Below are 72,089 nucleotides of genomic sequence, written 5' to 3' on the forward strand. Positions count from 1 at the left end.
TAAGCTCCTCAAAAGCAACTGTAGGAGTGTACTTACTGTCATCTACCTCAGTAGTCAAATGAACTGGTGTTGGGGCCGGTTTTGACTGCAAATGCTCCAACTCCACGGTCACCTCCTTCAATTGAAACTGCGACTTCTGTAGATCTCGCTGTGTGTCCTCTAATGCCTCAGTAGTTGCTATGAGCTCTTGGGAAAGTTCACTCACCTCCTCTTCACGATCCAAGAGTGCCTCATAGGCTGTACTTCCCCACTCAACCAAGTGATCACGGTCAGCTACCAATCGTAAATAATCCTGCTTTAAAATCCGAACAGCTTCACGCAAGGCATGAATCTCTGCCAAAGAAAAGTAACCACCGCTGGACTCATCTGTCATAGAAGAACCCCAACCAGTAATAGCCAACAACTGATGAGCAGTATCAAAATGCTCACAAGCGATAGCAATGTCTCACTCACTATATTTCAATTGGCTAATCACATGATGGCTCTGGCTAGACTGTCTTCTATAAACTCCCTCTGATGCATTGCCTAAAGGAGTATCTTCAAAGATACTGGTCTCTGGATTATTACCATCCATATTTTTCGAATCAACTTCAAAACTCATATCAACATCCAGAGTGTCAAAATCTGTAGTTCTGCTATCAAGCTCTTCTGTACCTAAAGAAACTGTCAAAGAAGATGTGTCTTCAAAACTGTCCATTTCATCCTCCCGAATGTCATCAAGGTCAAAACGATCCTGGGACTCATCTGTACATGCTTCCAAATATGAAAAACCTTCAACACCTTTCAGCAAGGATGGTCGACTGGAAATATGAACCAAACCCAACAACGGTGCATAAAAACTAATACCAACATCGGATGTTCTGCTGGCACAAGGAAAGATAACACCATATATTCTGCTAATCAAATCCATGATAGTACTCAAACAATCATTGCTACTATTAAGTGCTCTCCAGTCAATTGAATCCCAAACGCTGTTGAAACATTCTTGAGTCCATATTCGTAAACAAGGAACAGCTGGTAACTCAAGCAAAATCCTTACCTCAATACCAATTAACTTTACGTACCTATCTGCCATTGTCCTTGTATCCTGGATGTGAATGCAAGATGAACTCGTAGCATTATCAGCTACCATATATGATCTGTCTGCTGCAGGGAGCTGAATGTCAGGTATGTAAGATGAAACTAAGCCCAGCTCCATGCCATGCTCATTTCTATGCCTCTCCCAGTCCTGTAATGCCAAAGTTGCTCGAGTGTCCTCAAGCTCGCAAGAAAGCTTGACAACTTCCTCCTCCTTCCTCCTCAAGGCATCTGAATAGTCTTTGGTAAGGCTTAGAAGATGGTCACGATCTGATAGAAGATGCAAATAGCTCAACTTCGTCATTCCCATTCCTTCACCAATTGCATGTAAGTTACAGCAAGAAGAATTAGCCTGAACTCCCTTATGTCTTCCTTGTAACTGAATCATCTGGATGTGCTCTTCTAACATCTCCCGCATCCTGTCATGATGAGATAAAGAAGCCACAATACTATCTTTGCTTACCTTCAGCTGGCTGGACAAATCATGTGAAGTACTGCCATTCTCATCCTCATGTGATGGAGCATCTAACTGAGCCTGGTACTCTCTATCAGCAAAATCATAAATGCTCGATGTCTGCTCATTTTCACCAAGTATCTCATCATCATGCACAATGACATCTTCATCATCATCTAAACTCACTTCACTGTAATCATTGCTTGTCGGAACCAAACTACCCTGACTACATGAGACATCACCTTTGGGAAACTCGTATTCAACTATCTCAACTTGAGTGTCAAGTTGACAGTTACTATCCATCAGCGTAATATCCTTCACCACTTCTTCCTGTGACCGAACTGAAGCCTCTGACTGGTTTCACACTTGTTTCTTGAACTCCCCATTAAGGTTCCTAGTAACATCGCCCACTGTATCAGCTAGTGCTTTGCGAGAAGATTTTCCAAAATGAAATCTAGTTGATTTATTCACCTTAGCTGGGACGGATAGCCTGTCAATCATATGGCGGTGCTTAACCAACAGTTCAGACATGTTATGTTTGATTTTTCTGAGCTCATCCTGAATGCCTGGATAGTCCTCCTTTCCACAATTCTGACTCTGAATACTGCGTCTATTACTTGTCCGAGATTGTGTCCTTGGAGACTTTGTGCTGTACCTGTCCATCTTGTTTGAAGTAAAGCGCTGATCACCCATGTAATTTGGTTCTCACCCCACAGGATGGCATGAAAACCGCTCTGATACCACTGAAGTATCCCCGACAGGATATTCGCCTCTTAAACACCAAAATACTAAAACTTCAATGATGAGGCATTTTGTCAAACAGTTAGCAAATAGGCTCTGATACCACTGTAATATCCCTGACAGGTTATTGCTTTCTCCAGCACCAAAAAAATACTTAATGGTTCAGTGGTTTGACGTTTCGTCAAACACTTTGCAAACAAGCCACTGTAATGATCCTATCTAAGAAACAATGTTTAAACTGAAACTGTACTATAAATGTGCCATACCATTAAATGGAAAGATATCTCAGTTAATTTACTGAATGTGATGGCTATAACAATTGCAGTAGTAATACCAACGGTATTTTCTTATTTCCGTTATTGGTCTTACAAATTTAAATAATGTACCTAGTTTTCAAATGATAGAAACAACATCAAAAAAACCTGAGATTTATTGCTTTCATGGATTCTGACAGATTTCGTATCAGTCCTTCACTTTCTGGGAATGCATTTCAACCTGCTGCACGGGTCTCTACTCCAACTGTCCTGGGATCACTACCTCCTTGCAATTAAAACCTTCAAGTCAGAATCGATCTGATTCCTGACTGCTGTATTTGATTGTTTCAATAATCGTGACGTGCTGAAGGGTGCCCAAACTGTTAGTCATTAAATCCGCTGGATGTCAGAAGGTCCGTGGATCGCAAGAGATGGAAGCCGATATGAAAGATCTCATATACCTCCGCCTTCTGTAAAGTTGGTTTCAATATCGGGAGACAAGCTTGCAAATATTCTGACGTTGATTCTGTTAGTTCCTTCGGTCTTGCTCCAGAGATGATGCGTTTTCAACAATTTAATGTGGATCGACAATTGTATCCACTTCAAATGCGGCAGTCTCCGTCTAGTGATCTGGCCTTAGGCCCAAATCTATGCCCCGATGTAATGACTGGAACTCGTCTTCAAATGCCCACAAATCTTCAATCCTGCGACCACTTTGAATATCCAAATACATGATTGACATGCGAGAGTTCCCAATTCCGGCAATAGGAATGATCTTCGAATAATGACTGGCATGAGAAGAGAGGCGCCGCAGATTTGATTCTTCGGGAATTAATTCATTGTTTGCAGTCACCTTTTAAATTAATCCCTCGAACTCTCTGACCTTTGATCAATAAACGCCTGGCTTGCAGTTTTTCCAATTCCGCTAGGCTTGGTGCAACTATTTCGACTTCCACAATTCCTAAAATGATTCGGCTTGGTCCCGCTCCTAATCCTGACTTCAATGACGTTACTTGTAACCTGATCTCTGTAATTGCCCTTGGTTCAAACTTCGTTCTTAACAGTATTCGGAAAGGGCTGGCTGAAAGGAAAGTCTTGGAAACTCATTTTTGGCCTTCAATCCGCTCACACTGCAACTTCCTATGGAGTCGTCTTATTCCTGAATAGGAAACTCCAATTTTACAAATCCTTAACTTGTTTTCTCAGAATGATCCTCCAAAATGGCCTCAGGCCACAAATTCTGCCGTGATGAAATGACTGCAACGTCACCTCCAATCTGCAATAATTCGGATGATATTTCACACCCTCAAAATTGCGAACCAATTGAGAGTTATCGTTCTCAATGGCCAACTGTGACAATTGTAGAAACCCTAGGTTTCACAATGCACTTGTGATTAAATCACAATCTGAAAATCAAAGAGAGATAATCAACTGCCTGATTCGAATGGAACCCCGAGGTGCCTATTTATTCTTTTCCCTCCATCCTCTCCAGAGATTTCTAGAACTTTTTTGATCTTATCCCTCAAGTGACTTTATTAAATATTTTCCAAGTCACTTTATTAAATACTAAAGTCACTTTATTAAATACAAGGTCATCTTTTAATATTTATTTATTTAATTAAAATAACTAATTAGTCGTCCTTGGACAACCATTAATTAAATTAATTAAATCGAACTGTCACCAGAAAATTGGGGACATGACATCTTTCTATAACTAACAACCCCTTTTCTTTTCCAAAACCCATGTAGGTTCTATGGTAAGCAAGATACTGGAAGGATACAAGAGTCAAAGCAAAGGATCAACATATGTATGTCCTTCTTAGGAAATGTTTGCTACGCTACACCTCTCTTATTCTTATGTATGCATGTACTCATATTTAGGACATTCAGTATGTTTTTGGCTATGCTTATGGCCTATGTAATCCCATGCACTTGGTTGATCATCATTACACACATCTTATTCTATAAATTTTATATTCATTAAATACACACATAATGCCCATAGTTGTACATATGATATTATACTTCCTATCCTTGCAATATGCACCTTTATTTAAGCTAGTTTATAAGTGTACGTGTACCTTTATTTTTCCTTTTCATGGAAAATGAGCACTATCATGCCCAAAAATCTACGGGAAAAAAAAACACAATTTTTTTTTTAAAATAATAATTTAAAATAAGGTTCACTACGGTTTAAGAGTTGATTCACAAGAGAAGGAATAGGTTTACTACATTTCATCTCGAGTTTATAATCATGAGAAAGAATACATTGTTAAAGTTAAAATCTCATTATTAAATTGGTATCAACACTTGATTCGTTATTACATTAATATTACAACAATTGATTAAAATTATTCTAATATCGATCAATGGAGTATAAGTCCAACTATTGCATAGCCTAGACCTCAAAGAACTAATTACTATGATATCATGAAATAATTGTCTAACCACAATCAAACTCAATTCTAAAACTAAATATAATTGAATTAATGATCTATTGAAAAATAAAAATAATGATAGTAAAAATATAGGTAAAAATTGAATTAACTAGAATCTACACTAAAATTTACTAAGATAACTTATATTTGCAACATAACCATTAACTTTCTTTACCAATGAAAACTAGAGTTACACTAATTAAAATGTTACTAACCATTTAATTTTCAATCTAAATTTATTAGAACTAACATCTAATAATATTTAAATGGAGGAGAAGTTTCAGCTATACTTACAACAATTTTCAATATTAACAAGCACTTGTTAAAATTCACATCCTAATTTCCATTTATACTAGCTCAAGATTTAAACTAGCTTATTACAAACTAACATAAGTTAAAACAAAACATTAACCCAAGGAAAACTAAATTAGATTGATAAACTAACTAAAACTAACTAATTAACTTAAGATCTTAATTTAAAAGGTAGACAATTCTAAACCCCTACTAACATCAAACCTTCTAACTTAAAACTAAAAAAAACATGCTAACCCTAAATTTTAAAAAAAACTTTACATAAGATAAAACATACTAAACTAACATTGATATATATAAAACATTTTAATTAACAACAAAGAAAACTTAGAACATATATCAACTAACTTAAACAAGACAATACATACAAAAGAAAACATTAAAATCTAACACATGCTAAAATCTTAAATGACATATTAATTTAGTTACAAAGGCAATTCAAAATTTACTAATGACTAATTTAATCTATACAAACAAATAAATAATGCAATATATATATATATATATATATATATATATATATATATATATCCTAAAGCTTACCTAAATAAATTTAAACATTTACTACCCACCCTCTACCCTAAGCCCTTAACCCAACACCCCCACTGTACTTGGGCAGATCAGGATAGAGGGTGGGTAGTAAATGTTTAAAGTTATTTAGGTGAGCTTTAGGATAGAGATGTACATATATAATTGCATTATTTATTTGTTTTACTCCAAATTTATTTATTTATATGTTTAAAGGAATTGAAAATAGTTTTTAAAAGGGAATCAATTGGAATATGGTCTGTTATCAAGGGGGGGTTAAAATTGTCTCCCCATACAATTTCTAGAGAGCAAAAAGCTCTTGGGATGATACCTTTTTTTCTTCTTTTTTTTCTCATGCTATTTTTTTTGTGTCTCTTTTTTTTTGTGCAATCTTTTACAAACTTGCATAACTATTAAAGAGGCATATTTTTTGTTTGCTAGGTGTTTATAACAATTATATATATATATATTTATGTGTCAATATTATGTTTTTGCAATTAGGTTTATAACGAGGGTGTATGCTTCCCTTTTGAATTTGGATTTACCATTTGCATGCTTTATCAAGATGATAGAAATAGTTTGTTAAATCAACAAGGAGGAAATTATTGCATCTCCTAGCACATATGAAATTTGATTGAAATTTCAACATGATGAATTCCTTACTTAACATAATTGAATTCGAAACAAAATGTTATAATTAATCATCATCATTAAATCTATCCTTCCACACATAAACACATGGATTGAAATAACATAAGATACAATGCAAGGAGGTTCTCGCAATATTTTCTCTCTATTATTTAACTTGGCTCTGCCCAAATCTACACTGGCACAAACTCTATCTCCCATAGCATGCATGTTATGCCTCCAAGTTGGAGAGCTTGGGATGGAGGCATTGGGGAGTGTGTTACAAAGGTGGAGTAAGAGTTTAATATTTTTGTTTCCTTTTAAATTTATACACTTGCATGGACTTAGCTGTCCATCTCAACTACTTCCCTTTCTCACCGATGTGGCCCATGCGAGAGGTACGGGGTACAAGGCCATGTCAACATTTATGTTGTTCATTGTGGTTCACAACTCAAGCCTATCCACTTTCCAACAAGCACAAATGTTAATCAAGATCATATAATAACCAAAAGACTAGGGCATTGTAGAAAACAAATTTGCCTAATAATTAGGCCTCTAACTATCACCAATTGAATCAACATGGAAAATGGTAACATATGTGGTGACTCTAACTGAATGTTTGTCTTCTAAGAATCATGACCAACTACCTTAGATCATCCATTGGCCATGGAGTATTGATAGATTAAAATGAAAACTTGAAATAGAAACCGTGATTATCCACATGCCCTGCTACTCATCATTTGATCATAAAATGCTCATTGATGTATATATGCTTTAGTACTAGATATGGCTAAGATGGAAAGGCTTTGAAACTAAAAACTCACAAACAAAAACAACAACAAAATCTAGACTAAAAAAAAAAGTATTTGGGAACTATTGATGTGACCTAATAGAATCCTCTTCAGTAGGTGCCAATGACTTTTGTGAGTGAGAACTCCTCCTACTAATACCAATGAATGACATTTATTTAGGTGTGCTTTGAAGAGTAGCATCAATAAATCTTGGACTTATCACTAACAACAACTAACAAAAATTGAAAGTGAAATGGTGCTTCAACACTTAGAGGAGAAAAAAACATTGAAATGAATTAAAACTTGAACTTGTGTTGCACACTTATTGAAAATAGAAACTAAATACTACTATACTAGGGAAAAATTAACCTCAATATCAATGTTTTTGGTTGATCCTATTGAATGGGATAGGTATCTAGACCATCCTCTTGGATTGGATAGCTACAAAGCATTGTGGGCTTTACATTCTAAAATCATAAAAGGATCACTCTATAATGCATCAAACATAGTGTGTTTCCTAGGTCTTCTCTTAAGTTCATCCCACTTGAGTACCAAGTCTCCCACATTGAAGGTCTTATACATTGCTTTCTTATCAAAGGTCATTTTCATCTATTCTTGATGATTTTCCATGCATTTTAATGTGTTCCTTCTTCTTTCCTCTAACTCAATTAGCTCACCAAGTCTAACTTCCATCGGTCCCCCCTCAATCAAATCTAACTCTTTAATCAAACCCAAAGTGGGCAACTCAACATAAATAGGTAGCCTTGCTTCTCTACCATATGCAAGAGTATAGGATGAGTTACATGTTGACCTATTAGGGGTTATTGTATTAGCCCAAATAGAAAAAATTAGCTTGTTGTACTAAGCTATTTGATTATCCTCAACGGTCCTTCTTATAACCTAAATTAGATTTTTGTTTATCAATTCAACTTGACCATTTTCCTATGGGTAATAGTTAGATGAGGTATTCAATTATATATTATTGTTCAAATCCCATTTTGAAATCTTCATACCAAAAAATAATATATAATTATATGAAATAATAGAATCTAGAACACCAAATCTATCCAAATTATCTTGATAGAAATTTAGGACTGAAGTTCCTTTAGAACTACAACTTCTATTTCTTTAGGAAAATAATTTGTAGCTATTAGGATCCACTTGTGATGTGAATTAGAAAGGAGGGTTAATATGACCAATAAAACTTTTCCCCAAGTTAAGGAATGGTTGATCAACCAGAATAAGATTGTAACACCCTGCTAGGAAACCCAAAATAAATTAACCTATTAAGTCACCAAGTTTACTAAACATTTTGTTTTGACAGATTAAAACAAATAAGAGATACCATAGTGGAAGCAATAGCTCATATATGAACTTTATACAATAATAGTTACATCTCTTAAAGGTTCCATGATGTTGAGTCACATACATAAGTTTTATTAAGATTAAATTTGATACATAACAAAGTTGACATAATAGGATAACCAAAGTACAAAACCAAATGAAATAATATACATGTACATAAGATACCACATGACAGAATCAAAATGCATAATCATCCCTTGTACAAGTCACAAGGTACAAAATGCCAAAATAATATACATCATGATAAGATACATCATCCCATAGGATCTCAAATAATCAATGTACAATATACTAGAATATGACCATAGAACTTAATCACAAGATCAGAAGAATAGAGCAACTACACAATTACATTTCATAAAGGTTATGAAATATTATCAATCATGCAATATTACCATGTTATTAATTTACTTACATGAATGATTTAATATTTCACATAAATGTGTATTATTAGATTAAATCTTAATATCAATTTCATTTCTAAAGTATTAATTTGACTTTTATTTAAGTCTAATATTAATACCTACTTTTCCTTTAACTCATAATGGAACTTGAGATAACTCAAATTTGAAATTTTAATTTTAATTATCCATAATTTCTCTCATAATATTTAGCATTCATAACTAGATGATTATATAGTGAACTCCACTATAACTTTTCTTAAAATATAACTAAATTATAATTATTTATTTATTAACTTCCCACATGCATTAATAAATATAAAATCATTTATATGCAACTAATAGTTTAACTAAACTTAAATATTCTTTAATACCAACATCCACTTTATAACAAAATGAGTAGCATTAATTTAATTTTCAAGATTAATAATTTTTTTCAAAAATCATTTTTTAATTAATAATTTTTTTATTTTATTTCAAAATTAATAAATAATCATTAATTAATTATTATTATTATTTATAATAATTAATAAATCTAAAAACTATATTATATTTATTAATTTAATTAATTAGAAAGTATATTTATTAATTTAACTAATAATAATATTTAGAGTTCATTTTAAAAATGAAACTTCTAAATTAATTATTATTAAATTAAATAAATATATTTACACCAAATTTAGACTTTTAATTAAATCATTAAATATATTTCCTCTATGTAATTAATTTCTCAATTAATTAACTATAATTAATTTTTTATTTTAAAAAATATATAATTTTCATTAAGTTAAACCATTTAATAATATCTTTATTTGATTTATATATAATTGAAAATCACAATAGGACCACAAACTAAATAAGAAAAACTCATCTAAAAGACAAAGTACAAAATCAAACTTAAAGGATCAAAATCTTGAATTCACACCACTTGACAAATTCAGAAGGGTGCATAAATTAGATAGTCATCCTATTTTCTAGGACAATTGGCTTAAGGTTAGCATTTGGACTCAATATTTATCTCTCCTCTTTACCATTGAGATACTATGATAGGGCATGCTCATCCTAGCAATTTGAGGAAGTTGGTGTTTTGTACCCATAATCTGCATAAAAGCCAAACATGTACATATGTATATAAATGCAAACTAAATAGAAAATGATAGGGAGTGGTACATTGTGTAGATCCCAACTAGCAGGTGACTATGATTCCCTCCCTAAACCACATCAAAAGTGTCAAACATAAAGTAAAAAAATTCATGTACACCTTACACATGGAAGTATATGAAACATTCATGTACACCATACACATGTAAGTATATAAATCACTCATATAATCATAATTACAAAAGAAACTCAAATCACTATATGAAACATATAAAGCATCATCATTGAAAGAATAACCATGAACACATGATAAAACCAAGTATCAAGTATCTCATCAAATACATAACTACGTATGAAATAGCATCAATCAAATTAGTTAAACACATGGCCATAAATGCCAATCTAAAAGAATTCAACAATAAAACATGAAAAGTAAATTAGGGGTAGTCACTAAAAAGTTGTAGGGGAAGGGATGTCAGTGTTTTCTTGTAGGTAAATAGAGCACATTGCTTTCATTTTATCACCCATTTAAATATGTCTTTGTAGAGATCACGAAAAACTACTTGTCTCTCATAATCTTAAGAGATGTGAACCTAGGAGAAAAGTGTCCACCAACTTCTCCATCATGGAACTCCTCCAAAATCTTCTCAATCTAGTCTAGTTTTATATAGCTCAACAATACTCCATGATATTCCTTTATGTACAAATTTTTTTCAATCACTACCAAAGGAATGGCTTGTAATTGATAGTACCTTCTCTTAGCATTATTAAAACCTTAGGGGAATTAACTAAGTAGAAAATGGTGCTTGATTTCTCCTACCCAGCTTAAGGTATTCATTACCTCATCACTTCATTCTATATCACCATTAATTAGACCAACATCAAATTCTTTTAGTTTAACATCAATAGAATATCCACCTAGCTATTCACATAAGCTATTTCCTCTAAAAATATTAGCAATATATATTTGAATATCATATTCCATGACTTTTGTGATCCAACCAAGCCTCTTATAGTTAAGATCCAAGTTGTTTAATAGAAAGTCCTTAATACTAGGGTGTAAAACCATAAGATGAATAGTGTTATGTGAAACCAGATGTCTAAATTTTTCCAAACTTGTAATGATAGCCAAAATATATTTTTCAACAAAAGTATACCTCTATCCATACTCATCTAAGCCCTTGTTGTAGAAGGCTATTGGCCACTCCTAATTATCATCATTCTTCTGTACTAACACTGTAGAAATGCAATCTATGCCTCCAAAGGAATACAATGTAAAGTATGTAGAAAAATTAGGATTGATAAGAGTAGGTGTTGTAGCAATACCTTATTTTTCTTCTTCAATTTTTTTTTAGCTTCCTTAGTCCAAGTGAAACTTGTATTCTTCTTAAGAATCTAAGTTATAGGTCTAAGTAATGTTGCAACATTATGAATGAACCTTCTAACACAATTAATAATGCTTAGAAAACTTTGCAATACTTTCTTATGTGATGGTAGGGATAAGGCTAGGATAACATCTACCCTTTTAGGATCAATGGTAGTACCATGCTTCAAAATTATGTATCCAAGAAGCTTTCCTTCATGGATAGAAAATATAAACTTTTTAGGACTCAAGGATACTCTACATCCCCTACACCTTTCAAAAAATTGCCTAAAATGCACAAGATGATCATTATTATCCTTAGAAAAACTAGTAATGTCATCCTTTAAAAAATTATCCTTTGAACAAAATGTGTGATTCCCTTTTGCTTTTCACAACTTGATAAACATATATCATTAACCAGAGTAATTGTAAATGAAAATAACAATGTCTAACCTATTATGAGTGAATCATGAAGACATAAACCATAAAATCATCACACATAACACAAGTATTTGGTAATGTAGAAACCCTTAGTTAGAGGGAAAACTATGCTAGGGATGGTACCCACTAATCCATCACTACTGCAATAACAAGGTACCTTGTTAGGGCTATAATCTATTGTCACTTTTGGTGACTTACCATACTAGGTTTAATACAAATAGATCAAATAGGATCTATCCATTTCAAGGATCTCAAAACACTATACAAGTGTGTACTTAGTCAAGAGATTTAACAAAATACTGTTAAGTATACCTTATAAAAGGATTTAATCAGCTACATCGGTTAAAGACACTACTAAATGTTGACCCTTTTTCAATGAAAATTGGTTGAAATTTTGACCCATGTTGGTCAAATTTGTGACCAAATGGTGTGTCACAACTTTTATCATCAAAATTTTGACAAACCCTCCAATTGGTTAGAATTTTGATCAAATACTTGGTCAAAATAGGCTATATTTGGTATGAGCATTATTAGTGGCCATTGGTCAAAATGTTGACCAATTTGATTTGTTAAAAAAAATACAATACAGGTGAAATTCAAGTTGGAAGAGTAAAATACAACCCAAGATGAACATAGAATTAGGGATGGAAGAAGAAAATTCTTATTTAATGCTGAATATACATGAGCATCTACCATCTTAATACTTCATTTGCAATTTGTTACATCCATTCATTAAATTTTTTGCATTACATATTGTGTCAAATGAAATGAACAACAATGTACCTCAATTTAATAACTTGTAGACCATATGACATTATGATTGAAAGTCATCTGCTATAAAATATTTACTAAATATGAAAAACCTTCAATCCATCCATGACATTTATTGCATTTAGTCCTTGCAAAATAAGAGCACCAATATGTATATAATAATAGCATTCCAATAAAAAATTATGAATAAAATGGATCTATAATGATTTATAAATATTAATAGTATACAAAATATAGTTTAGATATCAATTATCAAAGTACTAAATTGTCAAATGTATGTGCAATTGGTCTCCTATTTTTTAGAAGACATCAATTTATATATCCAAATATTAGGTTCATATGAAATTGTTTACTACAGCTAGGATTTGTCATTGAAATGAACAACAACAACTTGTGGCTCAAAATATTCAATTACATATGTATATCTCACCACATTTTGATGTACCTTCACATCCACACATTGAAGATGGGGTGGAAGTTGGTTGTTTCCCTCTATTAGAAGGCAAACGAGCCACCTCATTGTACTCCACCTTCCACCCTTCACTATGACCTATCAAGACATCTAACATGTCATCATATGTATGGGTTGGCTCAGAGAACATCTTCTTGTTTGTAGAAAGTGATTCCTCCCTATTGCATTTGAACAACTATTGTTCATGCAATTGAAGAGAGTAATCCATATTTTTCTTCTTAACCTCTATAAGAAACATGTTGAGCTCTTTGTTTTTCATCTCTAATTGAGCATTTTTCATCTCAAATTTGACATTCTACAACTTTGGGTGCTTAATATCTACTTCACATGCAACCAAATTCCCTGACAACAAGATATATATTTCTCTTTAAGCTGACTATGTTTCTCTTGAAGTGAGCTATTGAAGCTATCATCTAGGATAGGATAGTCTGAGCCTACATTTTCATGACTATTGCCTGGCCCCACCACACCACCAATATCTAATGCACCCAATAGAGGTACTTCATCTAAACTATTTCCTTGCCTCCTGGTGGATGAGTCATTCATGTTTCCATGCTTCTTTAGAAGTAGAAAACTTTGACAATCCTACAGTTGTAGTCATGGGGATATCAGACAGTGATTGATTAACTAGAAGGATACCATGAGTTAGATTAACACCACTACAATTCTAGTATTCCTAGTTACAATTATTGTCATTTAGCAATTATTAAAATAATCAAATACCATTTAGGATATCGGATTTTAAAGAATAATATTAGAATAAGATATTAAATAAAAGAAATCAAGATTTGTAATATATATAAAAGTTCATTCATGGAAATTTTTCATTACCATATGAGTAAAAATTATTACTAAACATGATATTAACTTAATTACAAACAAAAGAGGCCACATTAGCTCTATATGTGGAGATGTTCCTTTCATACTCTTTAATCCCATGCATATTGTCTAGTAAAATGTCCTGAGCATACAATTTTGTACTCAACCTATATCATATGAAAGAGGATTCCAAAGCTAGAACATGAGTAATGGAGGACCTACATATCTCAATTTTCACATTCTTATTTGTTTCCTTGAAAATTTCTTTCAAATGTTTTGATAATATAATGACTATGCTATGGCATGACAACATAAAGCCATGTTGAGGGATAAATATAAAGAACTATAAACACTGATTAGTTAAATCATTAAAATTTAATACCAAATAAATTATATATAACACCTTGTTGTAATTAAATTTATTCAAGAAAAAATCATTATATTAACAATCTTAGATAGAACTAATTATGAAAACACTTCCTATGGTGACCTATTAGTAGATGAATGTAAAATTTATGTTATCAATATTAAATATTCAAGGTGATTACATGGTAGGACAAACCTATCCTAGCTATGGTAAATCTTTTAATAAAACCTTAGATGGAGCACCATCAGGTACACTAATGCAATTTTTATGCGCAACTTATTCTATGGAAAGTTTATCTATTTCCCCTTTAACCTACATAGCGTCAAGCTTATTTACCAAAAAGATCATCAACATTAATTTCAAAGAATCAAATTAAAATTGGATTAGTACAATTATGATGTCTTCAGCTCCCTCTATATCATCTAGCCCACAAGGAATCATTTGACCACACTTTTCTTCCACTTAGAATGGAAAATTAAAGTTCCTACTTAAGAAATTCCATTGTGGCCATTTAATGGCTCAATAATAAGCTTTCTATAGAGAAGAAGAAATAAATATCATAAATTTAAATTTTAATGAAGAGGTTTCTTAGTACTCACATTCATAATCTACTTTGGGTTTTTCACATTTACCATATCAATGTTCTAATGCAGGAGCATCCAGAGGTATAAGGGCAATCCTGTGTCACCCAAAAAAATGTACGTAGACTTAGTTTCTGTTTCATGTGTTTTCATTTTTGGATACCCATTTGGGTCAAATAAAGGTTCCAACTCTCATAGTTCCACTATTAGTGCTCTAGGTTAGATTTTTTAATCACCTTGGGATGCGTGTAAATGCCAAAAAAATAGGAGTATGTAATTGAGCCATAATTTTGGTGAAATAGAAGGTGTAAATTGGTTGGATGATTGTAATTATAATTTAGAGCATTCTAGAAAAAGAACCAGGTCAAAAGGCCCCATGGTTTGAAAGTTATTGTAGTTTTTCAATTTTTGGAGACCTCCTAAGAATGCTTCAAAGTCAGGTTAGGGGCATTAAATGACCTCAAATAGAGCCAAAATATGGGGGATGAGAAGAAATTAACAATAAGTCTATAGAGTGCTTTGAGAGCTTTTCAAAAATGTAAATGGTTCATCAATCGGAGCTACGGTTCAAAAGTTATGCCTCTCGAAAGTTCGGTTACCATTTTTGGATTCTTCTAACTTTGCGCCAAATTCTAACGCGGCTTCTGGAGCCTTCTACTTGGTCGGTGGATGCCAACTAGAACTTTCTAGAATGTATTCCTAATCCTTAACCCTTTGGGGTCTATTTAAGGACATTTCTGGCATTGTAAAAGGCAGTTTGGAGTGGAGTTTGAGAGAAGGTACTGGGAGAGAATTTATCTCCAGATTTATGCTATCGTAAGCCCATAGGGCATGTTTTGGAGTTTTTTTCTCTGCACTAAGTGTACTAGCATATTTTTCATAGTTAATAAAATATTTCCTTTCCTTTTGTGTCCATTATGTGCTTGGGTTGTGTCCCCATCAAGTGGTATCAAAGCTGGTTTTCCTGAGTGTGTAGACAGAGCGCTGACTGTGAGGTAGTTTGCACTAGGACTGTGTGGTTGTGGGTTTGAGTTAAGAATATGCCTCCACAAAGAGAGCATGGTGGAAGGGCTGAAGCTATTAATCCTAAGGAGGTTAGATCCCTCCAAAGGCAGGTACAAGTGTTGCAGGAGGAGCTCCATAGAGGAACAAATGTTACTATAGGTGACGAAAGTGAGGACGACAATGAAGAAGAAGAAGAAATTGGACCAAAAGGGGAATTTGATAGGGAAGTTCTGAATCAGGTAGAGGAGAGGCTTTTTAGAGCCATTACTAAGTTTGGGAAAAGACCTACAATTGATGTGGGTGTATTTTCGTGAAATCTGAAACCAGATGAGTTGATCGATTAGATCAATGAATTGGAAGAGTACTTTGAGTATGAGGATATTAGGGATCCAGATAGGGTTAATTTTGCAAAGGCCAAACTAAAAGGACATGCCAAAATTTGGTGGTGAGAGGTTCAATTAGAAAGAAATAGAAGAGGAAAGGAGAAGATCACAAGGTGGGATCGCATGGTGGACAAACTAAAGAAGCAGTTCATTCCTGTTGACTACAGGCTTGATTTGTTTAAGAAGATGCATGGGTTAAAGCAAGCAGGAAAATCAGTTCAAGAATATACAGAGGAGTTTTACTGACTTCTGATTAGCAAAGGGAATATATAAGCAAATAAGGAGAAGGTTGCTTGTTATATCAGTGGGTTACGACCTAGCATCCAGGAGGAATTAAGTCTAGTAAGAGTGACCAGTGTTGAAGAGGCATACCAGTTTTCCCTACGAGTTGAAGAGAAGCTAAATAAGAGGTTTGAAGGGAGACAAAGAGGTCACAATCAAGGAGGAAGGGGAAGTGGTAGGTTGTTTGGAGGTCAAAATGAAACCCAGAAGAAAAATGAAGATGTGGGTACTAGCAGGAACCAGAGGAACAAGGGTTTCAACTGCTCTCGTGATCAAGACTTTGTAAATCAAAGAGGAAGAGGTAGAGGATGTGGAAAAGGAAGAGGAGGATTCCATGGTACCTATTTCCATTGCAATGAAGAAGATCATCATGCCTTTGAATGCCCTCAACAATAAGGAAGGACAGATAGGAGAGCTGAGGGTCAAGCTAGGGTTGCTCATGTGGATGAGGATGCACAATCATCACATTCAGAGGATGCAAAAAGAGGAGAGACTTTAGTAAATGAAAGGGTCTTACTAAGTGGTGAGATTAAACTAGGACAAAGGAGGAGTTTATTCTGTGCCAGGTGCAAGTGTGAGGATAAATGTTGTGATGTGATCATTGATGGTGGTAGCACTAATAACTTGGGCATGTTTTGGAGTCTATTTCTTTACACTAAGTGTACTAGCATATTTTTCATAGTTAATAAAATTTTCCCTTTCCTATTGTGTCCATTCTGTGCTTGGGTTGTGTCCCCATCATGTTCTCATATGTTATATCACTTGGTATGCAAGAACCCTCCTATTATATTATGAAATGTTTCTCAAAAAAACATTTTGAATGAGGAACTCCCATGGAAATAACAATGACTACCATGCTTCTTAAAATCTTGCTTTATAGCAATTTATGAATATATTTGATCAACCCTTAGCATAGAGAAATATTTGGTTTTTCTTTTGTTATAGTTTTGAAAGAAATGTTTTAACACTTGCCATATCTTAATTCTTAATCCATTCATTGTTGATTTCAATTTGCAATTCCTTACATGAATCAAGTGGACATCTACTTTCGAGCTTCCTTTTCCAAGACTTCAAATACTACAAAAAAAATAATATTCAAAAACATTCTCATACCAAAACATATTTAGACAGATATGAAACTATAAAGGATTTGAATTCATGTATATTACATTATCCGATGGCCTAGACCACATGTGATACCACTAATTTTGATATTAGAAGACCTATCACCTATCCTGATTCAATCATCACCTGCATTGATCACATTTCCATGCATTCATATATTCATCTATATACATAATAAATATCTCTCTTAATCTCCATTAACTACTATTTAAAGTATTATATAAGAATGAATGGGAAAATCTCTTGTAGTATTGGTGAAACTATTTGATTTAAATTATTTAGAAGTAACCTACAACATAACTATTTCAGGAAATGAAAATTTTGAGTCATAAATTTATATCTATATTAATTTCTATTATCTATAACTTTTGATAGTATTAGAGAATATAATTTATATGTCATAATATGATAAGAAAATTTGTGAACTAGAAAAGGATCTTTCTTTTCTTATAATTTGTTAGAATTTAATTTTTTAATAATTGTAACAAATCAACACTATTCTTCCATTGTGTATATTTTTGGATAATAGCTATCAATTTTTTGGATAGTAGCTAGAGAGAATCTATAAGTTATAAAATGTGATTCATAGTGTTAATTAGAGAAAATGTATACAATCTAAAAATTTTGGTAACAACTCAACCTTTGAGATTAAAACACCTTCTTGCAAATGAAATCTTTTAGTTTATAATACTTGACCCATTTCATTACCTATTCCAACAACGCAACCTTTTATAACTATGTTTGTTGATATGAATGTATCAATTCCATCAATGTTTGGGCTTTCTTTTGGAGCCTAAATTGTAATACCAATGATCTAGACATTGTTACAACCTATCAATATCATATGAAATTAAGGATTGTTGATCATCCTCAATCCAATGAATACACTTCTCCTAACATCATTGAATTGATTTTCCTATAGACATGTCAAGTTGTATGATATGCATCAATATTCTAAAATTAAAAAGATGGTACAGATGTTCACCAAATATAAATATGTACTAACCGTTGGTCTAATCTTCTATTTTCTTGACCAATTATATCCTCTTTTGTAAATTGTGCCCTTCCACATAATTGTTCTTCCAACTACTGGGATTCTTGGGTGCAACAATCTTTCCATCGATCTAGAAATACAAATAAAAGAAAATTTGAATGAGTTATTATCATATTTTCCAATCAGTATACAAGAGAAGAATTATGATCAAATTTAAATATTACTAAAATATTAATTTTGAATAAAAAAGGATTTTATATTAAGGCAAAAGTAGGCTTTACACCACCTAAATCTAAATGTATCAACTTACAAAATATAAATTATGATTAAGTTCAAAAATAAAACTATGCTGGAAAAGGGATAAAACTTTATAAACTCCACCATCCTAAAGATTAGAGACTAGCATAAAACCCAAAAAATGAGTTTAAAAAGGCCAACAAAAAGCCAAAAACATAAAGAAACTAACATAAAACTAGAACTAAGCCAATTTCTTGAGAAGTTTGATTGCTTGAATCTCTGCTGATTCCAGATCATCCTCAGTATTCTTTGATACACCATTTGTTCTTTTTCAATTTTCCTCTCTTTTTAAACCACTTGAATAAGATAAATTAACTATAACTATTTAATATTTTAAACCTAAAAATAAAGTGTTAACAACTAATATTTAAGCTATCCCAAAGATTACTACTCATCTTACAACAAATAAAAATGTTAGACACAATTTTAATGAGATTAACTTTAAGTACTATTACATCAAATTTTTTGAATATTTGATCTTACCTAAAAAATGAAGCCAGGTTGATAGGTTCCCTAGAAACTCAAATTGTTAACCAAAAATGTCTTGCCACATGGTACATGTAAAGTTGCATCTGACACTTTGCAAGCCTCATTCAATGCACAAGAAAATGCCTATGAAAAGAATTGGTATTTCAATAACATAAGTTTCTTTTTAGTTAGATACAAGATTTCTCTTGGTGAAGATGGAAAAAATTAAGTAGGATCTAGCATTAGTAACAAGTAAATAAATGAAAACCATCAACAATGTTTTCTTCCTTTGATTCAATCAAAAAAATTGGTAATAATAACAAGAGAATAATTCAAAACTAAGACCTCTATATCATCATGTGCTCCATTACCCACTACACCGTACTTTTGTACATTAAAAGATCATTTATTACTAGCAAGACTAGCATATATGGACCATCACTTTCTATCATGATGTAACTCTGATTTAACTACAATGATTAACTATGATTTAACTCAAATTTAATGTTGACATTTATTCCAATTTAAGATACTAAGAGACTAACATCTTCTTTGTGTTAAAATCCTAGTTTACCAATTTATCTTCACAAATATAAGATACAAAGAGACCAATTTAAAAAATGCTTGAAAGAGGATAATTGTTAGGATTTATTGGTATAGGATAAGTTATTGGCTTAGAAGGGGGGAAATTTTGGGTTGAGTGTGGATTGGAATTCAATCAATATTAGGGGATTTGTAAAATCTATGAGGAGGAGACTTGTTACGCAAAAATGGTGGCCACACTAGAACATGAATATTTGAAATTGGTAATGGTAGACCAGTGGGTGGAGGAGGAGATTTGTATAACTTTTGAGAAGGAGGAGTATTGTCAAGTGTGGCATCTGTGGGAGTTGCAGATAAAATGTATACTACAATCAAAGATACCAACAAATTGTGTAACACATCCATTCTAACCTTAAAAACAAGTTTACTGATTTTCTTGTATACCCAAGTGGTATTTATGATGATTGTTGGATGAAGAGGGGACTAATTAGAATCTTCTCTAACATTTCTTCACTGAAACATGTTGGGCATATTGTTTTAAATATTATTTTGCTATTCATAAAAAGAGCTATGTGGGTGCAGTAAATCATTTGTTTGAACCCATGATAAGTTTATACTTAAGGTGTGCTAAAGCCTTAATTTATTGTGCATATGAGTCCTTTGCTGAGATAACTTTTGTAAGCTATTTGAATGGTATTTTTCAGCTAACTTTGGGCATTCTTTTCACTATTATTTTTCCAAATATAGCATCACTAGCAACTGTTTTCATTGGGAAATCTCAAAGTTGTGTTTCTAGTAAATGCATTGAACATTGTAGGAATCTTCATAGAAATATAAGACAAGTAGCTTATTTAAAGGCACTTCGCCTCTATGTGGGATTGGATAATCACTAACACATAGGTTTTATCATGTTAGGAGAGTAACATTTTTAATTATTTCCTGGTCATTTAAGCACCAAAGAAAATTATCCAATACATCTTTAAAATATAAGATACATTTCTCTTTGAAATTTCCAATCCGCATTGCCAATTTATAATATACACAGGTTGTCATTTTCATTCTATTAAACTCCTGGTTTGACAAAGTTCGAAAAGTATTTAGGAAGGTCAATCTTCACACATTACCAATTTGTGTATAAAAAACACACATTACAAATTTGTGTATAAAAATATATAAGATATAGTTTTCTCTTTGGAATTTAAATTTTAGTATATCTGATATTATTTACCTACCCTAGTTGGAAGAGAAAATCTCTTATTAATCAAGCTTACAAATTTGGAAATATAAAGACTAATAACTTACCACTCGATATAGGAATGTGTACAAGGAATTCCATTTTAGTATGTCTTAACTTCTATTTTTTATCTATAAATACATGGTAAGAAGTTGAATAATCTCAAACTTTATATTGTAGTTGGCCTTACAACAATGAAGAGCATCAACATACACTACACAATCTACAAACAACTAGTAAGAAACAAATAAGACAATGCCAACATCTTACCACAAGGAAAGTTGATACATATATAGTAAAGGATTACAAAACTTGGGGTTCAATCTTAAACAATGAGAGAATGCTAACTAAGTTGCGACTAAACACATTCTGCAACTCAACACATTCTAATCTCCCATTCTCTAGCCATAGAAATTGATGCAACATCCTACATGAAAATTCAAGGTTTGAAAGAAACAATGGATAAATGTGTCAAAAGATAATAGCCCTTTTCTTTATAGACCAACCTTCGAAAGGTTGTTTTAAATTATAGATGAATTTAAATATGCACACAATTAAAAAGTTTCAACATATTGATTTTTTTTCCATATTTGAAATGGAGGCTATTATATTTGAAGGTGTTTAACATTCATGGAAGGGATTTGAAAAATACACCTAAAAGATAGTTAAATCTGTGAAACTATAAATTGCTTTTTGGTATAAAAAAAATGGTATTTACTATTGTGTAATGTAGGTCGACAAAGCTCCATCAAGTAGATCATGATATCCTTTGCATCTCAAGTGTCTGATAGTCTCATTATTAATGATCTCAATGATTTCTCCTTGCTCTACCACTTTCTTGAATGCTTTATGAGTTTGTAGCTTGGAATAAATAAGCAAGTTTGGATTGATCTCACACTCCTTTATATGTGTGACAAATAAATCAAGAGTTGTGAAAGAATAGATAGAGATGATAAGAGAAGGCAAGCTATGTTGGGTATATGTAAAGCCCTACAACTTGCATAATTTTACTATATTTTATTATATTTCTCTCTAATTTGTTATGACTTTTCAATTCTCATGACTTTCACTATCATATTGTATTCTATAAAATGACGTGACATGATGTAAAGATTCAAATTCAAGTTAATAAGAGATTTCTCCCATGTAAAGACTAGATTTTCTATAATAATGTCATATAAGAAAACACCACAAAATGAGGAAAGAGTCATTTGAAAAGGTAGAGTTCAACTACACAAAGTGTCAAAAAAATGACTTTTTTATTAAATTAGTGATACAATAAGCATGCAATTCAACCACTTGTGGAAATAGATTAGTCTAAAGTAATGTCAATTAGTGTAGAAATATAAGCATGTACACCATAATTAACATGCTCTTGATACAACAAGAAGCTAACCAAATTGTCAAACTTCAATAATATCCATACATCATGAACATAATTGTCTAAGATTATACATTAAATGTTAATCTTCACATATACTTATAAAAAAAGCATGTGGTTTGAATTCATTGTAGGAATAAATACCTTGTATGGTTCTTTTGTTGTGCTTACTACATCATTTTCATTGGAAATTGGAACTACGTGCAGTTCTAGTAAAGAACTAATAGTTTCACTCAATTTTTTTCTAATCTTTGAATCCTTGAATTCATTATCAGTTACAAGAAGTTCAGACGATCCAACATCTAGCTACATGATAGAAAGACATATTTTAATTTGTGTAATGTATTAAAATAATTTATCTTTCCTATTTATCTCCTAAGAAATTATATTGAGCATTAGAAATATGGAAATCATAAATAAGATTAAGGCTATTGTAAACCTAACTAAAAAAACTATCATACAAAGCCAAGAGACCACTTTTCCCAACAACAACACATGGTTTTTCATCAAGTCCCACTTGTGGTTTTTGGAGATCAACAAAATTATTCAATATTATAGACATCAATGTCAATATAATAGAGTATATATCATGGATAATAGGGATACTAACACAACCACATTAAATATGAATATGAGCATTATATAGGAAAGAAAAGTATGCTGAACAAGGTCAACCATACATTTCAAGACACATTCAAAAATTTGTTTGAACATGTAAGAAGAGTTACTAAACTATTGATTGAATCATTGTTTCAACCAAGTAAATACACTTTGATCCATATCAAAATCTATTCTAACTTTTTTCCCACCCATCCTGATACCATACCAAAATATTAATACCTTTATAAGACCTAGTATTGCTTTGGGTACCAACCCTACATGGTCAACATACAAAATGTCCAGAAGACATGCTTTTAGCCTGTTCTTGTGTTTTTTTTACTTCAAACATGTGTCTGGCGATTTTTGTTTCACCCAAATTTGATGAAATGAAAAGGGTTTCTTAAGAATGTTCTTATCTTTCCATAAATTTTATTTTTGTCAAATTAGTTTAGTAAGTAATTATTATTCATTTTGTAATAGAGTTATGCATAAAGTGTTGATTGACACACTAATTGAAAAACAAATCTAACTTTTAAATGGTATAACATTTTTGAAATTCAAAAAATGTGTCACATTATATACCTCTTCTACTATAAGGAAATAAAGGAAAAACTAAATTTTATAAAGCTTTTAATTAGTTAAGTTGGTTAGACATGGGGTGTTTTTATTCCAAAAATACAATAGTAGAAAATTCATAAATAATTGTATATTTGGAATAAAAATAACCAAAAATATGTGTCACATCCAAGAATAAGTCTAATTCTTATATCTAGAATCTTATTAAAAACTATTATCATTCAATTTTGATTAAGGTGGTCAAATATATGCCTACTTATTATTTTTGTCCCAAAATTTTTGTACTATTGCATTAAAATTCAAAATTTTGAGCAATCAATTTTTTCTTTATTCAGACAAGGCCTAGTAGTTCATACATAAAATTTAATTTCCTACCAATTATGTTCTCACAACTTTTTGATTGAAAGTTCATAACAATTTTTAAATTCCAGATCAAGTTGGCATAACCCTAATTTGGTGATTTTTCATTGCCACTTAAGGGCATAGTTTAGTTGACAATAGCACATACCTAGGAAATTGAGGAGCCTAAAATGGTAGTGATTGATAAAGGAATGGACATGGAACTCTATCTCAAAGAAAATAAACTATTAGCTGGTTAGGAAGATATCTTTGGTATGTTAGTTTGAGGTTCACATGATTTTGAGAATACTTTAATATTCTCTACTTAACAAGGCCAATCATGTAAAGGTGGATGCTCATCTAGCTTACCCCCCCTCCCCCTAACTTCAATTTAAATTCCCTATTATCATCTAATTACATACTTCATTCATTCATTCATCCATTTATGAACCTTCATACAAGGGCTCAAGTGCCTTCTCAAGTATAGGTATATCAAGACCATCTTCATCATCATTATCAAATGTGCTAGTACCATCATCATGATAACCTTTATTAGCTATGCCAATACCATCTTCTTCAATCATGTCCTCTAGAACATTATCATCTTCTTCCATGGGAGTGTTATCCTCACCTTGGATATTCACACCTCCATGTTCCTCCAATAAGAAATCCACATACAATAATTGACAAAAATCATGTCCCCCTTCAGCATGACCATGTTACCTACAATGAATTTGGGCTATTGTGATTAGAGTTCTTCGATTGCTTAAGTCCTTATGCTTTTTTAAAGGAAAATTAAATTTATCAACTTTTCTTTGAAATTGAGACCACAATGTAGCCATTGTCTCATTATTTTGTTATGGGTTCATATTGTTAGGTGTGGTCTTTCTTCACATGAAAATATATCTAAAAAATTATTGGACGTGTTGTACTTAATGTTTATGTTTTCACATATGGTTTTGAAAGAAAAATTTGGTGTAACTAATGTGTATATTTGTAAAAATATTGGACATGTTGTACTTAATGTTTATATCTACACATGGTTCTGAAAGAAAAAATTGGCATAATTAATGTGTATATCTACAAAAATATTGGACATGTTGTACTTAATGTTTATATCTACACATAAGGTTTTGAAAGAAAAATTTGGTGTAACTAATGCATATATTTGCAAAAATATTGGACATGTTGTACTTAATATTTATATCTGCACATATGGTTTTGAAAAAAAAAGTTGGTATAATTAATGTGTATATCTACAAAAATATTGGAATAAATGTAACCTCTCCCATAGAAATAAAACCTTTCCCACAAACCTTTATGTATTTATTATTTGTTGGATACAATTGTTTAATTGTGTGTTGTCTTTGATGTTACACAAATGTCATATTAGTTATCAGACAAAGTCTTTTGAGCTCAATTGGTCAACAAAGTAAAAGATAGAGTCTACCAAGTTTAGAAGGTCAGTGAAGAGAATTATAGAGTCTATCAAGTGTTCCTAAATTCTACAATGTGAAGATAGTTTCTACCAAGCTCACTTGGGTGTCAAGGGATTCTGAGACAGAGGTTAATGTCAACCGAGCTCACAAGGTTAGCAAAGGAAAGTTAGTTTCTACCAAGCTGACAAGGTTAGCAAAGGAAAATTAGTTCTTACTAAGTTCACTTAGTCACAAAAGGATTTTTACAGAGTTCACAGTGTTTATCAAGCTTCACTTGGTTAACACTGGAAATCATTTTTGGAGTAGTGTTTACCGAGCAAGGTAGGCTAATGAAGGATTTCATTATTTTGGGAAATATAGTTTATTTGTTTCATGTAATGTCTATAGCTTATTGATGTATTATTTATTGGTAAATGTAACTTGTAAATAAGACGACTTGATAATTTGTAAAGTATAAATAAAAAGTCAAGTTGTGGATTCTAATTATAATGAAGGAGGATGCAAGTAATTTGATTGTGAAGAGGAAGTGTGAGAAAATTTTGAAGAAGGATCATATATCCTTAAGGAGTAGCAGAGTTGTATTCGATCAGTGAGGATCTATTAAAGAAAAATAGAGATTTGTATCAACAAAGTTCAGTTGCATCTCATTCAGGTCACTCATTATTACTTTCTCACAATTGTAGCAGGGAATTCTAAATCTCTTAATAGAGTTGGTTTAGTAGCCATTTTGTAAATCCTCTAACAAGGTGGATAGTTCAATTGAATTTTTCTAAAGTCCTCTAGCAAGGCCACTCCTAGCAAGGTGTTTAAATCCTCTAATAGGGTCACAACTAACAATGTGTTTTGTAACCTTTAACAAGGTTGGCTCCTAATAGGGCTCACTTCAAAAGAGTGAAAATTGGTAGCTAGTTACTTGGTGTTTTTTCCCATATTGTGTTTGCATGTTAAATCTGGTGTCTCTTATGTTCATGTTATTTACTTTTGCATGCATGTTAATAATTGTGAATGCTTAAAGATCAATAATAACTTAATAGACAGTTCATCAATCGAGTTACAACATTTTTATGTGTGGCTACTGAGTGACAATAGTAACTAGTTATTTAAGACATTTGAGGGATCTGTGGATTTATTTTTGTGGTAACTGATTCACCCCCCTCTCAATTACTCCATCTATAATTCCAAAAATTGGTATCAGAGCTTTTGGTGCTTGTAGGAAAGATTTCAAGGACCTAAGCTAAACATTAGGATGTCTTAGAAGAGGGAAATTCCAAGGCTTAATAGGGATAACTTTTTAGCATGGCAAGGTCTCATGAGACTCCATCTAGCTTCCATTAGAGATTCAGGATTGAAATATCTTGATCAAGCATATGTAACACCTTCTAGCACACTATCTACTAATGACATTGCTAAGAAGAAGACTCATAACACTATGATGATAGACATTGCATCTACCCTAAGCTATGAAGAATTTGATGATGTCGAAAATTGCACAATTCTCTTTGAAATGTGGAACAAGCTGAAAGATATCTATGGAGGTGATGATAATGTGAGAATAGCCAAAGTAGAAAGTTTAAGAGGACAATTTGATTAGATGAGGATGAGAGAGGATGAAAACATTGCTAAGTATGTTGAAAGAGTCAAAGTAGTTGTCAGTGCAATCAAGGATTTTGGAGGAGACATTGAGGAGGAAATAGTTATAAGTAAAGTTCTTAGAACATTACTTCCTATTTATGCAATTAAAGTTTTTGCAATTCAAGAAAGAAGATGTGAAGCAAATCATAAGATAAATTTAGAGGCCATAGTTGGAAGATTGACTGCATTTGAGCTAGAAAACTATGATAACTATGTTCTAGCTTCCAAGAACATTGAATCAGCATTTGAAGCCAAGCTTTCACTCAAGGAGAACAACAAGAAGATAAAATATTTTCAGTCAAAAAGTGAAGAAGAATCTGAACAAAGTTTAGATAGTGATCTTGAGGTGGTTGAAGCTCTACTTGCAAGGAAATATTCTAGAGGTAGAGGGAAATACAAAGGTAAGGTTCATATAATTTGTTTTTCATGTGAAGAAATTGGACATATTGTTGCTAGGTTCCCAAATAAGTAGAACAAGGATGAGAAGAAAGGTCACAAGTGAAATGGAAAGAAAGACTTCAAATCATTCAAGGAAAAAGGTAAGAAAACATGTTTCATGGCCAAGGATTCTAATGATTCTGATGAAGAAGAAGATGAAATTTTCTATATTGTTGTAAAAGATGATTCTAATAATCATGAGAAAATGGCACTTATCTCTCATGTGAGAAAAAATGATACATGGATTATAGATAGTGGTTACTCTCATCATATAATTATTGATAAAACTAAGTTAGAATATTTTGAAGACTATGATGGTGGTAGTGTGAGGTTTGGTAGTAATGAACCTTGTTACATAAAAGGAAGAGGAAAAATCTCAATAACCAAAGAGCTTGTATGTGATAATGCATATTGGGTAGAAGGACTAAACCACAATCTACTAAGTGTGGCACAGATACTTAATAATGGATTCAAAGTGGAATTCATTCATGGCAAGGAAAGACTGTTGGATGACAAAGGAAAGTTGATTAGATCGGGCATTCAAACAAAATGTAACTTGTTCTATCTTGAACTTGGTGAATGTTCATTCTTGATTGCTCAAGTTGAAGAAAGTTGGTTATGGCATAGAAGGTTGTGTCATGTGAACTTTGATAACCTTGTGAAAATAAGAAAATTTAGAAAGGTAAGAGGCATTCCTAGTATACAGAAACCAAAGGTCAGTAAGATGGGAAAAATTGGCTTCAAAAGTAAGAACTATTAGTCTGATGAAGTTTTAGAAATTGTGCAGACGGATTTGTGTGGACCTATTGGAATTGAAAGATATACTAGAGAAATTTTCTTCATTTTTTCTGTTGATGATTACTCTAGATTGATGACTATCATGTACCTAAGAGAGAAATTAGAAGCTTTTGAGAAGTTCAAGTTGTAATTGGCTAGAGTAGAAAAAGAAATAGGCAAAAGAATGAAATGTTTGAGGTCAGACAGAGGTGGTGAATTCATCTCCCATAGGTTCAATAACTTTTGCACTGAAAGGGGAATCAAAAGATAGGTATCAACCCCTGGAGCTCCCAAGAAAAATGGAATAGTTGAAAGGAGGAATAGATTTATAATGGACTGTGCAAGAACCTTAATGATTGAAAAGAATATTGCTATCAAATACTGGAAGGAAGCTATCAGCATTGTAGTTCATACCTTGAACCGAGTACAGCTGAAGAAGGACTCATTCAAAACCTGTTATGAGTTATGGTATGGCTATAAACCTAATTTAAGTTACCTAAAAGTATTTGGAAGCAAATGTTACATCTTGAAAGAATCTAGAAAAGGTAAATTTGATGTGAAGAGTGATGACGAAATATTTTTGGGATATTCTTGCAAGAGTAAACCATATAGATGTTTGAATTTGTCTACTCACCAAGTCATAGAAAGTTCACATGTGAAAGTTGATGAGTTTGTAGAAAGAACTAAAGAAGAAAGCAAAAGGGAACTAGAAGATTATAGGAGATTTGTTTTCATTGAACTTGATAAAGTGCCAGATACACTTGTCAATCAGGAATCTTCTACTCTCGAGTCTTCAGTAACCAAGCTATAGGAACTTCAAACTGAGTTGAAAGAAATTGAGTCACATTCCGATGCTACTGAGCCAATGCCTACTAGGTCTAAAGGACTCGAGTAGTAGATAGAATAGCCAAAACCTCAAGTTGAAGTGCAAGAGGATGATAGTGCAATGCATTGAAAAGGAAAGGAACCTATATTAGAAAAATATGTTAGGAGACATCATACACTAGATCATATCATTGGAGAGAAATCTAAAGGTACTATGACAAGAAGTAAGTTGAAAGGTACTTGTTTACTTGCTGATTTTGAACTTAGAAGTGTCAAAGATGCATTAGAAAATGAAAGTTGGATTGAGGCTATGAATAAAGAGATAGAGAAGATAGAGGAAGAAAAATATGGACTCTTGTACCTAGGCCTAAAGATAAAAAATGTGATTAGAACTTAGTGGGTGTTTAGAAATAAGTTGGATGAAGATGGTAAGGTGTCAAAGAACAAAGCTAGACTAGTATGCAAAGGATACTCTTAAGAAGAAAGAATAGACTATGGAGAGACTTTTGGTCCTATTGCAATATTGGAAGGTGTCAGGACCCTACTTGCATATGCTACATATATAGGATTTAAGGTTTATCACATGGATGTCAAGTCAACATTTCTCAATGGTGTACTGGAAGAAGAAGTCTACATTGAGCAGCCTAAAGGTTTTGTTGATCCAAACAAGAAGGACATGGTCTGCAAATTATACAAAGCATTATATGGTCTAAAACAAGCCCCGAGAGCATGGTATGAAAGATTGCATAATTATCTTATTCAGATTGGTTTTTAGAGAACTAATGATAATAGTAGCTTGTATATCAAGGAAGGACTAGATAACAAAATTGTTTTGGTAGAAATATTTTTGGATGATACTTTGTTCATAGGAAATGATGATCTTTGCAAAGAATTTTTAGAGCAAATGAACAAGGAATTTGAGATGTCATTGTTTGGTGAGATCAAATTCTTTGTTGGTCTTCAAATTCAGTAGAGTAAGAATGGCATCTACATTACTCGGTCTAAATACATCAAGGACATACTAAAAAAGTTTGGTATGGGAGACTATAAACTAGTTGGGACTCCTATGTGTACTAGACTGAAGCTTACCAATGATGATGAATCAAAGGAGGTAGATCATACATTGTATAGATCTATGATTGGAAAGTTGTAGTATGTGATTCATACAAGGCCAGATATTTCTCTTGCAGTTGGTATTGTAATTTTAGCAAAACTAAGAGAAAATCACATGATGGCAATCAAAAGGATCATGAGATACTTGAAAGGCAGTAAAGATTATGGATTATGGTACAAATTTGGAGATAATCTAGATTTGGAAGTGTTTATTGATGTAGATTGGGCAAGAAACATTGATGAAAAAAAGAGTACAAGTGGAGGAGCTTTCTTTCTTAGAAAGAGTTTGGTTTCTTGGATGATTAAAAAGAAAAATTGTAAATCCCAATCCACAGCTGAAGCAAAGTATGTTGCAACAGCAATAAACTGTTCTAATATTGTTTGGTTCAAGCAATTATTGGAAGGCATAAAGGTGAGAATCAAAGAACCAATTGTTATGTTTTGTGAAAATACAAGTACAATTAACATATATAAAAATTCAGTGATTCACTCAAAAACCAAGCACATTGCAATAGAATATCATTTTGTCAGAGAATTGGTGTAGGATAAGGAGATCAGATTGGAATATGTCCATACAAAGAAAAAAATTGCTGACATATTCACCAAGCCTTTACTTAAAGATGCATTTTTGTATCTAAGAGGTAAGTTAGGGGTCATTCCCATATCTAAGGCTCACTAAAATGAAGTTTTAAGTGATGCATCAACAGGTAACAAGTTTAATATTTATTAGTTGATATAGCATAATCATGAGAACATTACATATGAATTAGTACTTAAGGTACATTGCTACTCATTTGGCTTGTATTTTCTTTGGCATGTGTTGTCAAAGAGGGAGAGTATACTATCATAAGCTTTCTGAAATTTGTGTTTGTTTGTGGAGAGTTTGTTGATTATGTAATTCCTTCACAGAGGGAGACTATTGTATTTGAGAAGTTTGTGGAATATAATATAAGAGGGAGAAATGTTTTGAAAAGACTTGTTTTCAAATTTCATTCTTCTATGACATGTTGTGTTTCCATCAATGCCAAAGAGGGATATTTTTGGATACAATTGTTTAATTCAATGTTGCCTTTGATATTACACAAATGTCATATTAGTTATTAGATAGAGTCTACCGAGCTTAGTTGGTCAGCAAAGCAAAAGAAAAAGTCTACCAAGTTTAGAAGCACAACAAAGAGAATTATAGAGTCTATTGAGCATTCCTAAATTCTACACTGTGAAGATAGTTTCTACCAAGCTCACTTGAGCATCAAAGGATTCTGAGATAGAAGTTAGTGTTAACCGAGCTACCAAGGTTAACAAAGGAAAGTTAGTTTCTACTGAGCTCACAAAGTCAGTGAAGGAAAATCAATTCTTACCAAGTTCACTCGGTCTCCAAAGGATTTTTGCAGAGTTTGTAGTGTTTATCGAGCTTCACTTGGTTAAAACTAAAATTCATTTCTGAAGCAATGTTTACCGAGCAGGGTTGGCCAATGAAGGATTTCATTGTTTTGGGAAATATAGATTATTTGTTTCATGTAATGTCTGTAGCTGAATGATGTATTGTTTATTGGTAAATGTAACTTGTAAATAAGTCAACTTGACAATTTGTAATGTATAAATAAAAGGTCAAGTTGTAAATTCTAAATTTAATGAAGGAGGATGCAAGTAAGTTGATTGTGAAGAGGAAGTGTGAGCAAATTTTGGAGAAGGATCATATATCCTTGAGGAGAAATAGAGTTGTATTCAATCAGTGAGGATCTATTAAAGCAAAACAAAGATGTATATTAGCAAAGCTCAGTTGTATCTCATTCAAGTCACTCATTGTTACTTTCTCACAATTGTAGTAGTGAGTTCTAAATCTCTTAATAGAGTTGGTTTAGCAGCCATTTTGTAAATCCTCTAACAAGGTGGACATTTCTATTGAATTGTTCTAAAGTCCTCTAGCAAGGCCACTCCTAGTAGGGTGTTTAAATCCTCTAACAGGGTCACACCTAATGGTGTGTTTTGTAACCTTTAATAGGGTTGGCTCCTAACAGGGTTCACTTCAGAAGAGTGAAAATTGGCAGTTAGTTACTTGGTGGTTTTTCCCATATTGGGTTTCCATGTTAAATGTGGTGTCTCTTGTATTCATGTTATTTACTTTTGCATGCATGTTAATAATTGTGAATGTTCAAATATTAGTAATAACTTAATACATAGTTCATCTATCGAGTTATAGTATTTTTTGTGTGGCTATTGAGTGACAACAGTAACTAGTTATTTAAGACATCTAAGGGATCTATAGATTTATTTTTGTGGTAACTGATTCACCCCCCCTCTCAGTTACTCCATCTATAATTCCAACAATTATTATCCATCAATATAGGTGGAGAACTACAAGGCTCAACAAAAGAAAACATATCCATAGAAGATTCTATATGATGTGATGCACCTAAATCAAGAATCCATTTAACTTTTTTAGGATGTCTGGAAGCAATGATTTCTTGTCCTTTACCTCTAGATGATGATGTAGATGTAGTAGCTACCTGATATTGAGAAGAAGAAGAAGATAGTGATGAGGGCAACTGGATATTGTTCTTTTAAAGAATGTTAGTGAGCTCATCAATTTTCTTATGGAAACATTTATGCTCATCATGTCCTAACTTTTTGCAATAAGCGCACTTATCTCTCTTACTCCTACATGTTTCTTCTCTTGAAGAGGACTTGGATTTAATATTAAGTTGTGAAGGAGGGTCATCACCTTTGTCATGGTGCTTAGGATCCTTGTGTTCTTTGTTTCCCTTTCCTTTGGGAACCTTTGGAGAGGAGTCATTTGCAACCAATGCTTGATGCTTTGAAGGCTTCAACTAACCAATGTGTACTAACTTTGCTTGTTCCCTTGTGAGATGAGCTACAAATTCATCAAGAGAAGGCATTTTGTATGCACTAACAAGAGCATCAATAGTAGCATAGAATGTGGAAACAAAGATTGAATATTCAAGACCTAGCTTGGAAAGAATAGATAATATGAATTGCTCATCATCTTTACTAATGACACAATTAGAAAGCTGCAATTTAATGGAATTGAACTTAGAGAAAAAGTCTTGGATATTGTCAAAATCACATGGACTTAGACCTACAAGCTCATTCTCCAATTTGAATTTTCTTATTCTATCAGGTTTACCAAAGTTTCCTTCCAATGTAGTACATGTATCATGAGGATGTGTGTAGGATGAAATATGATATAAAAAATCATTGGAGATGGTAGATCTAAGAGAGCCAATTTATTTATCCCCTATATCAAACCATTTCCTTCTTTCTGCAACACCTGTAGCTAGTTCTGGATCTTGTCCAAGAATCATTCTAAGCAATCCAATACTCATCAATTGATAGAGATTACTTATTTCCATTCATGATAGTTATATGGAGTGAGTAATGAAACTTTTGAAAAATCTATAATGAAATCAAATGATGACTGAAATCAACTGATAACTCCTTAAAATTACTGATTCAATTAAGAAAATTGAAATCCAAGTATTCACCAAGAGTAAATATAGCCAAAAAAGACCTATTTCTAAAAGTGATATGCCCACTCCAAATCAATAAAATCTAATTACAAATCTAGAAAGTAGAGGAAAAATCATGCACTTTAAAAAAACTGCACTTGAAAATGTTACTGAATGTGTCCAAATAGAACTTTGAAAGTTGCAAAAAACAAGATCTATGATTTTCAAAAAAAATAGAGATAGTGACCCAAAATCACCTACACCACTGTGTAGATTGTGAAATTCTACCTCAAAACAAAAAAAAATTGCTCAAAAAAAGGAGTCTATATGAGGGAGATATCAATGTTTTAAAATTGCCTCTAAAATTATTATTTTTGAATTGTTGCCACCACACCTTCAAAAATCAAATGGCTCTAGATTTGGCCTTAGATGTTTGATTTCGATGAAACAAAATTTGATTTAAGGGTTTTTGGACATCCTCTATATGATGCCAACCTCTAATTTGCACCAACAAGCTCCAATTTTTGCCTGCAATAGAAGGTCACAAAATACAACTCTTGAAATCTCCTCCAAATTATGATGTCCATATTGCCAATGTTGCACCAACAATAAGTCAAGCTAAGATTGCACTTCTTGAGAAGAGATCTTCACACCATGAGGGCTTTGATACCATGTTAGAGTTCTAAGTGACTCTAAAACACCCCCAAGGTCAAATGAAAGACCAAGATAACTTCCATAAGAGATTGGCAAGACAATTACATGAAGATGCAAGAAATCTATTATTGATAATGAACTTGATTGACATCTAATGGATTGATTTAAATTGTACATAATATGCCTCCTTATATAGGAGAGGCGATAAGAGACAATGATAAGGAGAAGATAAGCTATCACCACACAAGGTGGAATCACATGTCCACCAAAGGTGGATCTTCCTCCATTATGCAATGAAGTATGTGTAATGGTGAGGATGATAATATGATAAGTACACTAAAGGTGGAATGAGATAAAAACTATGACCACATAGAGTGGAATTCTTCTACACCATGTGTTTAATTGAGGTCCAAACTCCCAAGTGTTTCAATCACAAACTACTATGCAATGTATTATCCTAAGTAATCTTAAGTAAGTGTAATTAGTGAATATTTAATTACACCAATAGGATTAATGATAAGAGATATTGACATCAAATTAGTCATGACTTCCCACACAAAGTTGGAATGAATTAATCTTTTTTACATGGATTTTGTAGATGTCTATCATATTTTACAAATTGGATTTGGGAGTTCAAACTACTTATCATACAAAAGATGTATATTTTACCGAAGGGATTGTTCCTAGCTATACTAGGCTAACTGTGAAGATTTCTAAAATCTCCAAAACAAATTTTTCACAAAATCAGCATTAAATGTTTGTCTATAATTGTTTTATAGATCATTTTTTGATAGATATATTCTCCAAAGGCTTAGGTAGTCCTTTCCATTTTTTAATTTGGGTGCATATACCAATGCTTTTGTACAAATTCTAGCCATTATTGTATGACCACATAAAATTACATTTTATAACTAGGTAATAGTTGATAATGATTGTGTCATATGTTCAATATCTCTTGAATCCTTAAATAGTTAGACATAATAGTTCTCATTAGTTTAGCAAGATGCTTGACACCTACTTGTTTTCTATATATCTCTCTTTTTGCTTAAATCTTATGATGAAAACATTCTTTCACTATTTTAGCACAATGTCATAGACCACATTTTGTAATCAATTTTGTTCAAGCTTCTGTGATTTCTTCATTTTCTAATTTTTCCTTGTTATAATTGATACCAAAATATGTCTTAATTTTTATCAATCTAATGGTGTCTCTCACTTCAAGGATTAAATGGAGATTGAGGTTTAGTTGTTTCATAGATTAACTATTCCAATTTTAGATGTTTGAACTTGAAGATACTCAAACAATAGTAGTTTGTGGGTTCATGGATTTGCAAGCCTAAAGCAAATTAATATTCATGAAACTGTGAAGGAGAAATAATTTGGAAACTAAAGCATTGCTAGATGTTAGAAAAAAAAAATCACATGCCATTGTGGGATCAAGAGATGGTGATGACCACATCCATCCTCTCCTTTATCAATGTAAATGATACATCAAATAATATAGATGAAAGCCAACATAAAAGATTGGACTCAAGAGAGAAATAATGGGCCCACCTAGTAGTAGATGCTTGAAAAAAATAGATAACCCTGAACCAAAAACTTGAAACCACAAGAATAGCTTAGGATGTGGAGATGAAGATGGATATGGAGACCCATGTGAAGGATAGGCCTATAATAGGCAACTCTAGTTCATCCATCGTTGTGGTCATCCATCTGAAGAATGTAACAAAATTAATAGAGAAGGGAGTGGTCAGAATGATAGAATTACTCATGTTGCACATGATACAACTCATGATGATGCTACAAAGGAAGATCAAGGCTACTCACCTCGCCACTTTCCTCAACCATCTTCTTCCTCTTTCTTTCAAAATGTCTTCCTCCTACATTATATTTTTTGCATCTTTGAATGCATATCCTATTGTTTCCACACTCTTCTAGAATGCCAATAGATTGCCCTTCACATTGCTATTATTGTCATGCAAAGGATTGAAGCTAGAGTTTCCATAGACATTAAATTAGGTTTTTCATGACATGCTAGAAGATGAGTTAGTAAATAATTGGACTTAAATTATCTAGGGAGCATAACATTTCTTGGAGCTAACATTTAGTTATGCTAAATCCTATCAAGTAGAGACAAAAGAGACTATTGAGACTTTGTAGTTTACCAAAAGGTGTGCTCGGTCCTAAAATTTGGTCCAATCAATTAAAATTATAGCTTTTTTCATGTGGGAATTTCTTGTTCAAGATTTTTTGAAACCAAGTTTTGGGCGAGCAAAAAATATGAATTATAATTTCTACTCTGCTAGCAAAAGATATAAACTAAATCAGGTTGTTAGCAATAAAATTTATCAAGTTAATGTTATTAACTTTCAACCCCACTACCATATCTATTGTTAATTCCCCTTTGAACAATAACCTCACTAAATATTAACCTCAAGTGTCATTACCAATCTCTTTAAAATTAACTAGAATAGATAGATCAAGTCTTTTATCCATCTGCATACAAAAAATGTTTGATAGAATTTGGTGGCTACTATTACAAACAAAATGGATGAGAATTTTTTCGAGTATTATTTTCTAGTCTAAAAAATCTAAGAGTATTACTATAAGTGCACCATCATACTTTTTGAAAAACTACAACTTAATGCACATAAAACTTCTCAACTTTTCATTCTAACAATACTAGTCAAAGTAGTTCATTGGATAGTTCCATCCATATGTTGCCAAATAGTTTCCATGGGAAGATTTTTTTCTCTTAAAATCTTTCAAGCTCAAGTATCCTTTCGTATTACATATGTTTTTCTCTATCATAGAAACAACATCATATGAAGTATCTTGGTAGTAGTACTCTTCAACAATTATGTCTTTCATAGAGTAGTTCATAAAAGAAATCTATGCGAGGCTAAAACCAAGGGAGATGAGGTTTGATTCCTTTTTTTATATTTCTTCCAAATGCTCAAAGATTAGTTTCATCAACACACAATAAATAAATTAAGAATTAATTTCTATAAATGAACAAAGGAGTGGGCAAGAAAGAGATCACTTAAGTTCATAAATGACTAGAAGTAGGTTGATGTGAATCAAAGGGTACATATGTTTTTCTGTTCTAAAGCATAAATATTATGGGAAAGGGACCCTAAATTAGAAATAGTTGTATGCAAAGCATAAATTATAAGGATCCTTAAAATGGACTACATCCCAAATGACAAATACTTGGATAAAGAAAAAAGAATATGAATACACCTGCATAGTACATAATACAATTGGGGAAAATGATGCAATAGATTAAATTAACCATGTGCTGAGCATATGTGATCTAAAAATCATGATGAAAATCAGTCTATATACATGACATATGAGTTCCAAATATATTCATCCAATAGTGTAAAAGGACTTGTATAGTATTGGGTAAAAGTACAAAGTTGTGTCACCTTACAAGCTGACTTATCAAAACAACTAAATTTGAGCATTTCTCTCTAACATTCATTTGTTTAAACATATGATCTACATAAATTCATTATAGCTAAGTTATATATGGTCTCACACTTTTCCAATTGGAAATGCCTATTAAATGCATGCTTTATACTAGTTTGTATCCAATTACTATAGAAATAAAATTATTTCAGGAAAGTTGCATTTCAATAACTCTTACTATTTTTTCTGATTTTTCTCCTATTTCAATTTTTTTTTTCATAATGCGGTGGGAGATGAAAACTATCGATTTTAGGTGACTTAAAATTTCAATCCTTATAAAAGAGAAAATATAGGTCTAAAGATGATTTTATTTTTTATTTTTCTAGATATATATGTTATCTATAATATAGTTTGAGATCAAAATGAAATAAATTTATTTCCATATATTTTTATGGTGGGAACTAGACCCCTAAATTTAAATGTTTTTCAACACCTAAAAAGTTATCTATAAAAATTAGTAAAATATATCAATTCTTATTCTAGATAATTATTAAAAATTATAATCCTAAAATTCATCCATTTCTACACATTTCATTAGTTTACTTCATTTATAAATTCAAATAAATAATACCAATTAGATGTCATTGAAGGTGAACAATTATACTTTTGTTAGTCTTTTCCTTTACAAAAGGGTGACATAGGTTTTTGCTTTTACCCTATTGCAATTTATAAATTCATCCTCCACTACACATGATTTAATATCGTTTGACCCAGATTCTTTAGGAAGCTCTGTAGTTCAAAGTACTTTCTCAAAAGAAGGTTCAAGTGCCAAGGCAACTCACTTGCAAGTGAAGATCTTGTCAAAGGTGATGGGGAAGAACAAGTGAATCTTGTTCTTGTCAAAGTAGGTATAGGTGCAGAGGGAGCATATGGTAGACTTTGAACACTTGAAAAAAAAATAAAAAATTCTATGGTAACATTCTAGAGCTAGCCCTTGTGTAGAAGCTACACAAGCAACACAATTATCAGAATATATCATAATTCTTGGTATCCTCTCTATTAATAATTTTTCTTAGAGGTGTTTCTATGCTTTGTGGATCCTCTTGTCTAGTTGTTACTACTAATTTGAATGTTAATGAAATAATTCAATTGTGTTTCAAACTAGTTGAGGACTTTGTTCCTCAAAATATTGATTTATTATTGCAACAAAAAGGGCTCAAATTAATACGGTGGGATAATACAAATGGGTTTCTCACTGTAGCACATCCATTACTAAAATAGAGGGAATTAGATCCCTATGGAAGGGCCTCACACATTTTTCCACAAATTTGACCCTCAAGTACATGATCAAGATGGAGACTACTACTATATTGTGGGTTTCCTTACAAGATTCTCTAACAAAGAATCTTAGCAATGCAAGCAAGACGATGGTCAGATTTGGTGCAGGGGTGTTGGACTCCATTGTAATATCACACCTTTTGAGGTAGGTCATAGAGTAGTACTATTTTTTTTTGTCAAGTTTGAGATGAATATGTGCATCTAAGGTGTGAGTATTTTCTACAAATGTAGAACTAGAGAAAAGGTTCTCAAGAGTAGTGGAAGTTTATTTTTCTTTCCAAGTTAGTGTGCTAGGTTATTTAGTTTTATTTTTTTGGAGTATGAGTTGTAAATAATTGTGATCTAGTTATAATCAAAATTGGAATATTTTAAGGGATGTGAGAAGTATTTACACTTTGAGTATAGGCTGGGAGACCAAGGCAACATTTAATTTGATAACTATTTGTAATAATGTATTGGACTGTCATACTGAACATAATGATTCATCTAAGATGCTTCCAAATTAATAGAGTCAAGATTGGTGAGTATTGGGATTTGGGTGCATGAGAAAAGTCCAAAATGATTGGGTGTTATAAATCCAAATGGCTAAAGGATTGGTTGAAGGAAAAGACTCATTGATGGGGCCTTATGGACAATGAGTCCTATAATGAACATGTAATCAAAATTTTGAGTTTGTGATCAAAGTTGATTGAATGTGACTGGGAATAGGTATAGGTGGTAATAAAGTGAAACTAGTCTACATTAAGGAGGATTGATAACTTTCATGATGATAGAGGGTGTAAGGATAATAGATGGGAAGGTTTTACACAAAATTGTCATTATGCATGATGAAAACACTCGTCTCCACTCTAGACAACCAATGTAAGTTTTTTTTCTAGCACCACAAATATTTTTATCGGTTTCAGACTACTGAGAAATTTAGACAAACCAACTAGTATTTCTCAAGGAGAAGAGCCTATCAGCTGATAATTATATATTAATAGTCATTCTATATTATATAAGTATGAATTCATAAAAGTTATTAAGGAAGCTTAGAAACATAACAATTATAGTTACATTCGAAGCCAACTAGTTAGTCCTAAATATAGGTGGCTTTAGTAAAATAGCATTGAATTTGGGTTATTTTAGTTTGAAGAGAAGATTATTAATTATGTTTATTATTATTATGTAATGTCCCCACTCATTGGGATAGTTAAGGACAAGTAATACCTGCAAAAATAAACATTAGACTAATAATAATAAAACTAACTATGTTACTCTACCCTATAAGTTAAGCCCAATCTTAATGATGTCTCTAGATTAGGCTCCATAGCTCATAGGTACTTCCTCTATCCAAGGCCAACAACATATGCATATGTTTGACAACATCAGAATATTTTGGCAACATAGAGGATTCTCAACCATGGTGGTTGGTTCAAGGTGTTAATACCTTTCTACCCCCATGCTTCGAGTCTTATATTTCTCCTAATAGATTAATATATTATTACTTAATTTCAATGTTTATTTTTTCATTCAAAGGATTGGTTGCTACTAATGTGCATAGAATTATTTATAACTAAATTTAATAAATGTTTATAACATACAATAACTATTATTTTTGGGGATGTCTAATATAAAATTTAATTGAAATGTATGGGCCATAAAAATTAATATGGTATATACCTCCTGCAGTGTTGTGGCTAATCACATAGCTAGTACAATGTGAAGGATGTGTTGTCCTTTTTCATGTGCCTATAGATTTGGGATTGGCTGGTGTACATTTGTTGAGGTGGTAGATGTTGTTTTGACCTGTTTCCTATTCTTCACAACCCCTCTTCCTTCTACCTTTAATATGTTTTGTGGCTTGGATTTTATTGCCATGTGGAATGCCACATCAAAATGATATATTGCACCAATTTATTAATTATTTGTAATGTATGCTTTATATGTTGACATTCAATGCATAATTTTATAATTCAATATAATAAGTTTCATAGCAATATTTAATTGATCTATTTAATATTAGATCTAATATTTTTTAATTTATAACAATACGATATTCAATTATTTTTATAAATAAGATTTAATAAAAATATTTATAATAATTAATCAAATTATGATATTCAATAAGATTTAAAAGAATATGTATAATAATTGATCCAATTATTTATGATATTCAATCATTTTACAATAATAAGAACATTAATCAAGGTCCATTGCAGTCCCTTGATCTTGATTTTGCTTGTCCTTAAGAAATTTCAAGAATTCTTCATTCTCCCAGGTGGCATTTAACTCTGGTAAGTTTTTCCATTTAATTAGGAATTCTATAGTAGTTATATTTCTTAGATTACATTTTTGTGTCTCAAGAATATGCATAGGTACTGAGGTAAGTTGTCCTTCATCATCTAAAGGTGGTAGATCGATACATGGATCTATTTTTTGTCCCAAAACTCTCTTGAGGCACAACACATGAAATACATTATGAATTCTACTATTTGTCAAAAGTTCCAGCTTGTATGCCACTTCTCTTATTCTTTGTATAATCTTGTAAGGACCATAGAATTGAGGCTTGAATTTTTCCACTCCATTCCTCTTGATTGAGGTTTGTCTGTAAGGTTGTAGGCATATGAATACTAAATCACCAATGATGAAGGATCTTTTTGTATGCTTTCTATCTATGTATATATTTTGTTGATTTTGAGCCTATTGCAAATTATTTTTAAGGGATGTGAGGATGTCTACACTTTTCTTCACAAAATCTTGTGTGCCTAGAACTCTGCTCTCTCGATTTATCAATTCTCCAAATGATGAGGCATCATAACAATATAGTGCCTTAGAAGTGCTCATTCTGATAGACATATGATGAGTGGTGTTATAAAAATGCTCGCTTAGGTGTAGCTAGTTAATCCATGCATTGTATTGTTTGGTAACATAATTTCTTAGGTATCCTTCTAACCATTTGTTCACCACCTCCATTTTCCCATTAGTTTGGGGTTGATAGCTAGTACTCAAAGTCAGTGTTGTCCCTATTAGGCAAAAATTTCTTGCCAAAATTTGTTAAGGAATTTACTATCTCTATCACTAACAATATTTTGAGGAAGCCCATGGAGTCTACAAATCTCTTTGAAAAATAAATCGACTACGTGGTGTGCTTTATATTCTGTGGAGATAGCAAAGAAATAAGAATATTTTGTAAGTTTGTCCACTACCATGAAGATGATGTCCTTCCCTTCTACCTTTGGGAAACCTGTTATGAAGTCCATAGATATGTTTTCCCATTTCTGGTTTGGAATTGGTAAGTTGGATGTATCAATTTGCTCTTATTTCATTGACACATCATACATTCTTCTACATGTTTCTGCACATCTTCTTTTAAGCCTCTCCATGAATATTTTTCCCTAATATGTTTAGATGTCTTGCAATAACCTCGGTGTCCTGCTAAGGGACTGTCATGATATTCTTTAAGAATTTTTTCCTTATTTTTTGAGTGTGGAGCTAGAAATACTCGTCCTTTATATAAAATGATTATTGTATTTTAACTCTCCCGCCAAAATTCATAATTCATATTGCCCTTCCTGCCTTTGAAATATCCATAGTCAAATACTAGTGAATTTTTTTTTTTTTTAAATACCAAAGTTTTAAACCTTATGATATATTTTGTGGCCCACAAGATCTTTACCGTCAAATCTGAGGAAGATCTATGGTTGGCTTTGTCTCACTATGGTAAAGTTGTGCGAGATTTATGTTAGCGACATCGTACCCTTTTGATGCGTGTCCAGTGGGTCCAGTTTGCAGGTCATCCAAAGTTTCACGATGGGTTGGAAAAGGTTTCACGGCACCATGGGCACTATGTCACTATCGTGTGTTGGTCAAAAAATCTTCATAGCGAAATAGCGCCTAACGAAAAAAGGTGTTCGGTAGGCAGGTTGCGTCACCAAAAATGTCTTACGGTGGACAGTCAGTTTTCATGGGCCAAAAAGTTCAAAAGGCAGCAAGTTGCCATGTCGCCATCAAAAACCCAAGAGTTTTCTGATAGCGACATAGTGCCTAGCCAGCCAGAGGTTGTTTCTATGGTGAGTCCAAGTTTCGACAGCAAGGTTCGTGGCAATGGAAAAGATTCACGGCGAGAGCTTTAGGCAAGTGGTTGGGTCCCATGTACCTCATCTGCCCAGTTGGTGGAGTTTGGTGCCATGGTGGTGACTTACTTGTTGACATGTGGCCGCTCTGTGGGGTCAAGTCTTGGGTCTGCCAGGCTAATGTTTCGAAGGCTAGTAGGGAGGTGCTAAGTGTATGAGTCAGGGCATATGTCATTCACGGGCCCAAAAATTTTTAGTGGAAAGGATGTGCAGAGTACGAGGTGATTTTGATCGTCAGATTGAAATTGATCTACGATGGGCGCCATCGTGCTATTGAAAAGCTGCGCGAGATTTACAAAAGCGACATAATGCCTAGGCACCATGTGTCCCTCAGTAGGGTCAAGGTAGTACAAACTCTCCAGGTTGGTGCCTTGTCAGACCAAGGTGGTGCTTCATTAGTCCAATGGGGAACAAGCACGTACACGAGGTTAGAATACAGTCAGCGCATGGGACAAGATCTTCACCATCGCCAGTGCAATAAAGGATTAAGATCTCCATCGTCGAATCTACAGGGATCAAAGGCAGGCACTATCATGCTATGAAGAAGCTACGTGAAATTTACAATAGTGACATGGTACCCTTTCACCACGTGTCAGTGGAGCCAGGTCTCGCCAGGGTGCATTCGCTGAGGTGATGCCAGGTGTGCTGACAGCAGAGGATCAAAGTGCAAGGTACGACGAGTCTTCACGATCGTTGGATTAAGTCAGATCGATGAATGATGATATGTCACTATGTTGAAGTTGTGCAATCTTTACCATAGCGACATGGCACCCTTTCACCACGTGTCAACGAGGCTAGATTGCACCAAGGTACATCTGTCAGGTATTGCCAAGTGTCATTCGGGTGTGGTGCAGTTGCTGAGGTGGTGCCAGATATGATGGGCCCAGGGTAACGATAGCATGGAGCATGACAAGTCTTCATGATATTTAGATTAGGGAAGATCGACGAAGGGCACTGTCTCGCTATGGTGAAACTGCATGATGAATACCATGGTGACATAGCATCTTGTCGACACGTGTCTCACTGGCAAACCAGGGTTGACAGTTAGCGGCCGGTAGTTAATGTCGTGGTCAAGTTTGTAATCATCGCAGTTAATGATAACAGTTCAGGGGTGGTGCAATTAGTCCAATAAAAGGAGGTCAACCATAGAGGACTTCCCAAGTGGTAGAACGAAAAGAAGCGATTGGCCCACGTGGCCCAGTTGGCTTGTGAAACTAGGTTGACTCTCTGACCCCCCACTAATTCATGAACTTAAGGGGTGAAGGTGATTGATTTTATCTTGCGATCTGATCTTCATGATCAATCTTGACCTACCAGAAATGAATGCGAAACATAGAGAGACACTCCACCGTCTCATTCGATCTATCTACCCAGTAAGAACATCGATGGCACCATTGTCAATCCTCTCAAGACACCTGTTGCAACAAGATTAGATTTTCCTTAGATTTCCATGATTGTCCTCCACAGGACTTAATGGCAGGTAGCTGCAGGGTCACTTCAGCAGCAAAAAGATCTCAGTTATGCTTGAGCTATAAAGCCAGATTTTATTGTTTTTGTAGGGGGACTCCTTTTCTGATTTCTCTGCTACTACTCACAGGTCTGTAGTGTAAAATTCCATTTGTCTCTGAGCTATATAACATTCTGTATCATTTCCTTCAGCCATCGATGTGTATGTGCATCTATCTTGCCTCTCATTGGTGTATTGTTGAGATCTATGGCTTGCATACTGTGTCTATTTTTGGCCTATTGGATAATATATAAGTGAAATCCTTTCCTTGTGTTATTCAGTTTGGTTTCCTAATCTGTATGTGGTTATTGATTGACATAAGTCTGGGTGTGTATGTCTTTTGAATGTTATCTTGTTTTTGTAGTGCATATATGGGTAGAAATGAGTCTGAACACTCTATTTTGGTGCATCACCTCCTTAGATTAGACTAGGTAGATTTGCTTTCGTGCTCTCTTTCTCCCTTTTCGTCTCTAAGAGTAGTTAGGTGCACCCTAATAGTAAGAGGAAGTTGGCCTTCTCCGGAGACTCAACCTCACAGTTCAAGTCCCACAGCTTGGAGGTTTTTTCCATGTTTCACTAGGTTGTCCTCATGCATAGGCCTTGGACAAGGGTGCAAACCTAAGTGACAATAGTTTTTGGCACACCCGGTGGGACTGTATCAAAGATTCAAATCAGTTTCGAACCTCCACCGATCATACCAACAATTTTTGGCATGCCCGATGGGACACTTTTCAAACGGATTTAAAGTCTACCGGTGTCAAAGAAGAAAGATTTTTAGAGATTAATGTTGAAGAGGTAGTGCTAGCTTCAGTAGTCAAGCCTTCAAGAGGCTAATTCTTCAAAGTACTTGGCGACTCTAAACATCAACAAATCTGGTTCCAGACCAAAGTTGCAGCGATTCATGCCCAGAGCTGAAACAAGGGGGTCTTCTAGAGGTAAATTTCAATATCAAGAGCTTTCTCTTTCAAATCCTAGAAGAAGGAGGACTAGAATTTCATTATCACCAGTTAGGGGTGTAATAACAGTTAATATACCTATAAGATCTATCTCTACTCCTCCTACTATTCAAACTCAGGCTAGACTACCATCAACACTCATCAATAGAATACTTGTTTACATGGCACAGCCAAGAGTTCATGCTTTTGCCACCTTTAATGGTGGAAGTCCTCTATTGTTAGCCCAAAGACATGATATACCAGTATCTGCACTAAAAAGTATACCTAATTTTACTGGTGAAACTTCCATCTCCCCTTTAAAGCATATCCAAGAAGTAGCAAATGTTTGTAATATTCATGGTATCACAGAGGTTGATGTTGATGTCAGAGTTCTAGCCTCATCTTTAAAAGGAAAAGCATTATAGTGGTATAGAGGCTTAGCTCATGGCTCTATAACTGATTGGGATGGACTAGGAGCGGGATTATGCAAACATTTTGAGGATAGAAGTCACCATCTATCACTTTTAGAGCAGTTAAGTACTATAAAAAGAGCCCCCCATGAGTGTATGACCGATTTTAACTATAGATTTCAAAAGACATGGGATAGAATACCTGCTACAGTGAAACCTACCCCTGGTAATGCCTTCTTACATTACCTTAGAGCTTTTAACAGTGATATTGCCACTACAATCCAAACGATGGGAGGAGATACCTTGCCTAATGCCTATGAGATAGCCATAAAAGCTGAGAACATCCTAATACAAGGTGGAAAGTTGGCTCCAAGGCCCCCTATGCCTTTCTTTCTTGATTTTCCCAACCACCAACCAGCAATGGCCTCTCTTCTTACAACTTCTACATCACAAGCCCTTACTCCAGGTCCCCAAGCTTCCACATCCTATAATGGGATAGATGAACTCAAAGAAATGCTCCAAGGTCTAGTGCTAAATACAGATAAAAGAGAGAAGACCCTGGATAAAAAATTGCAAGAGCAGGGGAGGGAGTTGAAAGACCAAGGAAAGAGATTAGAGGATAGTTTTTCTATGATACAAAAAATGAGTAACAAGGTGGTGGCCTTGGAAAGGCAGCAAGCTCAAGGTGGCAAGCCTCCCCAATTGCAATATCAGGCTCCAAATGGTGGTAGGCCTCCTAATCAGTGGAATAGCTCTTTTCATCAGGGTAGGAAAAATAGTCATGTTTATGCTTCAAGCTCAAATCAGAATAGAGCTATAGTCCCTCAAAATAACTTGGCCCAAGATCAAGATTTCTGTCCTTCTTGCAACTATTCTTATGCCTATTGCATGTGCCAGAAGGCAGAATCTTATTTGGCCCTAACTACCCAAGAACCTATAACAAAGAAATTGTACAAGGAGGATTATCCCAAGGAGGCCTCATATATTCAAGGACATGATGATTGCTCTTTCATGAATCATCAGATTGGGGAACATTGTAATGTAAACCAGGATTCTGTTGCTCATAACACAAGAAGTAAGAAGAGAGCTATGGAACCTGCCACCCCTCCTTCTCCTAAGCAGGCCTCAACTTCAAGTGTTGCACCTCATGCACATGCAACAAATGAACAAACAAGTACTTCACAATAGAAAAAGCAAGATTCTAGAAAGAAAGATGCAAGTGATCCTTATGTTGCTCCATCTCAACCTCTTATAAGTGCAGCTCCCAAAGTTTCTACCAAAGTTACTAATATGCCATTCAGTGTGGTAGAGAAAATGAAGAAGACCAATGTGAACATTTCTATGTGGGATGTTGTTGCTACCATACCAATGCAGAAGAAGATGTTGCAACAAGAATTAGAGAAGATTGAACCCAAGGATCAGCCATCTATCATGGAGAGTGCCACAAGTCTAGTACAACTAGCAGGGGATGTGGAGACAAATAAAAAGGTTAGACCTCCTCCATTCTATGTTTCTCTGATTATAGGGGGAAAATTAGTCCACAATTGCATGATAGATTCAGGGGCTAGTAGCTCAGTAATGCCTAGGTGTGTTGCTAACACTTTAGGAATGAAATATGAGCCCATTGTTAGGGATGTGTTACAATTAGATGGTAGTATTGTCAAAACTATAGGTATCCTTAGGAACGTGGAGATGGCCCTACATGCATGCCCTAGTTGCATTGTGATTCAAGACATATCTGTTGCTGAAGTCAAGCCCTATTTTGCCATCTGTCTTTCATGAGACTTCACTGCCCAAATAGGTGGATTCATATCTGCTGATTGGTCATATATATCATTTAAGACCAAATATGGATCCAATGCCTCAATTAGAGTGGAACCTCAAGCCCTTCATCACACTGAATCCTACACCCCCAACTTCATCAACATGAATTGCCCTATTCTAGAGATGGATGAAAATGACATAGTAAATGAGCATGTCACTTCCATGGTAGAGATTCCTAATTTCTTCTTTGATGAGTGGGCAAATGCATATCAGTTTGAGCCTATGTTAGAGACTCTTGAGACAGGCCTTAGTACATATTGCATAATAGAGAAAGATGCTCAAGTTCCTAACCTTGTTAGGACTAATGATGATATGAATGGAACATGGAGTATGTACTTTGATGGCTCAAGGAATAAAAATGGATCAGGGACTAGTGTTATGTTGATCTCTCCTACACAAATAAGATACTACTTCTCCTTTAGGCTCCAATTCAGTTGCACCAATAATGTGGCCAAGTATGAATCTTTGATTCAAGGTCTCTTACTTGCCCAAAAGAGAGGAATTCAAGCCTTGAGAGTATATGGGGATAGTGAGTTGGTAGTTAACCAAGTGAGAAACCAGAATATCACCAAAAATGGCCTGCTCAAGTCTTACAAACATAGAGTCTGGGATTTGCTTGAGGGCTTCTTCAGAGCATTCCTAGGAAAGAAAATAAACATGTTGATAGACTTGCAGTAGTGGGTGCAGCTTATGATGTACCAAGGAATCTTGAGGAAGAAAAGAAGCAACAAATAAAGGTGGTAGTGAGACCTGCCATCCCTGACAAAAATACTCATTGGCAAGTGTTTGATTCTGATGAGAAAATTGTGAGTTTCTTGCAGAATGAGGCAGAATTCTCAGATAGAAACCAGTCAAGACTACAAGATCAGTATGGTGATCAGGTCATTCATCTCAGTTCTAACAAGTTGCCCAAGGGTCTCATAACCTTGGAGAGTGTCTTTAATCCTGATGATCAAACAAGAGGCAAAGGAATGAATCTAGCTACAGAAAAGGATGATTATTCCCCAGTTACAATTGCTGATGGAAAATCTTTGAATATGGGGAAGGTATGTTCTGAAACCGAGCAAGAAAACTTCATTCATTTATGTCAATAATTTAATGATGTATTTGCTTGGACATATGATGACTTAAAAGGGTTTGACCCTAGTTTGTTTCAACATACCATAGATTTAGTTGATAAGGCCAAACTAGTAAGGCTAAAATAGAGACCAATGAATCCTAAGATTGAGCCCCTAATGAGAAAAGAACTATCCAAGTTGGTAGAGGCTAATATAATATTTCCTATCAAACACTCATCATGGGTAGCTAACCTTGTCCCTGTAAGGAAGAAGAATGGAGAAATCAGACTGTGTGTGGACTTTAGAGACATTAATTAGGCTTCTCTTAAAGATCACCATCCTCTCCCTTCCATGGAGCAAATTCTATCCAAGGTCAGTGGTTCAAGGAGATTCTCTTTTCTTGATGGATTCTCTAGTTATAATCAAGTGCTGGTTAAAGAATCTAACAGATATAAGACAACATTCACTACTAAATGGGGCACCTATGCTTATTGCAAGATGCCATTTGGGCTAACAAATGCAGGTGCCACATTTCAGAAGGCAATGGAGATGGCCTTCAAAAAATTAATTGACAAGTTTGTCTTAGTATACCTTGATGATATAATTGTATATTCAATGAATGTAGAAGATCATTTTGATCATCTAAGACAGGTATTTCTAAGATGTAGAGAGTTTTGTGTTTCCCTCAACCTAGCCAAGTGTGTCTTTGCTACAAGCCAAGGAAAATTATTAGGACACATTGTATCTAAGGATGGGCTGACCATTGATCCAGAAAGAACAAAGGCAATACTCACCCTTCCTCTTCCTAAACACAAGAAGGGGCTGCAAAGTTTCCTTGGTAGAATAAATTTTGTGAGAAGGTTTATTCCTAATCTTGCTACCATGGTGAAACCTCTTACAGCTATGCTTAAGAAAGGTATGGTCTTCTCATGGACCAAGGAAGGGAAGGAGAGTTTGGAAGAAATCAAGACAGCCATAGCCTCAGCCCCTACTCTCATGAACCCAAATTTTGAGAAACATTTCATCCTCTACACTTTAGGTGGTGAGTCAAGTATCTCTACTATCTTGACTCAAACAAATGGCAAGGATGAGGAGTAGCCCATAGCCTTCTTCAGTGAAGGGCTCAAGGAATATGAAGATAAGTACAACTTTGTAGAGAAGCAAGTCCTTGCAGTCATCAAAGCCTTGAAGAAATTCAAGCACCTCTTATCCCACAATAGGATCCATTTGTTGGTGCCCCATGCCAATGTAAAGGATTTCTTGTTAAGAAAAGATATCAGTGAAAAGAGAGCTAGATGGATCACTAGGGTAATGGAATATGATGTTGATATCCACATTACCAAGCTGGTAAGAGGGAGAGGATTGTGCAAAGAAATGTTATCAGACTAGGATTTAGGTGAAGAGGCTACTATGGTAATAACAGAGTGGCAGGAGGAAGGAAATATTAATGGTCCAAGGAGCTAGATAAATGATATGAAGAGCTTCTTATCAGGGGATGGATACCCTCAAGGATTGGACAGAGCCAAAAGAAGACAATATAGATTGCAGTCCATCCCCTATGTTGTAATTGATGGTATCCTATTCAGGAGGGATTTTAATGGGACCCTGTTGAGATGCATTAAAGGGGATCAGGCTGAGAGGATGATTAAGGAACTTCATGATGGCCCTGATGGTGGCCATTTCTCTACAAGAACAACTGCCATGAAGATCATGAGGGTTGGTTATTATTGGCCATCTTTGTTCCATGATTATTATGGATATGTGAGAATATGTGAGAAATGTGCTTTCTTTTCAGGCAAACAAAGGCTTGTAGCTCTTCCCCTTCATCTTATTCAGGTGGATCAGCCCTTTACTCAGTGGGGGTTGGATTTTATAGGTCCTATTAATCCTCCATCTAGTGTAGGTCATAAATGGATATTGGCTGCTACTTATTATTTCACTAGGTGGATAGAGGTAGTTGCCTTGAAGGATGCCATAGAACCATCAGTTGTTGAGTTCCTTGATGGAATTGTATCTAGGTTTGGTGCTCCTTCCACTATCATCTTAGACAATGCTAGGTCTTTTGTTGGAACCCAAATTTGTGCATGGGCAATGAATCACAATATCTACCTGAGCACATCATTAAATTACTATTCCCAGGGAAATGGTTTGGCTAAGTCTTCCAACAAGAATCTAATCAGAATCATGAAGAGGACAATAGAAGACAATCAGAGGGTCTCGCATAAGAAACTAATAACTGCTTTGTGGGCTGATAGGATAACACCCAAGAGATCTGTTGGGAATTCACCTTTTGTGCTGGTATATGGTAGAGAGGCCAGACTCCAATTTCATTGGAATTCCCATCCTTGGAATTGGCTCATCAGCTAGAATTGATTGAAAATAATGCCATGTCAGTAAGAATGGCATAGCTGATCGAACTAGAAGAAAAGAGAAATAAGGCTATGCAAACCCTAGAGATACATCAGCAGCAGATGAAAAGGAGTTTTGATAAGAAAAATAGGGTCAAAACCTTCAAAGAGGGAGATTTAGTTCTAAAGTGGGATTCAGACAGAGCAAAACCAGGAAGACATTCCAAGTTTGACCCACTATGGAGTGGCCCCTATCTGATTGCCAGTTCCAAACAAGCTAATGTATTCTAGCTGAGCCGGCCTAATGGAGATATTTTTCCCATTCCAGTCAATGGGATCTATCTGAAACCCTGTTTCTAAAAATTTGGGATTTATCTTAAAGCTTGTCAAGTTTCTTTTCTATTGTTTCCTACTTTTCAAGAAGTGTGTGGGCATAGCCGTCTCCCTGTGAGGTAGCATATTTTGAGGTGTCTCAGGTTACAGAGGAAGTTTTGTTTTGTTACAATTGCAGAGCTAGGTTTTAAAATGTTCTGATCTCCTCACAGACGGGTTAGGGTTTTTTAGTTCTCAGAATCATACTTTTAGACTCCATGGCCCAATGGATTGTTTACAGGCACTGGTCATGCATCGAGCAGGCTCATGCCCCCTGTGAGTCACCAAAAATGTTGTATTTTAACTCTCCTACCAAAATTCATAATTCATATTGCCCTTCCCGCCTTTGAAATATCCATAGTCAAATACCCATGAAATTTTTTTTAAAAAATACCAAATTTTTAAACCTTATGATATATTTTGTGGCTCGCAAGTTCTCTACCGTCAGATCTGAGGAAGATCTACAGTTGGCATTGTCTTGCTATGCTGAAGTTGTGCAAGATTTATGTTAGCAACATCATGCCCTATTGACGTGTGTCCAGTGGGTCCAGTTTGTAGGTCATCCAAAGTTTCACGGTGGGTCAGAAAAGGTTTCATGGCACCGTGGGCGCTATGTCGCTATCGTGTGTTGGCCAAAAAATCTTCATAGCGACATAGCGCACGATGAAAAAGGTGTTCAACAGGCAGGTTGCATCACCAAAAATTTCTTATGGCAGACAGTTAGTTTTCATGGGCCGAAAAGTTCAAAAGGCGGTAAGGCACCATGTTGCCATCAAAAAACCCACAAGTTTTTTGATAGCAACATAGCACCTGACCGGTCGGAGGTTGTTTCTATGGTGAGTCCAAGTGTCGACAGCAAGGTTCGCGGCAATAGAAAAGATCCACGGTGAGAGCTTCAAGCAAGTGGTTGGGTCCCATGTACCTCATCTACCCAGTTGGTGGAGTCTGGTGCCATGGTGGTGAATTACTTGTTGACACATGGCCACTCTATGGGGTCAAGTCTTGGGTCTGCCAGGTTGATGTTTCGAAGGCCAATAGGGAGGTGCCAAGTGTATGAGTTAGGGCATATGTGGTTCATAGGCCCAGTGATTTTTAGTGGAAAGGATGTGCAGAGTATGAGGTGATTCTGATCATCAGATTGAAATTGATCTACGATGGGTGTCATTGCACTATGGAAAAGCTGCACGAGATTTACAACAGTGACATAGTGCCTGGGTGCCACATGTCCCTCAATAGGGTCAAGGTAGTACAAACCCTCCAGGTTGGTGCCTTGTTAGACCAAGTTGGTGCTTCATTAGTCCAATGGGGAACAGCCACATATGCCAGGTCAGAATACAGTCGGCGCATGGGACCAGATCTTCACTGTCACCAGTGTAGTAAAGGGTTAAGATCTCCACCATTGAATCTGTAGGGATCAAAGGCAAGCGCTATCATGCTATGAAGAAGCTACGCAAAATTTACCATAGTGACATGGCACCCTTTCACCACGTGTCAGTGGGGCCAGGTCTTGCCAAGGTGCGTTCACTAAGGTGATACCAGGTGTGCTGACAGCAGAGGATCAAAGTGTAAGGTACGATGAGTCTTCACAATCGTCGAATTAAGTTAGATTGATAGATGATGCTATGTCGCTATGATGAAGTTGTGTGATCTTTACCATAGCGACATGGTGCCCTTTCGCCATGTGTCAGCGAGGCCAGATTGCACCAAGGTACGTCTGTCAAGTATTGCCAAGTGTCATTCGAGTGTGGTGCGGTTGCTGAGGTGGTGCCAAATATGATGGGCCCAGGGTAAGGATAGCACGGAGCATGACGAATCTTCACAATCGTCAGATCAAGGCAAATCGACAGAGGGTACTGTCTCGCTATGGTGAAATTGTATGACGGATACCATGGCGACATAACGTCTTTCTGACACATGTCTCACTGGCAGACCAGGGTTGACGATTAGCAGCCAACAGTTAATGTCATGGTTAGGTTTGTAATCACCGCAGTTAATGATAACAGTTCAGGGGTGGCACAGTTAGTCCAATAAAAGGAGGTCAACCACAGAGGACTTCTCAGGTGGTAGAATGAAAAGAAGTGATTGGCCCGCATGGCCCAGTTGGCTTGTGAAACTAGGTTGACTCTCTAGCCCCCCGCTGATTCATGAACCTAAGGGGTGAAGGTGATCGATTTTATCTTGCGATCTGATCTTCATGATCAATCCTGACCTACCAAAAATGAATGTGAAACATAGGGAGACACTCCACCATCTTAGTCGATCCATCTACCCAGTCAGAACATCGATGGCATTGTTCTCAGTCCTCTCAGGACACCTATTGCAACAAGATTAGATTTTCCTTAGATTTCCATGATTGTCCTCTGCAGGACTTAATGGCAGGTAGCTGTAGGGTTACTTTAGCAACAAAAAGATCTCAATTATGCCTGAGCTATAAAGGCAGATTTTATTGTTTTTTAGGGGGACTCCTTTTTTGATTTCTTTGCTATTGCTCATAGGTCTGCAGTGTAAAATTCCCTTTGTCTCTGAGCTGTATAACATTTTGTATCATCTCCTTCAACCATCGATGTGTATGTGCATTCGTCTTGCCTCTCATTGGTGTATTGTTGAGATCTGTGGCTTGCATACCGTGTCTATTTTTGGCCTATTGGATAATATATAAGTGATATCCTTTCCTTATGTTATTCAGTTTGGTTTCTTGATCTGTATGTGGTTATTGATTGACATAAGTTTGGGTGTGTATGTATTTTGAATGTTATCTTGGTTTTGTAGTGCATATATGGGTAGAAATGAGTCTGAACACTCTATTTTGGTGCATCACCTCCTTAGATTAGACTAGGTAGATTTTCTTTCGTGCTCTCTTTCTCCCTTTTCCTCTCCAAGAGTAGTTAGGTGCACCCTGATAGTAAGAGGAAGCCGGCCTTCTCCGGAGACTCAACTTCACAGTTCAAGTCCCACAGCTTGGAGGTTGTTTCCATCTTTCACTAGGTTGTCCTCGCGCATAGGCCTTGGACAAGGGTGCAAACCTATGTGACAACAATGATGTCATTACATATTTTGAAATATTCATTGGGAAAGTTTCCTTCTAATTTGTCCCCTTCCTAAGTGACCTTAGCATATTATGATAAGATGTCCCATTTCCAATCTTGTGTAATGTTGGTAATGCTATTGATATGTGGTTGTCAAGAGAGTGTATCTATGACTCCATTGTTTGTCCCTTTAACATATTTAATATCAAAGTTGTAAGCTTGAATCTTGCTTACCCACTTTTTTTGCCTATCATTAATATCTTTCTGATTTAAAAAGAATCTCAGACTATTATGATCTTTCTTTACAATAAATCTTTTGTAGACTAGATATTGTCAAAATTTGGCCAAAGCATGCATGATAGCTTAAATTTCCTTATCATATATAGAGTAATGCTTTTCTAAACTATTGAGATTCATATTTCAAAAGAAAGCATCCTTTTTCCTTGCATGAGGACTACTCCTATCCCTTCTCCTGATGCTTCACATTGCAATTCAAATTGTTTGGTGATATTTGGGATGGCTAAGACTAGACAAAAACTCATGATTTATTTAAGTTTATCAAAAGTATGATGTGCTTCTTTTCTCCATGTAAAAGCTCCATTCTTTCTCAAATCAATAAGTGGGGATGCTAACTTGGAGAATTTCTTGAAAAATCATCTATAGTAACTACATAAACCTAAAAATCCTCTAAGTTGGGTTAATGATCTTGGTTTTGGCCAATTTTTGATGGCAGTGATCTTTTCTCCATCCACATCTAGTCCCTTGATACCGTTTTATGCCCTAAGTATAGAAATTCTTCTAAACTGAATTCACATTTCGAAAGTTTGGCATATAAAGAGTCTTTTTCCAAGATTTCTAGAACTTCCTCATTATTGTGAAGGTGTTCTCCCTAAGTTTTTTTGTAGATGAGTATGTCATCAAAGAATATAAGCAAAAAATTCCTCAACTATTGCCTAAAGATGTGATTCATACATGATTGGAATGTTGCTAGGGCATTAGTAAGACCAAAAGGAAGAACAAGAAATTCAAAATGTCCATAATGACATTTGAAACTAGTCTTGGGTATGTCTTCTTTCATCATTCTTATTTGGTGGCAACCTGAGTGTAGGTCAATTTTTGAGAATTAATGTGCTCCATGTAGTTGATCCATTAATTCATCAATTTTGAGGATAGGATATCTATTTTTTATGGTTTTCTTATTTATTGCATGATAATCAATGCACATTCTCATAGTACCATCTTTCTTTTTTACTAATACTACAAAGGAAGCAAAGGGGCTACTGCTAGGTTGAATATGTCCCATTTCCATCAATTCTTTAATGGTTTTTTCTATCTCTTCTTTGTACTTTTGAGGATACCTATAAGGAGTAATGATTATAGGTTTTGCTCCTTCTTCTAATTCTACGAGATGTTGAAAACCTCTCTTTGGAGGGAGAGCAGGAGGGATCTCTTCAAAAATCTTTTTATACTTGTTTAATATAGGTTGAATATCAACATGAATTTTTTTTCCTAGGGAAGCTAATTTATCTAAAATCATGCATTGTGTTATCCATTCACCCTGGTTATGACTAAGTATCTTTTCCATTTTCTTGCAAGTTACTATTTTTGAGGATCCATTTGATAATCTTTTTAATGTAATTTCCCTCCCCTTGTGATTAAATTTTTTTTTGAGTTAGGGTCATCCATAATGAATCTTCCTAAAGAGTTTATCCGAGGCACCCCTAGAATAATATCATTCTAGATGTTTACCACATATAAGTTTCTTTTGATTTTGTGCCCTTTGAGGGTAACTTCTAATTCTAGTACAATCCTAGTACATTATTCAATGGATCCATTCCCAAATGCCACTTTGAATCCATTGAATTCATTGGTTTGCAATTTCATTCTAAAAATAATGTGTTTGCTAATAAAATCATGTGAGGCCCTTGTATCAACTAAGGCAATGATTCTTTTTCCTTTGACTTCTCCTTTGACCCAAATAATTCTATTCTCATTCCCTTCTGAGTTGACAACAAGAATGCCTTGTTCACTTTCATCACCTTTTATTTTTCATTGGCTTCCTCTCCTTCCAAAATTTCTTCCATCAGGTTCATTCATCCCCTTTTACATTGGTTACCTCTATCCCATGGTTCTTTTCATTTGAAACAAATTTTTTTTCTAACAAAATTCTTCCTTTTTCTCATAGTGGTGATCTTTGTTCTAGGGTTTGTTGCAACTAAAGCATGACTTTCTTCTATCATTTTTTTCTAGGTCCCTCATTCTGATAGGATGGTTTTGATGAGGTATTTCTATACCCTTCTCTTGTTGCATTAGATTCAATTTTCTTGGCTTTTTGAATGGCTTCTTCAAGATTTTGAGGTTCAAAGCACTTGGGTTTTTATGGATTCTTTAAGTCCTTCTATAAAGATGTATGTGAATTACCCTTGAAACAAATTTGGGACCATTATGTTTAGGTCTTAAAATTTATTGGCAAACTCTTGTACTGACATTATTTATTTAAGATGGGTGAGTTCTTGGTAGTACCATTTAGGATCCTTTAGGTCAAACCTATTCATCAACTTTTGAGTAAATTCACTATAGGATGTTATTTTTTGAGCCCTAGGGAGTTTTGACCATAGTGTCACCAATTGAGGGTTGAACCTCTTAAATGAAATATGGTGAATTTGATAGCACCCTTTTCTATCATTAGACTATAGAATAGGTACATGTCTAATTTTTGAACCCAAGATTGAGCGGTTTCTTCTCTCAAGCCATCAAAACATGCTAGTTTCACTTTATTTAACTTCTCTTGGAGGTCCTTATCTATATGATTTTTCTTCCTAATTTATAAGAGTTTAGATTCATAATACTCTTTAAAAGAAATTATTTGTCTCAAATTGGGATCTAGGTTGGCATACATTTGTCCTATTTCCTCCACATTATATGTCATCAGTTCTTCTTCTTCCATAGGTTCTTCTCTTGGAATAAAGGATGGGAAGGTTTCCCTTATGGTCGGGCTTTGTAACAAAGGTTCATTTGGTGTTTTTTCTTCATGAGTAGAGTGATTTTCTTTGTAACAAAGGTTCATTTGGTGTGTTTTCTTCATGAATCTTTCATTCTAGTTATTATTATTACTTAGTCTTTGGATAGCTTCAAGTATTATTTTATTGGAGTTTTCTATTCTTTCAAATCTTTTGTTAGTTTGTTCTATGAAATTCCTTAGCTCTAGAGATATTTTTTTGGCCATTTCTTATGGTATTCTTCTTTAGGATGGCAGGATTATGCTCTGATAACATTGTAGAGTTCCTACTAATTTGGATAGATAAGGACAAGTAATACACAGAAAAATAAACATTAGAATAAAAATAATAAAGCCAACTATGTTACTCTACCCTCTAAGTTAATCCCAATCTTAAGGAAATTGAAATTTCCCTTTTCTGATTTTATATGATATTTCAAGCCTCTAATTAGATCTTTAAGATCAAACAACCAATCTTTCAAAGATCCACCAATTTCTCAATAAACCCCAAATCGGGTATGCCGAAAATAGTGCCAAAAACTTCACAGCTTCACATATTATTAGTAAATATGAAAGTGGAAATTTTTATAGAAATTTCAGCAGCATAACAGCCTACAAACTGACATTTTCAGATCTGTATAACATTTACACAATAGCTCCCAAACGGAGGATAAAAACAATGCTCATTGGGCTCCCGAAAATAACATAGAATAGCTTGGAAACACCACAAAAACACTAATAATATATCACAGAAGTATAATCATGAACAAATACATATATTCAGCTCTATTTTAACATCTAAAAGTCTGAAATACAGCAGCAATCCAAACTGATATGAAATACTCAACCGGAAACACCAAACTCATACAAAAAACACACCCGAAAAACCACAAATCTGCATTGTTCAGCACAAAGGCAAACTCTGCATGAGCATGCACATGGAATGGCTTCAAACTCCCATCTTTATCCTTCTTGGAAACCTACAAACTCCCATTCTTGGGTCTCCTTCTCCACAGGTTTGGCAGCCTCTGAAGAATAACAAAAAAATGAGAAAAAATCAAGTTCTGGAATCAGCCCAAAATGCCTCCAAAACCCTTAAAAGAGGGCATAACCCTAACTCAAGTCCAAGAGGGGTTAATAAAACATATTTTAATAATAATTTTCATTTATTAGTCCATTATCTTCCAAAGATTATCCCCTTTTTCTGAAACTTCACCTTTTTGGGCCTGCCTGCCTTAGCAAAGATTATTATTTTTAATTATTTGAAAAGGGGACATGACAAGTCCTCCCCTTCCAAATATTGCTTGTCCTTAAGAAATGGCTGAAAAATAGACCAATCAATCCACCTAGATCCCAAATGTAGTCATGAACTATACTATTGTCAATTAACACAAGCTCCTGCAATATCCTCTGCAATATAACCAAGAGGAATCCATAATCAAACTGACAATTATTGCTCAACCAAACTCCGAAGTCACAACTTCCACAGTCAGAAACCCACGAGACACAAACTCTTAGAACATCAAAACTCAAGTAAAGTGGATAAATCAAATTGCCAACATAGTAAATACCATCAACACATCCCACTAGCCTATACAAAATATACAATCCAACTCTGCAACAATGGTGAATGCTCCCGAATGAAACTATACCAAGTATGGAGAATCCACACACTGTACAACTCCTATAGTCAACACAACTCTATAGATCACCAGCCACTATCTCATAACCATAACTCCCATGCACCCTTCATGGTGAAAATCCATCACAAGATAAACAACAAGAAATGGAACCCAAACCAAGTTTGTCTACCATCAACTCCTTAGCACAAGGATCAAATGCTAACTGATATACATACCCTGCAATATAATGTTGATAAAAAAAACCAACCTCGGTCAACAACTCACCATGAACAAGTGATACAACCCAGTGTGACTGATCACCAACTAAGTCAGGAGATGACATAGCCAAAGGAGTAGAATCAATAATAACACTTGCTGAAGCATCATTGCAAAACTCCTGCTCTAAGTCATGTATTATCAAGTTGTCAACTGTAGGACCTATCGCCATGTCATGCCCATCACAACTCTCATCTTGAGGCATCAAACTATCCCATAACTGATGATAAGCACTAGGAACCAAAGTACTGTTGGAAATATTCAAGATATAACAGTTTACTGAGAGGGGAGGGGTGAATCAGTAAACTTAAAATCTTAAATCAATTCAAATTAACCAGTAAAATATTTAATCATCTAATCTGCAGTATGTAAACATTCATAACACATAAGCACAGAGATTTTGGTAACCCAGAAACCTTCCAAAATAGAAAGTAAAACTGGGGTGGGGATGTAACCCACAAATCTTCTTTACTGCAGTAGGAAGTTAGCCGGTTAAGGCATACAATGATCACTTCTGGTGATCTGCCCTGTTAGGAGCATAAAGGATTGTTATATCCACCTTGTTAAAGGATTTGAAACATACTTCATAAGTATGCACTCTGTTAGGAGATTTAGTACAAAGACTGTTAAGTCTACCCTGTTAAAGGATTTATAAAAACTGATTCACCTGTTAGAATGAAACAGTGGATCTAAATACAACTGATTGCTGATAAGATCTGCTACGCTCTGATTGTCCTTGATATGATAGATAAAACTTTTCTGCTCCAATGCTGACTTTGCTGAAAACCTTCAAAATTCAGCTTACTTGCTTTCGCACACATTCTTCACATACTTCGCATATATCACACATATATATTTTGAATGATACAATAAATTACATATATATACCATCCAAGTTAAAATTACATGCAATGGTCGGCTGAATAAAAGTAGACAAAATTTAACTGAGTTGGCCAAATAGCAAAACAAACTCGGTAGAACAAACTTGTTTACCGACTGAGCTCGGTTAACACTGAGTCCTATGTTAACCGACCGAACTCGGTTAACACTGCATCCATCTTTACTTGGTTAATATTGAGTTCTTAATTAACCGACCGAACTTGGTTAATGCTGAGTTCTTGGTTAACCAACTGAACTCGGTTAATACTAAGTTCTATGTTAACCGACTGAACTCGGCTAACATTGAGTTCTATGTTAACCGACTGAACTCGGTTAACACTGAGTTCTTCTTTACTCGGTTAATACTGTGAGAAAAGTGTTGTCACTAATGGAAAATAACTTTATGCCAACAATTACATCTCTATATCATCATCTCATCAACATGGTCATCAAAGGTGAATTGATGAGCATGCCTCATAATGTAATTTCGATAGAATGTGCCAATCTTAGTCAGTGGCTCAGATTGCAATCCAGATGTAACTAATTGCAATTGATCACTAACCAAGTTGGAATTGACTACTACCTCTAAAGACATCACCAAGGGAGTAGTATTACTAGTAGGAACCATGCCAACTGTTGGCTCACCAACATCACACATGGTCTTTGATACATCATCTCTAGTCTTCGTGCCATTACTACTAGAGGTCACCACCATGTCAGGCATACCACAACAATCTGTTGCAACACCCAACTCAACTAAACTTGACTCTAGTGGGGACAAACCTGATATGCCAATGTTAGTATCAAGGATGGATACATCCCCATCTCCACTATCTTTGACAATCTTGACCATGGACATCCTCGCATCACCAGACACCATAGCTTGTGACTGTATAGAATCTAGTAAAGACTGTAGTTTCTCTAACTCCATGGTCACCTTGTCCAAATGAAACTGTGACTCCTTGAAAGCCAATTGTGTACTCTCAAGAATCTTAGAAGTCACCTCAAGCTGCTGAGTAAGCTCACTCACCTCATCTTCCTTAGCCAACAATGCATCGTATGATGTACTGCCCCACTCCATAAGATAATATCTATTGGCTACCAATTGCATATAATCCTATCTCAAAATCTGGAAGCCTCCCATAAAGAGTGGAACTCTGTCAAGGAAAGATTACTACCTCCCTGCTCATCACTAGTAGGAGAACCCCATCCATAAATGGCTAACAACTAACAAGCAGCATCAAAATGCTGGCAAGCGATAGCAATGTCTCACTTACTAACTCTTGACTGATTAGACACATGATGGTACTGGCTAGACTGTCTCCTAAAAACCTCCTCTAATGCACTGTCTAAAGGAGTATCCTCAAAGTTACTAGTCTCTAGAGTATTACCATCCATATCCTGTGAATCAACTCCAAAGCTCATATCAACATATGGAGTATCAAAAACTGTAGCACTGATGTCTAACTCCTTTGTAGCAAAAGAAACTACCAAGGAAACTAAGTCTTCAAAACTACCCACTACATCCTCCTGGATGTCATCAATGCCAATATGATCCTGGGACTCATCTGTACACACTACCAAATATGAAAGATCATCAACACATTCCAACAAGTATGGTTGATTGGATATATGAACAAAGCCCAACATCAGTGTATAAAAACTAATACCACCATCAAACAAGCTACTGGCACAAGAAAAGACAACACCGTGCAATCTGCTAATCAAATCCATGATAGCACCCAAACAAACACTGCTACCAAAAAGTGTTAAAGATCTCCAGTCAACTAAATCCCAAATGCCAATATAACAATCTCGAGTCCATATCTGTAAACTAGAATCAGTTGGTAACTTAAGAAAACTCCTCACCTGAATAATATGACCAATACCAACTAACTCCACATACCTGTCATGATGAGATAATGAAGTCACAATACTATCTTTGTTCACTTTCAGCTGACTGGACAAATCATGTGAAGTACTACCAGCCTCAACCTCATGTGTCAAAGCATCTAACTGTGCCTGGTACAACAACATCATGCACAACAACATCTTCATAATCATCATCTAAACCCACTACACTGTAGTCACTACCTATTGTAACTATACCATCCTGAATACCTATGACATCACCCTTTGATGACCTGTATATAATTGTCTCAATTTGAGTATCAAGTTGACCATTACTATCAATCTGCGTAATATCCTTTCTCACTACCTCCTGTGGCGGAGTAGAATCTGAGACCTCAACCTTGCTATAAGCTAGTTTCTCAAAATCCTCATGCAAGTTCTTGGTAATTGTGTCACTTGCCCTATGAGAAAATTTGCCAAATAGAAATCTAGTCAACTTATCCACCTTAGCTGGGTCGGACAACATGTCATTCATTATACAGTGGTGCTCAACCAACTGTTCAGACATGTCATGGCTTATTTTCCTAAGTTTATCTCAAATGTCTAAATAACCATCCATTCTACTATTTTGACTCTAGATATCAATTGTCCAAGATTGTGTCCTTTGAGACTCTGTACTATACCTGTCCATTCTGGATAAAGTAGAGTGTAACCCCAATAGGTTATAACTTCTTCAAACACTAAGAACTAACATGCAAATGATTAGAAGTAGCATGCAACCATAGATTTTGACATGCAGCTGATCAGAAGCAACATGCAACCACCAAATTCACCAAGAACTAACATGCAAATGATTAGAAGTCGCATGAAAATATAAATTTTGACATGCAGCTGATTAGAAGCAACATGCAACCATAAATTATGACATGCAAGATTTGGGTAGTTGTCAAAACTGACATGCAAACTTCTACAAACCCTCAAGCTGGAAAGATCATAACTCTTATACCACTAAAATGTCCCTTTTCTGATTTTATATGATATTTCAAGCCTCTAATCAGATCTTTAAGATCAAACAACCAATCTTTCAAAGATCCACCAATTTCTTAATAAACCCCAAATCGGGTATGTTGGAAATAGTGCCAAAAACTTCACAGCTTCACATATTATTAGTAAATCTGAAAGTGGACATTTTTATAGAAATTTCAGCAGCATAACAGCCTAGAAACTGAAATTTTCATATCTTTATAACATTTACACAATAGCTTCCAAACGGAGGATAAAAGCAATGCTCATCGGGCTCCTGAAAACAACATAGAATAGCCTAGAAACACCACAAAAACACTAATAATATATCATAGAATTATAATGATGACAAAATATATATATTCAGATCTATTTTAACATCTAAAAGTCTGAAATACAGCAGAAACCCAAACTGATATGAAATACTCAACCGGAAACACCAAACTCTTACAAAAAACACACCCGAAAAACCACAAATCTGCATTGTTTAGCACAAAGGAAAACTCTGCATGAGCATGCACATGAAATGGCTTCAAACTCCCATCCTTAGCCTTCCTAGAAACCTACAAACTCCTATTCTTGGGTCTCCTTCTCCACAAGTTTGGCAACCTCTCAAGAATAACAAAGAAATGAGCAAAAATCAAATTCTGGAATCAGCCCAAAATGCCTCCAAACCCCTTAAAAGAGGGCATAACCCTAACTCACATCCAAGAGGGGTTAATAAAACATATTTTAATAATAATTTTCATTTATTAGTCCATTAGCTTCCAAATATTATCCCCTTTTTCCGAAACTTCACCTTTTTGGGCCTGCCTACCTTAGCAAAGATTATTATTTTTAATTATTTGAAAAGGGGACATGAAAAAAATCTCCAAATCAGGCTTCATAGCTCATAGCTACTCCATCATCATCCCAAGAGTGTACCCCTTAAGATTCTTCTTCGACAGGCATTCTCTATCCAAGGCCAATGAAATATGCATATGTTTGACAACATCATAATATTATGGCAACATGGAGAGTTCTTAGCCATGATGGTCGGTTCAAGGTTGTTAATACCTTGCTACCCCCATGCTTTGAGTCTTATAATTCTCCTAATAGATTAATATATGATTACTTGATTTCAATGTTTATTTTTCCATTCAAAGGATTGATTACTACTAATGTGCATAGAATTATTTATAATGAATTTAATAAATGTTTATAACATATAATAGCAATTATTTTTGTGGATGTCTAATATGAATTTTAATTCAAATGTATAGGCTATGACAATTAATATGGTCTGTACCTCCTGCAGTGTTGTGATTGATGGCACAGCTAGTATGATGTGAAGAACGTGTTGTCCTTTTTTGTGTGTTTACAGATTTGGGATTGGTTAGTGTACATTTTTTGAGGTTGTAAATGTTGTTTTGAACTGTCTCCTATTCTTCACAACCCTTCTTCCTTCTACCTGTAAAATGTTTTGTGGCTTGGCTTTCATCGCCATGTGGAACATCACATCAAAATGATGTATTGCACAAATTTATTAGTTATTTTTAATGTATGCTTTATATGTCAATATTTCGTGCATACTTATCATTTAATATAATAAGTTTCATAGTAATATTTAATTGATCTAATTAATATTAAATCTAACACAATGAGATTCATTCTTGATTTATAATAATATGATATTCAATTATTTTTATAAATAAGATTTAATAAAAATATTTATAAAAATTGATCAAATTATGATGTTCAATAAGATTTAAAAGAGTATTTATAACAATTGATCCAATTATTTATGAGATTCAATCATGTTATAAAGAACAAGAATATTAATCAAGGTCTGTTGCATATTAGGATATCAATGTAACAAAGTAAATAATCTATTAATTGCTCATATTGAGGTTCACTTATCATCTAAATTATCTTATCTAGCTATATTACTATTGACATTACAGTCATGTTTGTTATTAGTGACATACACTTATTTAGATTGTAAGTATCTATTGAGCATATTGTATAGTTAATAGTGTTAACCAAGCATTTCAACATCTACAGAGTTCTACAATTGCTACTAAGTCCAAGGGACATTTTTAGTTTGTGCTGAGTAGTTACTACTATGGTGAAGATCAACAGTATAAAACTAAGCATCTCACTAGATTATGAGTTTATCAATATAAACTAAGCTATGCAATGCTTACCAATTTCTCAGTTACAACAATAAGAATCTAGTATTGACTAAGCCACTCAATGTTAACCAAGTGATTCAGTTTATATGTCAAGTTTCACAATATTCACTGATTCACCAATGTAGACTAAGCTTAAGACTACTTGAAACTAATCATTATGGATTGAGCCTCTACATCTACCAAGTAAATGATAATGCCAAGCATTGATAGTGGATGCCAAGTATCAGAACCTCACTAAGCTAGTCTTCAAAACCTAATTTCTTGAAGTGTGGGCTGACTTTGAGCATTTTATCTAAACTTGTATTGTGGATGACTTTGTAATTTTTTAATTGGATTGGTATATAGGTAATGTAAGAAGTGATGATTTAAAAGTGAGATAATAAGTAGAGAAGAGTAGAAAACTGAAGTACAAGGCTATAAGAAATATAACGAGTAGCAAAGATTTATCTATCATAGCAAGGTGAGTTTTACACTCAAAGGTATCTCATTTAGCAAACCAAGTTACAGATCAAAGATTAGCTACTATTTTATCCTAATAGGTGGATCAGTCAAATCCTTTAACAAGGTAGACCTAACTAAGTGCATACTTAATTGTATGTTTGTAAATCCTTTAGCAAGGTGGACCTAGCAGTCCTTATTTCTTCTAATAGGGCAGATCATTATAAGTGATCATTGTAAGCCTTAACAGGCCAACTTTATACTATAGTACTAAAGCTTGTGGGTATCATCCCCACCCTAGTTTTACTTTCTATTTGGAAGGTTTCTCGTCACCAAATTATCTATCAAAGTGTTATGTGTTCTTTAATGGTTTTAGTTTCTCATAAATTCAATTAGATTAGAATACACATTTCTAATTAAGGATTAAATTTGATAAGTTACTGATTCACCCGTCCCCTCTCAGTAACTTAGCCTATCATAATATTTCCAAAAATTAGTATCAAAGCTTTTGTGGTTCATAGAGAAAAGTATAACAACATGAGCAAAGATCAAAGGTTATGGAAATATTCAAACTTGACAAGGCTATTAACAATGAGAAGTTGAACTTGGAAATGGCTATTGCACAACTCAAGAAACCAAAGGAGCAACTCTCTCAATCTCTGAAAAGAAGAAAAGATCTTGCAATCCAGATGAATGGTCATCTCTACATTGAAGAAAGAATTGAAGACATTCATTTAGCAAGCAGTAGATATGAAGCCAATGAAGTAATTAAAGAACTATTAGAAAAGAATGGTTCACTTCAAGAAGAAGTAAGAAAACTAAGAAGAGAGCAAGAAATTTAGTTGGTAAGACTATGTGAAGTTATTGAAGAAAAAAACAAGATAAAAGAAGAAATAGAAGGAAAGAATAATGAGATTCGACATTTATCCCTTCAAAAAACTGACTTCATTAATTAGCTCACAAATGTAAATGAAGAAATCATGACTCTAAGATCAGAAAATGAAAGGTTATTGAATGATCTAAACATTGAAAGTAAAATCAATGAAAGGATGATGAAATCTCTAGTAGACATGAATCAATTGAATGATAAAAATCACTTTAGACAAAGGAGTAAAGTAGGAATTTGATATACAGAAGAAGATGAATTTTCCAAGCAAGGAGCTCAAAAATATAAAGGTCTACTTGCAGTCATTGTGGTTAGATAGGTCATACATCAAAAAAATGTTGAAGTAATGGGAAAGAAAAATTCAATGGAAAGTGCTATAATTATAGCCAACATGGTCATAGGGCTAATGAATGCAAAGAAAAACCTAAGTTTGAAGGAAAATGTCACAAATGTAAGAAGCATGGGCACAAACCCTTAGAATGAAAAACCAAAATATTGAACCCAACATAATATATTATGAAAGCTATATTTGGTTGGGACCATTACACTTGATGTAGATGTCATTACTATGGAGAATTTGGACACATTTGAATAAATTGTGTAAAACATCACACGAGGACAAGAGACACTACCAAAAGATGTTTCATTTGTACAAAACTTGGTGATCTTGCCAAGAACTATATGAATATTGAAGAATTGAAGATGAAAAGATGGAAAAAGTTGATAACATCAGAAAACAAATGAGATAGCAATGGGTTCCAAAATCTTCTGAGAATGCAAGTCTGAGCAATGATGAACAAGTCACTCAAGAATTGGGTGACTCCACCTTTTCCACTTAATCTCTCATAGGAGAATAGGAACTGGGATTCTGAAGATATCTCACATCAGTTCCAGTTAGAAGAATGAAAGATCAAAATCAGCATTCAAGATGCAAAGGGATCACTATTACCGAGTATGGTTAGGTTGCAGACCTTACCAAATGTGGTTGGGTTGTAAGACCCTATCGAGAAAAATTGAGAGTATATAAGCTTTGTATGGTTACTGAGTCATGAATGACTCTACTGAGCATTTAATGCAAGCAAAGTGGATGACAATCTTTCATTTGAGTAAACAATCATACTAGTCATTGATGGAAAATTTTGATAAAAAGGGAGAAAAAAAAGTCATTTCTCACTTCAAATTTTTGAAAGCTATATCTGTAGAATGGTCTTCTGAGCATTCAAGCTATTTGAGTGAATTGTTATTAAAGATTTTCATATTCTCTCAAACCCTACCAAGAAAAAATGGCATCCACCAGTAGAAAATTGAAGAAAGGATCTAACATGTTATTTTGAGGTGAGGAGTGGAAGGTACCAGACTTTAAGCTAAGTCCTACCATTGCTAAAACCCTAGATCTAAGTGGAGCTTGATAAAAAAATTCCACTAAAGTTACTATTAATCAATGATATCCATTCACATTTTAAGTGTTCTATTCAAGATATTGGTACATTGGAAATGGATGAAACCATAGAAAAGTTATATGTTAATGGTGTGTTGAAACCAGAGCATCAACATCTTGAAACAAAAGGTTTAATTCACATTTAGCATATGCCACATGATTTTCAAATCAAATGGATAAGATATATTCTTATTCGAGTGCACAATGGTTAGTTGTGGTTGAATAAACCCATTTTGATAACCAAGAAGATGATCCATAGGATCGTTGGTCTTCCTATGTTGGCAAAAGAAAAAATGACCAAAACCCTAAGTTGGGTCAAACTAGAGAACAAAACCCTTGCTGAGTGGGATGGAAGGGGAATGAAGATCAACCATGTCATAGATATGGAACTCAAATTTGGGATACATGTCATTGCTCACAAGATTTACAACTCAAGCAGACTGAACAATGTGCCATGTGAAGCAGTAGATTTAGCATACAAAGTTGTCAAGAGTAATCTATCACTTGACCTTACTAAGTTAATCCTGAACCAATTCAACAATAAAATGGAGAGTATAAGAACTTCCAAAAATGATCCATGTAAGTTTGGTTCACTTTTGACTTGTCTATTTTTCTATGTACAAAATTTTTTCCCATCTAAAGGTATAGTAATATGGAGAAAGGATGTACCTATTCTTTATCAAATTAATGAGTATATGGCTGAAGTGGGAGAGAACTATGAAAGTATTATGGAAAACTAATTGATGCATTCAAAGAGAAGATGAATAAAATTTAGGATTCCCAAGAAATTAGTTGATGATTACAAAGATAGTGTTTGTTTTATGGTTGATAGTGATGAAGTATATATTCAGGTAGTTAGACCAAGGATAGTATGGGTAAAACCTCTTGGTTATGAGGTAAATATAAATGAAGCCAAGGACATAATTGAGGCACTAATAAATGAACATGTAGAACCTAAAACTACATATTTTGGTACTTATGATGAGGAAAAGTCTAGAATTAAACTTGAAATTAAACTCCCTTAGACAATCAACAAAGGAAAGAAGAGAATTGTCAAACTGAAAACTAGTTCCACTCTTCTGTTGACTGAAGCTAAAGGTGAAGATATAGAGGAAGGTGAAGATAAATTAGAGGATGAAGAGCCATTGAAAAAGAAAGGTAAGGTAATTATTACCAAGCCTGCCAAGACATCCACTATTGTGTATACAAGAAGATCATCCAAAAAGAAAGAAGATAAAGGAGGAGATATAATCTTTAAGAGGCCTCCACCCACCTTCCAAGAAAGGATGAAAGAATTAGAATCAGGAGCTAGCATAAAAAAATTCAAGGTATTGAAGTATGAGACTATGGTTAAAGAGGAGTAGAAGAAAATAGAAGACTTGGTAATATCTAAAATGGGAAAATGGAAATATTCCCCAAATCAGCTTTCTCATCATATTCCAAATGTTTTAATGGAGAAAATCAAGCCAAGATGGGATAATGCCATGAAAAATGGAAAAGACATATATGACCAAACCCTAAGGCAACTCATGCTAAGTTTTAATGACAAGGAGGTAAAGGAATCTTTGAAGAAAAATGAAGAAAAACTTACTTTGAGATTCAACACTTGTCTTGTGCTGTCAAATGACATTGAACATATAGTAAAGAATGCTACAAACACTTCGAAGAAAATTTATCTTCTTCACAAATCAAGTGATTTTGTAGTGCATGCTAGTGATAAGGAGGATGATAAACAAGAAAAAGATGAGGAAATTGATGATGAATAAGTCACACATTTTGACAATGTAGATGATGAATAGGAAGAATAGGGACAAGAAGCTACTGAGGAAATTGACCCAGAGAAAATTATTGCAGTGGTCATAGCCCTACTTCCTCATTCTCCATGCCAAATAGTAACAACATCAAGTCTGAAAAAAGGTTTAGCAGGACTGATTTGTGACAAACATAGTTAGCACAAGTGCTCAATCAATTCTTGCACCTATCTAGCTCAGTACTTCATTGATGAAAGTGATAAGAACTTCATCTACCAACATCAAACAATTCCCTCTACATCAGTTTTGGTAACTCTAGGTATTTCTACTATTGGTTTTTTGGCAATAAGTGTAGTATCTACCCTTTTCAAAAAGTCCTACTATTTCTACAATTGTTTCTAATCTTGGCAAGCAATCAATAAGTGCAAGGATAGTTGAGACCAAGCCTCAACCAAGCACAAAATTTTTGGGTAAAGGAAAAGAAAAGGAAAAAGGCATTGATCTTGATGAGGAGATTGTTATTCTAAATTGGGATATCTTCAATCTCAATCTTGATCAAATGCAAACATTTGGAGAAATTTTTCAAAAGAAAGATAGGCAACAAAGGCTTAGAGAAGAAAGAAAAAAGGAATTTCAAATAATAGAAAATGCAAAAAATATCCTTGTTGAGGCTCTAAATATAGAGGTTGCTACTTCTCAACCAATTTTGATTCAGCTAGCAAAGGTAGTTCAGAAATTTAATGAAAACATGAATGGTCAAGACAAATTGTTGCAAAGAGCTAAGAAGAAATTAGAGAACAAAGTTTTGGAACATATTTCTTATCAAATTGCTATCCATCAAGTAGAATTATCTACTATTGTAGACTCATTGGAGACCTCTTGCAACAATGTGTCTTCACTATTTAGTAAACTTTGTGATACTTCAATTTTCACTAAGGAAATAAAAGGTAAAATATCAAATATTGTTGAGGATTTGAAGGTAAGTGCACAATAGTTGCAACTTGACCCAAGCTACAACTCTTCCCATTATAGCTAGATCAGATTTCTAATAGCAGACAAAATTGCTAAGAGAAGAAGCTAGAATAAGATATAAATTGATAGATATACAAGGCATGATTCTTTCAAATATGGATGCATTGTAGAAAAATATTGCACATACAAAAAAACTCATCGATGACAACAACTTCTCAATTGTAGACCACATGATAGAACTATCAGCAGAAGTGCAAATTGCACTGCACACATGCAAGGTGTTTTAAGAGAATTGGGACAAGATAATGGTGTTAATTTTGAAGGTACATTTAGATTTCTTGTCACATTGGTATTATTGTATAGTGCATATAGCATACATCTTTGGCATTAATGTCAAAAAGGGGGAGGAGATTATAGAAAAGATGTGTAAAGGGGAGAAGATGTACAAAAAAGAAGTAAAAATGTATGTGAAAAGATGCATAGTATACTAAATATTACGTATGGGGGAGCATTATAATATTATTCATGTATAGATACTTTGAGGTAAATCTCTTACAAAACCAAATTTTAAAAATCTCAAAAATAGTATACTCTATCGAGTCAGAGACAAAAGGTGATGGATAAAAAGTTTTCCTATACATTTTGAATTTAGTTTTGATTGATAAGTATTTTTGTCACAAATTCCAAAGGGGGAAATTGTTGACATTATAGTCATGTTTTTTATTAGTGACTTACACTTAGTTAGATTGTAATTATCTATCAAGCAAATTGTATAGTTAATAGTGTTAACCAAGCATTTCAACATCTACTAAGTTCTATAGTTGCTACCAAGTCCAAGGGATAGTTTTAGTTTGTGTCAAACAGTTACTACTATGGTGACAATCAGCAGTATAAACTGAGCATCTTAGTATATGCTGAGTTTATCAATATAAACTAAGTCATGCAGTACTTACCAAGTT

General features: G+C 34.3%; 1 pseudogene; it reads right to left on the bottom strand.

Moving 5' to 3' along the window:
- Positions 1 to 3,148: 3,148 nt before the first annotated feature.
- LOC149553540 (polygalacturonase-like) lies at positions 3,149 to 20,405 on the bottom strand (annotated as a pseudogene).
- Between the last annotated feature and the right edge of the window lie 51,684 nt (positions 20,406 to 72,089).

This window comes from Cupressus sempervirens, chromosome 6, assembly GCF_028749045.1.
Source record: "Cupressus sempervirens isolate cs-2001-9-10 chromosome 6, ASM2874904v1, whole genome shotgun sequence".
NCBI lineage: Eukaryota > Viridiplantae > Streptophyta > Pinopsida > Cupressales > Cupressaceae > Cupressus > Cupressus sempervirens.